At 38.2% G+C, this 72,089-nt stretch overlaps 1 protein-coding gene across 2 annotated transcripts; it reads left to right on the top strand.

Annotated features, from left to right (window-relative positions):
• The first annotated feature begins 16,679 nt into the window (after positions 1 to 16,679).
• LOC149839690 (calcium-transporting ATPase 1, endoplasmic reticulum-type-like) lies at positions 16,680 to 53,039 on the top strand. Of its 2 annotated transcripts, XM_090002750.1 has the most exons (8): positions 16,680 to 18,473; positions 18,590 to 18,683; positions 18,809 to 18,930; positions 23,971 to 24,249; positions 24,359 to 24,742; positions 25,026 to 25,135; positions 50,581 to 50,809; positions 52,123 to 53,039. In XM_090002750.1, exons 1-8 carry the CDS (start codon positions 17,067 to 17,069, stop codon positions 52,702 to 52,704), a joined length of 3,207 nt encoding a protein of 1,068 aa, XP_089858876.1. In that variant the 5' UTR covers positions 16,680 to 17,066; the 3' UTR covers positions 52,705 to 53,039. The 2 variants fall into 2 exon arrangements, with proteins under 2 accessions (XP_089858876.1, XP_089858877.1); XM_090002751.1 differs by lacking the exons at positions 50,581 to 50,809; positions 52,123 to 53,039 and adding an exon at positions 25,299 to 25,632 and having other exon boundaries at positions 16,695 to 18,473.
• The last annotated feature ends 19,050 nt before the right edge of the window (positions 53,040 to 72,089 follow it).

Raw genomic sequence — 72,089 nt, 5'->3', positions numbered from 1 at the left:
ATTTTCCTCATTTGGCTTTTGCTTTTTTTGTAAAGTATAAACTGCTAGGTTCTAAGAAATGAAAGGAGGAAATTGGTTTATTTAGAAACATGCCTCGGATGATGACGGTGGTGGTGCTGCTTGTTCGTGTGCCCATGGCCCTGTTCCGTCCATCCCATGGATTTCAATCTTCAGATCTGTCCTATCAACATGGACCATATTTATGAATGAATTTTGGGTCCCACTACAGCGGCCGTGTACATTGCCACAAATTTCATTATCGCGAAAATATCGACACAGGAAAACCTCATGATATTTTCAAGAAGCAGATTTGTTTGGGAGATTTTTGAGAAATTATCGACACATAAAAGATATAATATACATACAATATTATGATATAACCATATATATAATATTTGTGAAAACATTTTTAACGCATGTTAATGCACTAAAAACATGATGTTTTTAAAATAGAGTTTTTTTTTTAAATATTGTGCATTTAACGACTTAATAATAGCCACTGAAAATGTCATGTTAAAATTGTGATATTTTCAACATATCGAAGGTATTTTTTACTATGGCTGTGACTAATTAGTTGAATTGGCTGGTTTCATGCATTGTCACAAAAGCTTAAATAGCAATATTTAAGCCATGAATTCTTAGGAGATTTTTTGGAATTTAATTTATCTTAATCTTTTTTCAGGAAATTGCAACAAAGATGAATATATATATATATATATATATGAAAATGTAATACAAAAGCAAAAAAAAAAATTATGAATTTTGCAAATAGAAATGTTTTATTAAAAGATAACATGATACCTCGAAAATGTTGTGATTTTTCATCATTTTTAATGGTCAAAAAAATATCACGTTCTTTGGCAATATTTCTGAAAATACTGCAAGAATTGTCACTATGTTTCTCATGGTTCAAACTTTCGATCAGGTCATGGGTGTCCATTAACGGTAATACGTTCTTTCGATGGTTGTTCATCATCCCCAAAATCGAAGGGCTCCGCTTGTTTGGTAGGAGCAGCTAGTGCATGTCTTTTTGTGTTGGAACGTTGCAAGTTCAAATCTCATGGTATTGTTGTATAACTGGCAGGGGTCTGCCTAACCCCAACTTGCCTTTAAAAAAAAAGAAAAAAAATAGAAGCCACATTTCGTTTTAAAAAGGATTTCATCGTCTGTCTGGCGCATGATGGGATCCATCCTACATTAAATCTTAGCCGTCTAACCAGCTGTAATGATTATTCCACATGACTGATTTAGGTGTGGCAGTTGGATGGCTAGGATGAACATAGATCTTCGGTCTCATATGATATGTCGGAGGATGGGATCCTTTTTGTTGTACCAGAGACATGCCAAGATTGCGTTCCTGACCCTTGACTACAATTGAACCTATATTAACCTGGATGCACTCAAAAGGACACAAGGCACATCATTTTTGTACAGCTTCCCATTTGGAATAGTAAACAAGGGAACACAGAACGATGTATGTTTGAATCACCATCTCTCACCCGAAATCGAATTAAACTAATGCAAGGAACGGTGATTTCAACAAACATTGGATGTGGTGCACGCTTGTAACACTGTCTGCCGCATCCTTAAAAAGGTGTTTTTTTCGTAAACACCCTTCTCCCTGTTATAAAAAGAACAAAACGCATGTTAAAAAAAATTGGGGGTAAGGGTCCTCGACTCTCTCTCTATATATATAAATATATATATAAGACGTGGAGATCTCCGAACGTAATTGTCAAAGAGGAGTCTTGTGTGCTTGATCTGCTCCTGGGGCCTATTGAAATTAGACGGTACAAGCGGTAGAACTGATCTCAAAGACGTGGTTGTTGTTGGATCACTTTTCGGATCACACAATTTCACAATCGTCATCATGATATAAAACACGATATAAATCAGAAAATACAACAGTGTATACAGCATGATCAACAGACGATCGAAACAATAACAGGGAGCAGGCATGTCGATTTCCGCATACAACCAAAATCCAGACAACAACATACGAACAAACAGATGCAAAGAACATAAAGAAAACAACAAAAACATGTTTAGATTATGTAACGGGCTAAGGCGTACGAAAGTACTCTCCTTAGAGAAGATTTGCCATCACATACAGTGCAAAACAGGGTCTGGCGTCCTTCCCCCAGGATACAATAGCCACGACGATCAGAACGGTGCACTCCAACGGATCGTCCTTCGAAAACAGCCTCAACGAACCAATGTTGCAGACGAACCCCCTTCTGGATAACTCAGGAGAGAAAGAGAGAGCAACAGGGAGATGGAAAATCACAGAGCTCTTCTTCAGAAATCCAGAGCGTCTCTGATCTCCCGTAACCCCACCCTCACCATGCTTTTATAGCCCACGAACGGTTACAAAGCGTGGAAGGACCCGTTACGGATTCTGAGGAGACGTGACCCCTTAACGGACTTCGAAGATCCGTTAAAGAAATCTGAAGAGCCATAACGGGCACAGACTACGAGGAGTCGTGACCCGTTATCATTTCCCATAACCCGTTACAGAATCCAAATATCCAAAGAAACTTTGGGAAAAAAGGTACTTTTGTCTTGATTGGATATGGCCCTAAAGGACCAATTACCCGAACCCGAGCCCGAGCCCGAGCCTGACTCGGCACGGCACGACACGACATGGCACGGTGAATGGGCACGCGCACGCGCGTGTGTGTGGTGGTCATCCCACCCTCTTGTTCTCAAGAACAAGTGTATGAGTTTACATGTGGCTTATAAAGCCATCAACAAACTCAAACACAAGCAATATGGGACTATTCCACCTCATCAAGACCACTTCCTCTAAACATCCCAGTTTCTCCTTTGAATTCTCTCTCCCTTCCTTCTTACACCTAACATTCCCCCACAAATTCAAAGAATGAAACGGGAGGAAACTAAGATGCAAGATGAGACAATCTGCAACATGACATATCATGCTTTCAGCAATGACACCTTCCGGTTTGAACCACTACCTTAGTTGACTAACTTTACTCTCACAGGAACGAAGTGAACTGAAGTCTTGAACTTGAACCTTTGAAGTAGGAGTGTCCATTAGCGACAACATGATAAAGGTTTTGGTTGTAATATTTAGGGGCGGCGCGTTAAAGGTCATGCGCCTGAATCCTGTTTCATGAGTGACTTCAGGAATAACCCAATCCCTTAAATTGCGGTCACACAGTCACACTCACATAGGCGGGCTTCTCCAAATATGCATTGCTAACATCTCGCCTAGGAAGGCTTTGAACCCATTCAGAGTTTTAACTCTTCCTTAACTTACAGCTACAACACCTTTCCAGAGTAAACAAGGGAACATACACAGATACATAGTATCACTTTAATAAGGTGTTATCCAGTTCACCCTACAGCTTGTTATTACCACATTGAACCTACTTTGTGGGATCTCCACTCAAAAAGGTTGGGTTCCTACTGCAGATGAACTACTGATGGGTTTCAGTCTCATCTCCTCTCTGGATTTCAGGACTAAAGACTTATCTAGTCCTTTTGTTAATGGATCAATTGTGTTCTCTTTGGATCCAACATAGTCCACAACAACCACTAACTGAGACACCAGTTCCCTTATTGACTTTATTCTGACTTGGATGTGTCTCTTTTGCTTTTGGTTATATTTTGTGCTTTTAATCTTTGCAATAGTGGACATATTGTCACAATGCACAGATATCTCAAGAATTGGCTTGCACATTAAAGGAAGTTCCTCAAGAAGTTCCTTTAACCATTCAGCTTCCAATCCTGTGACATCTAAAGCATAGAGTTCAACCTCAAAAGTAGACCGAGACAAGATGGTCTGCTTCACTGATCTCCAGGCGACTGCGCCGCCACCCAAGGTAAATACATACCCTGTCACGCCATAGCTACCAGAGTTCATGACTATCCAGCTCGCATCACTATATCCTTCAAGGACTACAGGGAATCTCTTGTAATGCAAACTCAAGGAAATAGTTCCTTTCAGGTATCTAAGTACCCTGTTCAATGTCTTCCAATGAGTGCGATTTGGAATCCTTGTGTATCTACTTAATTTTGTCACGGAGAACGAAATATCCGGTCTCGTGCAATTTGCAAGATACATCAAACTTCCAATAATCTGGGAATACCTCAATTGAGACACAAAAACACCAGTCGTATTCTTATGAAGAGGAATAAAAGAGTCATATGGAGTTGCTACAGATCTCTCTTGGTTATAACCAAATTTCACAAGTACTTTCTCAACAAAATGAGATTGAGAAATGGTTAACCCTTCAGCTGAACGAGTCAGCTTTAAGCCTAAGATCACATTTGCAACACCTATATCCTTCATATCAAACTTACTACTAAGAAACGACTTTGTCTCATTCACAATTCCCATATTGGAACCAAATAATAGAATGTCATCTACATACAGGCATAAAATAATACACCCATCACTTTTAACTTTGCAATAAATTCACTTATCAGATTCATTGACAACAAAGCCAAATGATAAAATAATATTATCAAACTTTTCATGCCATTGTTTAGGGGCTTGTTTAAGTCCATATAATGACTTAACAAGTCTACAAACTTTATCTTCATTACCAGGAGCCACATAACCCTCAAGTTGATCTATATAGATGTCTTCTTCAAGATCGTCATGCAAGAAAATGGTCTTCACGTCCATTTGATGGATCGAGAGATCATAAATGAAAGCCAGTGCAATAAGCACTCTAATAGTGGTCATCCGGGTAACCGGAGAATAGGTATCAAAATAGTCTATTCCCTCCTTTTGTTTGAACCCCTTGGCAACCAGTCTCGCCTTGTACTTGTCAATGGATCCATCTGGTTTCAACTTCTTCTTAAAGATCCATTTGCACTCAATTATGGAACTACCACGAGGGAGGTCAACCAGTTCCCAAGTACCATTAGAGACAATGGAGTCCATTTCACTCTTTATGGCTTCTTTCCAATGCATTGCTTCAAGTGAAGCCATTGCATCTCGGAAAGTGGGAGGATCATCCTCGATAAGGTAAGTGATAAAATCACTTCCCAAATCCTTGGTAATCTGTAGTCTCTTGCTCCTTCTAGGTTCAACCACTTCCTCAGACTCACTTGGTCTAGGATGGGAACAAGATGGTTCTACCCCCACATCTGTCATCTTTTTCACATGTTCGGGAATGAAACCATAAGTTGAAAATATATCTAAAGAAGACAGATTCTGAGGTACACCAACTTTCATGAGAATTACATCCTTAAAGAATGTAGCTTATCGAAGCTCAACAACAGAGTTAACATCTATGCCAGATATCTCAGACTTAATTACTAAGAACTTGTAGGCATAGTTGTTCTCTACATAACCCAAGAAGACAGCATCTACTGTTTTAGGACTCAGCTTCTTTCTATTGTGCTCTGTGACAAGTACCTTAGCAAGGCACCCCCACACTTTAAGGTATTTCAAGTTAGCTTTCCTATTTCTTTAGAGTTCAAAAGGGCTACTATCATTATGCTTCTGAGGTACTCTATTCAGAATATGGCAAGCCGTATTCAGAGCATCCCCCCACATATAGTTAGGTAATCCAGAACTCCCAAGTAAAATATTTATCATGTCAGTTAGGGTTCTATTCTTTCTTTCTGCAATCCCATTAGATTGAGGGGAATATAAAGCAGTAAACTCATGAACTATTCCAACAGACTTGCAATATTCATCGGGTTTATTAGAGGTATATTCTTCTCCTCTATCAGACCTCAATCTTTTAAGTTTTCTACCAGATTGTGTTTCTGCTTCATTCTTAAAAATAAGAAACTTATCAAAAGCTTCATCTTTTGATTTTAGCAGATACACATAACAGTATTTAGTGCCATCATCTATAAAAGTGATAAAATACTTTTTATGATTTCTGGTTAACACTTCATTAAACTCACAGATATCTGTGTGCACCAGATCCAAAATTTCAGAATCTCTAACAATCGTATAGAATTATTTCCTACACTGTTTTGCTTGCACACAATTTTCACATTTCTTAATTTTATCAATGGAATGCTCATGAATCATTTTCAAGTTCATCATGTGTTTCACAGAGTTGAAATTCACATGACCTAATCTATTATGCCACAAATCAGATGATTCTATGTTATATGCAACATTAGACAATGAATCAAAAGAAACATCATTATCTAATTTATCATTGCAAATATGTTTAACACGAAGTTTAAACAAACCATCATCTAAATACCCCTTGCCAATAAATGTTCCAGAATGTAAAATAACAACTTTATTACATTTAAAGGTAAATTCATAACCCTCTCTAACAAGACATGAACCACTTAGAATGTTCCTTCTAACTACAGGCACATGGTGCATTCTATGTAAAGATAAAACTCGTCTTGAAGGAAACTTCATATCCACGCGTCCAATCCCTAATACCTTTGCAGCCGTTGAATTTCCCATAGTCACGAATCTGCCTGCAACAACCTGGTATGAGACAAAGACAGACTTATCAGCACAAACGTGAACATTAGCCCAGTGTCAACCAACCACTTTGTTGGCTCATAAATGTGATAGATTTGCGGGTTAACAGAAACATACCCAGCACTGGTCCCAACGACCTCAGTCACCATGTTGACTTGAGGCGTTTCATCTGTGGTCTCATTAGCTTTGGCCTTCTTGGAAGGACATTCCTTAGCCCAGTGCCCAACCTGCCCACAGTTCCAATACGGTTTGTTCTTTGCTTTTTTCTAGATTTTGGCCTTAGGTTTAAACTGGTTTTTCATTGCAGATTTTGGTTTTTGTCCCTTGCCCTTAAAAGATCCGATCATCATGTTCACCTTAGGCGGTTCACTTGGCATCATGATCTGTTTCTGGCTTCTATGCCTTTAAAAGCCATAACCCATTACAGAATCCAAATATCCAAAGAAACTTTGGGTAAAAAAGTACTTTTGTCTTGATTGGATATGGCTCTAAAGGGCCAATTACCCGAACCCGAACCCAGGCTCGGCACGGCGAGCGGGCGCGTGTGTGTGTGTGTGGTGGTCATCCCACCCTCTTGTTCTCAGGAACAAGTGTATGAGTTTACATGTGGCTTATAAAGCCATCAACAAACTCAAGCACAAGCAATATGGGACTATTCCACCTCATCAAGACCACTTCCTCTAAACAGCCCAGTTTCTCCTTTGAATTCTCTCTCCCTTCCTTCTTACACCTAACATTTGCTTACTACTTGGTGGTTTGTTTGGATGGCACGCAATGATGCTACTTTTCGTCAAATTCTGGTCGTCCTTAATAATCTTCTCCATAAAATCTTGGTTGATGTATATGCGATTCTACGTATGCATCTTAGAGACCTCTTGTTCCCTTTGAACAACATTCACTCATCGGTGGTTTCTTCTAATCGAGCGGATCCTGGTTGAGCTTGGCTTTATTTGTCTGTAGTTTCTTTTTCTTTAGTTTTTTATTTTTCTATGTTTTTTGTTTTGTTTTTTATATTGTTCGGTTCATGAGTTCAACATTTTGTTGATCTTCATGACGGGTAATGTTGATCTTCTTTTGGCTCTCTCTCTCTCTCCTTTGCAGCTAAGGGGTCACCGGCACCTGGGTCACCAACACTAGGGATGAGGCGGTTGTTGAGGCGACGTGAGGCCACCGAGGATGAGGCTGCCGGCGAGGTTTCTCTTTTCTTTCTTTCTCTTTTCTTCTTCTTATTTTATTAAGGTTTGAATCAAAAAAAAATTTTAAGGCATTTTTAGTTTCATATGCAAGGGTTTTCTTAGATCAGAGGTTTTTGTTTGATTTTAGTAGATTAAGTTTTTGTTTGATTTTATTGATTAAGGTTCTCTTATTGGTTAGGGTTTCTTTCATCTTCTTCATTTTTTCCCATAAAACAACAGGCAGTTGTTGGACTTGAACAAAAAGAATGGAACTAACATAACCAATGTTGGCATGTTCTGTTTGTTCGTTTTTGTCCGAATAAGCCATCTAACAACCCCCTAATTGAACCATTTCTATGACATAGCTCTTAGCTAGACTCAATCCCTTAACCCATCATGTTCCAGACCTTTAACTGAGTTCCCATAACCTTCAACAAAAGGCTTCATCAGTAGATGGATCAAAGTCACCATGAATCCATGGATTTACCACTAAGTCGACGACAAACGGGCCAGCCTTGGGTTCGCTAAGACCCAGATAATGACTCGGTCAAATCCTGGTTTTCTCTTAGTCCACCTAATGAAGAAGAAACATGGGTTTGGATCCACACTGGAGAGGTCGAGAGGTCCAATGGATCTCCTTGCAGCTTATTAGCAGCTTCCTCCCTTGTCCCTTAGTTGGCAGCCTTGAATAATAACAATTTATTGACAGCAAGAAGAGGCCGTACGTTTGAAGATGCGCTTTGAATCCCAAGACGTCCGGACGCTTTTCAGCTTTTAGTATGTTGACGAACATTCTTATTTAAATTGTCAAATATATCCCTGATCGTCTCGGCTCGCTTAGGAGAAACGCTGTCAACGGTTCGGACCTGAGTGGGTCCGAGTTCAAATCTGAATAGTTTAAGATTCTAGTACTGAGTTTGGATTCGGATTCAATCAGACCCAGCATAAGTAAACCATACCCGGATCCTATAAAGATTATATCAACCACTGCTAGCTCATACCGGCTAAAACAATAAATTTTGTATGAACTAGACCTAGTTCATACCCAGTAAACTAATAAATCATATTTTTTTACATTGAAATTTCTGGATCTTAGTTGGAACTCGAATCAAACCCATGTTTAGTTTAAATTTTCAAAAACAATACTCTGCTCTATATGCTAATTGGACCCTCAGATTCTGGTTTTTAGCACCAAATGGGGGTTTGGTTACTTTGGTACAGGTCAGGTCTGGGTCAAACCCGACCCATTGATAAATTCTCTTGACAAATAGTTTTTTTTGGGGGGTTTTCTCGTGTTTTTTATCAACAAATAATAAATAAATTAAAAAACTAGAACGAGTGTAAAAATAAGAAATGTATAAAAATTAAAACCACTTATTTTTTCAAGAAATACCTCATAAAAACATTAATACCATGATAAAATTGAAATTTTTCGTTAAAACACAAACAGAGTTTGTGGGATGCACTGGTAATTTTCCCTTTTGGGGTGTTTGATTACTCTTAGGGGTGTCAACCGGCCTGGTTTACCCCGAACCCACCCGAACCAAACCCTATAGGGTCCGGGTATGGTGATAAGTAAGAAGACCCGATTAAGACTCAGGTCTGGATCAGAAGGTCCTATTAATACGTGGACCCAGGTACAGTTTGTAAAATTTTATACCAGACCTGGGTCCGAGTTTCGATTAAGACCTGTAATTTTTTCAATGTAAAAATGATAAAAATATATGGTTTTACCGGATATGGTTTATGTAGTTCTTATCAGTGGACCCGATTAGATCCAAATGCAGACCCGATACTATACCCAAAAATCGGGTCCAAGGCTCGGAACCAAACCCGACCTGTGGACACCCCAAGCTCAAACCCATATTCGACAAAACAAGCCAGGGTTGAAAGAGGCAGCTCCAATTCATGATTTATTTACCATTTAACACAAACTGACCATAAGAGGGCAATCCCTCTCACGTTTCTTATCCCATCATCCTAATTTTTTTAAAAGCAAGTAGTCTCACAGTTTATGTCACAAAGATACGGGTATGACACGGCAAACAATGCGATGCACAAATTCAAAGTCTTTTGGAAGGGCACGAGAATGCAGATTTTTTATTTCTAACCTATATAAATTATGTTTTGATTTTTTAATACATAAAAAGTATTTTTGTAAAATACTATTACAAATTATTTAAAAATTAGAATAATATTTATACATGTTGGTGTCCATATCATATTGATTGAGCGTGTCCGGTCATATCACAAAAGGACACGGCACCAAAATGGTGCACTAAAATGGATTTCACTGCAACACAGTGAACAATGTAAAGAAAGGATTAAAGGGATAGTTTGGCCATTTAGATGAGTAGTTTGTTGTGATTGACAAATATAGATGATAATTTGGTAATATTGTTAAAAAAATAATTTTTTTTTAGTTGCCATTTCAAACGGCCAAAATGTCATGATATTATCATAAGAAAAAATTATCATAGTTTTATCATAATATTTATATTTACGTGGGCTATATCTCAAGAAAAAACATCCTAAAGATTTGTTCTTTGTGCATTCTTATTTAATTTGATATTTAAAATAAATAATTTCTTTATTTTGTCTATATTTTTCCAATAAAAACACAAGTAAAACAAAATATTTCAATTTCTCACCGAGAACTATGCTAACCTAGTTTTCTCTTTTATAAGCTTTTGTCCTCGCTATGTAGGGATCACAGTGCACCGGGGAGAATAAGGGCCCTGCCCCACCTTGCCCCGTTTGGACCCGGGAAAGAGGACATGAAATGGGGATGGAGGTTAAAATCAAAACCCGTGCGGGGATGAAAGCGAGAATGGACTTACGCTCCCTCCCTCCCCTCCCCCCCCCCCCATTTGGATCGGTGATGGAGGTTAAAATCAAAACCCGTGAGGCGATGAAGGCGGGAATGGACTTACACTTTCTCCCGTCTTCGTCTCGATGCCCTGTCTCCAATACTTCTTCAAGGATGGTAATGGATCAAGGAAAAACGGGGCTCCGCCCCACTTTGTCCTGTTTGGATTGGAAATGAAGGTTAAAATCAAAACTAGTGTGGGGATGGAGGGCAGGATTTAGAGACGGGGTGGGAGTGGTGACCTTGTCCCCCACCCCGATCCATTGCCATCCCTACCCCTATGAGGCTTTCCCTCATATGTAATATGTTGGAGGGGCTTGTAAATGTCCCCAATTGCTCAGACATCAGGATTTCAATACCTCAGTGTTCCCAATAACATGATAGGACAGGCGCGGACACTGACACCTACAACCAATATTTTACTATTGTTATAATATTTTTAATGATTTTAAGTATTAATTCAATAAAAAATATTATTTAATATTAAAATATCAAAAATTAGTTTTTTTATGGATTAATTTTTTTTTTAAATCTTGTGTCCTCGTGTCCTATTTTTCAAAAAAAAAAAATCAAACTTGTAAGTAGAATCCTTGTCATGCATCCTCGTGTTGCCGTATCTTTGTGACATTGATGGAGATGGATTGGTAAATTTAAAAATTATAAAAAAACCAATAATTTAAAATAAATAAACGATTCGATCTCAATTACGCTTGATTCGAGGTGCATCGCAATTGAATCGGCCGAGTCTGTAAGGGGGCGGTTGGACACCTCTATTGAATCAATTTTTTGCCGATTCGTGTGACAACATTGGTTTGTTTATGTGGTAGACAGCTCAGCTGCCTACGTGTATCTTGGAAAAATAAAAAACTTCAGATCAGTGTTGCATGTACTTTGCAGTAAGGCCTGTCGGTCTGTGCAGTAAGAATGGCTTCCTCTATCTTGACCAGCTTTCTGTTTTTTTTTTTTTTTCTGTTTTTTTTTCCGGCGACACAAAAGAACCGCTTGTTAGGGGTGGCAATCGGGTCGGGTTGGCAGGTTGGCGGGTCAACATACCTCATCCCGAACCCGACCCGGCTGTGACAAACACTAACCCCATTTAATAAACGGGTAACCCGACATGACCCGCCAACCCGTTTAATAAATGGGTTGGGTCGGGTTAGAGGGTTGACCCGCCCGCCTAACCCGTTTAATAAACGGGTCAGCCGGGTTGGTGGGTTGGCATACCCCCCAACCCGAACCCGACCCGTTTATTAAACGAGTTAGGCGGGTCGACCCGTTTATTAAACGGGTTGGCTTAAGCCCAACCCGAACCCGCCTAAGAGTCGAGTTGGCGGGTCGTGTCAGGTTTTGCCAGCAGCCGTACGGTTCATCTTCAAATCCCCACCACCTCGTACTCCGTAACCAAGCAACCTTACGGACTGTAGAGTCCACTAAGAGTGAGTGGTGAATTATCAAAAAAAGTACACCACCCACTCAGCTAAGGGCCAAAAGTAATTAATAAATATAAAACAACTTGATCGTTGATTACCAAAAATACCCCTTTCATATATTATATTTGTCGTGTCTGGTTGTATCTTGTTTCAAAAATCTGAAATGTAGCCCCAAACGGGGTCGGCCCAGTGGGGTGGGGGGCCTGGCCTTGACTGCTAGACGGGCAGTGAAGGTTCCATTCTCATGGGCATCACCGGTAAGTCCTTGGGGCAGGGGTCCTAGCTTGGAGTTTTACGCTGTAGGCGCGACAACCATAGGTATGGCAGGGTGATCCAGCGCGATCAGGTTTTAGTGCTGAGTGCAGTTTTTTCGGGTTATAAATAAGTAAAAAATTTCTAAAATGTATGATCACTGAAAATTTACGTGGGTGGCAGGAAAACGTTGGCTTGAGTTTTGGGTTCTATCTTTGTCAGTTTGCAACCCACCGTTGCACATTACATACCTACCAACACTTCTGTCTCTGAAAAAAAAAAGGTAGCAATCGATGGGAATGGGATCTAGGCCGGGTTTAGGTATATCCGGATCCTGACCTACCCTTTTTTAGGGGAGAGCAGATCAGGTCAGGGGTACCCACGACCATAACTATCAGGGGTCCCTTTGATACTGTCTACGCATAACGAACACATCAAATCAAAGTAGACGCGTTGCTTATATCTCAGATGGTCCCCACAAAAAATTTCACGGACGTTCATGGTTGAGATCAAACGCATCTATGCCACACTCAATTAACGGTTGAAGATAGGGTGATAGGAAACTCCACTTATATGTGGGAAACTCGTTTCTTAGGAAACCATTTCTGAACAAGAAAATCATGCATTTCTTAAATTTATGGAAAACTTCTAAAAGTGCATGGGAAACTCATTTTTTCCATAACTGAGAAACATGTTTCACATCACATGAGAATATTACTTTATTCATACGAGAAACTTGTTTCTCGATAAATGTTTTCATATATTTGGTGTAAGTTTTCTTTAAATAAGAAGTTTCTTTTTTCAATAAAAATTATATATATGTGTGTGTGTATGTGTGTGTTATTCAAAATTTTAATTACTTATTCTAGTTGTAATCAATGTAATCATATATTTTAATAAAAAAAATATTAATTATTACTATTTATCATAATATACTTAAAGATGTGGTCATGTAAACTTATAATATTCTTCATGCATATGGTCGACATTTGCAATTTTGCTCCACACAACACAATATACGTAAGTCCCAATTCTCATTTTTGTTTCCTTTCCTGGCAACCTTTGAAACACAAAAAACAGCTATGGTCCATTCATCCCCATGGATGAGCGGTGTGGGTAGGATGGTTTACCATTGGTGGTACTAGTGGCCAGATCCAAACTCTTTCCAGCGTGAAGCATATCCAAACCCATATCTAGCCAGTTTCTAGTTTTGTAATACCAAGTTCGAACATTACATGTACCATACCAGCTCCATATAATGAGATAGACATGGGTAAACCCACTAAATCATGCAGTTGCTGCTACCTCACCAAGTGGTTCTATGGCATGGGGTAGGTTTGGACATCTGCCCATTGTGGACGGCATAGTCAAGTTAATATATCGGCAACTTATCATTTGCCACCCACATCACATATCGGCTATATATAGCCTATATATCGTTAATTTATCGAGAACTTATTTATTATTAAAAAATACACAAAAATCAGTAATTTTGAGGCACTAATTTAATTTCATTAGTTGTAACCATCAGTTAATCTTAAGGAAAGAAAACATAAACAAAAAATGTTTATATACAAAACCCACGTGAACTTGGATGAAGACAAAAAACTGCAAAAGTATTCTTTTATAAGGCATTTTTCCCTGCAGCAAATGTTTAAGTAAAATAGAAATAAAAAATGAAAACTACCAAAATATTGGAACACATAAAAAACTTAGTTTATATCATGAATTTAAAAAATGGGCTTAAATATAAAAGACATGAAAGAAAAGGTGAATAAAGTGCAACATTCAAAGATTTGCACATAATTAAGAAGGCTATACCTCCAACCACCACAAACCCACAAAGTGAAAAGAAAAATAAAGAACAAAAAAAAGAAAGATATCATAAAGAAAATAAAAAAAAATAATCACATTATATAAAAATAGGTGACAAAATATCAATAAATTGTGTAATTATGAACTCTCCCAAATGATATCTTAAAAATCGGTTTGTTCTTAATCTGACAACATTTTGGAAGACAAAATATGAAAACAAAAACAAAAGAAAGGAAAATATCATCATTTTTATTCAAAACTTATCACGATACCTATTTTTTTTTTTGGCATGAGTGGCGTGAATAGATGGCGTTATAAATACTAACTCATTATTTTTTTTGAAAAAATTACAATGTACCATTTTAGTAACTTTTCTTTTTTTATGAAAGCTCTCTGCCATGTAAAATTTTAATTATATTCTCAACTCAGATGACAAGAATGTGAATTAAGAAAAAGTTATAAAGCATCCAATTTTTTGCACTCGATACCCTTGCTTCAGCTTCTATAATATTTATGATTAGGATATATTATTTGGACTAGAAAAAACTGAAATTAAGTTCCGTATCTATTCGAGTTTGCACACCTAAGTTCATTCGAGTATTGGCATAACTCCATGCCTATCCTAATAAGGATATCCAGCACTTTCTTTAACTGAGCATAAAGTTAAGCGCACACACACACACACCGATATGGGTCTAACCCTAACCCATTTTCTAGTCTAGAGATAACCATGGAAAATTATTGAGATGGGTTGTTGGCACAAGGATGACATCATTCCCACTATGATGCAATGAAAATGAATGAGATCTCTTTTCTTTCTTCACTCTTCTTCTTTCTTCTTGTGCAAGCCATCTTTTACATGCCCCCCCATATTGGTAAACTTGCCTTCACATTTCACTTGCCATCGCACCACAAAAGTCCAAGTGTGTCCTGTTCAAACTTGGCTTGTTTTCGTTTGAACCTGAGCTCAAGCTTTCCTTATCTTAAGGTCACATAGTGGCAAACCAACTTATTATAGAGCAAGCCAAACTAAGCTCAAGATCATTTATTTTTATTTGAATATATATATATATATATATATATATATATATATATATTGAAAGGCAAGCTTGGGTTAGGCAGACCTCTACCAGATATCTACCCCCATGTGGCAGAGGAATTCGAACTTGGGCCTTCAGCTTGGCACAGACCACGCTTACGACATGGGATATCACCTCGGTTGTTGAAAAATATATTTTATGAAGGGAGACGAAAAGAATTGATCCTAATATATATTGCAAAGTCCCATCACTATAATTGCTACTTTCCTAGATGGAAAATTGAATTCCAATTTTCAGCAATAAGGTAGTATGTTGGCCCTTGATTTGGACATCTACGCATCTCATAATTTGGCTGGCTTGAGCCATAAGTCAGTTTAAGTGTCCTAATCATAGTTACTAAAAAGCTTTAAAGAAACTTAGAAGCTTGCTTTTGCAAAAGAACTCACTTTGGAAGTGTGAAACCATGCGCTTCTCTGAAGCATAAGAAATTTTATGGTAAGCTTTGTTCATCTAATATGAAATCATAATGTTTACTGCAAAAGCTACATATAATAAGCATTTTTTCTGGCAAGAGATTTAAAAATATAGTGAAGTAAATAATAATCTCTCTCTCTTTATATATATATATATATATATATATATATATATATATATATATATATATATATATATATATATATATTCTGTTACTGCATACTTGCTTCCTAAATGCTTTATGCTCAAAGGTTGCTTTTCTTTTCACATTCCACATATCGCTTCTCTCACCCACTTTTTACTCCGGTAACTATGGTTCCACAATGCACTTATCATGGGCATAAATTTTTTTTGCAAACCCTCAATGTGTCAAACGGTCCAGTTTAGCCAGCCTAATGATTATAGGCAGCGTACCAATACTTTTTCATGTGTTGAATCATTTTATTGATACTGTGCACTACCTCATGCGCAGCTGCCTAAGGAAAGCTGATCAAGCACATTTATAAAATGCGCATTCAATATAGTTTATGTTACTTTGTTCATAGTAGTCCCATACTAACTATCACTTTAAAAAAAACATAATTTTTTTTTAATCTTAACATTTTGTGTTATGAAGCATATTGCGATTTCATGTGCACATTACAATAAAACCTTATTAATGAAAGAATAAGTTCTTGTGGCCCTCAATTTGATAATATTTTGTGTTGAATCATTAAACATCATAGCAAAAAGCAGTACTCAGACTCATTCATCGACACCTAGACATTCACTGGTCTAAGTCACCCTACTTGGTTGGAATCACTTGAGGTAATCCTGAACCTATCTCATGTGTTCAAACGTTTACTTATGAAAAAGTCTTGGAAGGATATCATTAACTAAAATTTTGAAAGCAACATCCTTTGATCCACTGGGGCTGTCACCGTGTGATATACTGTCATGGTAAGTCACGATTGAAACCAATGCATATTTCTACCTTCTATGCATTTTCTATTCAGTACAACTCTGCACTGCACCTGCCCCGTTACCCTTTGCTTAGTTATTTTCAACAAACTCTAATCCCTGAATGGCACCGTCAATCCCTGAATGGCACCGTCATCAACAATCATGCATCGAAGCAAACGTAACTCCATTGTCCCACACCTCCCAGTCATTGAAATAAAAAAGGGAAGAAGAGAATGGGAAGCAAGGACCAAGGGTCACAGTTTTATTTTATGAGCTTGGGCGACTTTGTTGGAAGGATGCCTCCCGGCAGCTTCCTCAAAGCTTCAACAAACTCCCCACTCCCGTAAACAAATCGGCCCACGCCATAATCTGACCAATCCAATCGTCTACATATCTCTCTCTCTCTCTCTCTCTCTCTCCTTTCACAGTTTCACTCTCCCTTCTCTCCTCCAGAGTGCCAGAGTGGAGAAAGGAAAGTAAAGGAGAAGAAAAGAAAGAAGATAACTCCTTTTTATTCTTTTCTCTCGGATCGATTCATCGCCAATCGGAGACCTTTGTACCGGAACTCCTCTGCTTTCGCATTTGCCGGAAATCCGTTAGGATTTGGTTGTTGCGGCCTTGCCGTGACTGATGGGGAAAGGCGGGCAGGACGAGGGGAAGCCAAGCCCGCCGGGGCCGGCAGGTGGCGATCCATTCCCGGCGTGGGCGAGGGAGGAGGCCGAGTGCGAGGCGCACTACAAGGTGAGCGCCGAGCAGGGTCTGTCCTGGGGTGAGGCGGACTGCCGCCGGGCGATCTACGGCCCCAACGAGCTCGAGCGCCACGACGGGCCCTCGGTGTGGCGCCTGCTCCTGGACCAGTTCGAGGATACGCTGGTGCGGATCCTGCTGGTCGCCGCCGTCGTTTCGTTCGTGCTGGCGTGGTACGACGGAGACGAGGGGGGCGAGATGGGCGTCACGGCGTTCGTGGAGCCGCTTGTCATCTTCCTCATCCTCATCGCCAACGCCGTCGTCGGGGTGTGGCAGGAGAGCAACGCCGAGAAGGCGCTCGAGGCCCTCAAGCGCATCCAGTCGGAGACCGCTGTGGCGAGGCGCGAGGGCGACTTCGTCCCCAACCTCCCCGCCCGAGAACTCGTCCCCGGCGACATCGTCGAGCTCCGCGTCGGCGACAAGGTCCCGGCGGACATGAGGATCCTGCGCCTGATCAGCTCGACGGTTCGGGTGGAGCAGGGGTCGCTCACCGGCGAGAGCATCACAGTGAACAAGACGCACCATCCCGTCGAGGAGGACGCCGACATCCAGGGCAAGGAGTGCATGGTCTTCTCCGGCACCACCGTCGTCAATGGCTGCTGCATCTGTGTCGTGACGCAGACGGGGATGAACACCGAGATCGGGAAGGTGCATTCCCAGATCCACGAGGCGTCGCAGAGCGAGGAGGACACCCCGCTCAAGAAGAAGCTCAACGAGTTCGGCGAGGCGCTCACGGCGATCATCGGCGTCGTCTGTGCGCTCGTCTGGCTCATCAACGTCAAGTACTTCTTCACCTGGGAGTACGTCAATGGCTGGCCCGCCAACTTCAAGTTCTCGTTCGAGAAGTGCACGTACTACTTCGAGATTGCAGTGGCGCTCGCGGTGGCGGCGATCCCGGAGGGGCTGCCGGCCGTGATCACGACGTGCCTCGCGCTCGGGACGCGGAAGATGGCGCAGAAGAACGCCCTGGTTCGGAAGCTGCCCAGCGTCGAGACTCTGGGGTGCACTACCGTGATCTGCTCCGACAAGACGGGCACTTTGACGACGAACCAGAACTCGGTCGCGAAGTTGGTGGCGATGGGGCGAGTTCCTGACTCGATCAGGACATTCAAGGTGGAAGGAACTACATATGACCCTTCGGACGGGACGATTCTGGATTGGCCTGTGGGCGAAATGGATCCTAATCTTCAGATGATTGCAAAGATCGCTGCTCTATGCAACGATGCGGGAATTGCCAAGACCGGAAATCAGTTTTCAGCAAACGGTATGCCCACAGAGGCCGCTCTTAAGGTGAGACCGTGTTTGTAGTAGTGATTACTGTTCTTTGTTATTATTTTGTGCAGGAATTAGTGATTTTGTTTTGGATTATAGAATTGTAACGATGCCTCATTGCAATTTGGTTTCAGGTTCTTGTGGAGAGGATGGGCCTTCCTCCAGGGACCAGCAAAATAAGTTCTTTGAGAAGTAATTCACGTTTGGATGCAACTGAAGTTACCTTAGGTACAGATTTTGGTCGGTTAAAGTTGGCATTGCTTTAGATTTCCTACTGTCTGTCATGCATTGTAAAACACCTTCCATTAGTTATGATTGTTCATTCTGTTTTCTTTTTGTTTGTGTTTTATTAGGTTGCTGCAAGTGGTGGAGCCAACAAGAACCTCGGATAGCGACCCTTGAGTTTGATCGAACACGTAAATCCATGGGAGTCATTGTGAAATCAAGATCAGGAAAGAACTCTTTACTGGTGAAGGTAATGGAAATGAGTATTGCCTTGCGATTCTTTATTTATTTTCTTTGATGTTGTTGTTGGGTTTTGTCTCTGTTATAGTTTGAACTAGAACCCTTATGAGATACTTTTGTGGGACTGTTTGATTCCTAGCACACTTTTTCCAACTATGGAGAACCCCTTACCAGGAAAGTTAAGAAAAATGCATGGAAAAGTTTTGGTTTAGGAAAACCAGGTAAAATAGTCTGGAGGAGCTTTGATCTTAGGAAAATGATTAAAACCTAAGTGGTATCCCAATGGAAAATTTTCCCATTTGGCAGATGTACTCTTACGACCTAGGAGTTCCTACGTAGCTAATTTTCTTATGCTTTGTTTAATTGGTATCACAATCACATTGCGCCATTTATAGGCACTCATATTTCTCCACTTATATTGTTGTCCATGTTTGCCATGCTTCATATGATTGTCAAATTCACATAGTGTAAGTAAGCCTTTAAACATAGTCCCCTGTGTGTTTATATTTTGATTTTATCCCTTCTTTTTAATATCATAAACCCTTGTTATTTTTTTAGTCATTGTTTTGTAGCTTTTCCTCAGGAATTGTGTGTGTGATATGATTATTAGAGTACTGTGATGCTCTAAGCTTGCTATTGGACATGTATTCCTAGTCTATCATTTCTTTATTGGCACCAAATGAATATAGCTGATCCTGGGGAAGGTTGTATTTAGTGACATACTGTGCATGCTCGATTATGTATTGTATTGTTGAATGAGGCTATGAGAAATGTAGCAGAAAGATTGGTGGTTTGGTTTGGTACTCATGTGACTTGAAACCACAAGGACTGAAAAGAAGATAACAAATTACATAGTCTATGTGGAGTCACTTGCAGTTACTCTATAAATAGACTTCAAGAACCTTTTAGATGGGACAATCAGTGCTGTGAATATCTTACTGCTTTGTTCTTCAAAAAACAAAAAACTTAGTGCTTTGGAAAGGATTTATTAGTAGATACAAATGAAGTAATTCAATAGTATAACCTGAATGAGAAACAATAAACAAAACTATTATCAAAATTTATTTTTGCTTTTATAAGATATTGCCATTTCAAAACTTTGTTAAGTTGTTTCTTTGAAAAGTTTTATGTATAGTTTGTTTCAGTTGGGCATGTCTCAATCCACTATAGTCAAAGAAAGATTTGGGCATATAAATTGAATAAATCCAGCCAAGTTCATGAATTCAAACATTTCTACTAGTAGAAACTTTGAGTTCACATGCATGGTTATGTTTGACGTGTCTCCAAGAGTCTCTACAAAACCAAAACACTTGGGGATTCAAATGAACCCAAGTGGATCATTTTATAGTAATCTAGCCTTTTGATAGCCAAAGTTCTTCAATATAAAATCTTGCAAATAGATCAGGAGTTCACGACCCATGCAAACTAGTAGCTCCTTCCTTTGCAACAGCCCATGCTAAATGTTTCCCTTGAATTTCTTTTCCAGAAACAATAAGAAAGCACCATTATTGCTTGATCACAGTTGAAACTCAAGCTGTGTCACACAGAAACTCCTAAATTGCCAAAGCAGTAGCATCAACATGGTACAACATTGGTGTGGCATGTCGGCGACTGTGTCAGGTGTGATCAAGTGTTCCTGGGCCTATTTTTTTTTCCAAATGGACTCGGTCGACTTTAATCAAATCCAATTTTGTCCAAAATATTTTAAGTATAAAAAAGAGGTGTGGAGGATTTAGGGCACAAATCTACCCCAACCATTAGTCCAAAAGAACTCTTCATTGTTGATGTTGCTATTTATTTTCTTACATATTTATTCATATTCTATTTATCTTGTAATTAGTTATGCTTTTTTTTTATGTATGCTTATTTTATTTTGTGTCAAATAGAGATTCATTATATACATTCTAAGTTCTTTAATGAATAGTATTCTTATCTTTCATTTTTTTAACATTATGGTAAAATAAGATACAATAAGTCTATGGTGGCGTTTGGCGGACACACAAAACCTGGTTTAAAACCATGTTTTGGGTGTTAACCCGGTTTAAGCATCAAAACAAGGTTTCATTGCATGTTTGGTTGCCATCAAAACCTATTTTTTTTAAAACCAGGTTTTGCTTACAAAATCGGCATTCCCCTTCTTTTTTCCAAACAAAATTGGGTTTCTCGGGGGCAGTCCACCCCACCTTTCCAAACAAAACCGTTTTTTTCGGGGGCATTCCACCCCACCTTCACCCAATGACCCTTTCTCACCTTAAAACTCATACCCCACACCACCGTCTTTCCAAGACTATACCCTGCCTTCCAGCCATACTCTGGTCAGTTGACGGTGGGGATGTGGTCGGACAGTACTGTCCTGGCCGTTTTCCGGCCAGTAGGTGACTGGAAATTTTCCAAAAGAATTCCTTTTTTTTTTCCGTTTAAACCTAGCATTGGTGGACATTTTCCAGCCATCTCCCGGCCAAAAACAGCCAGGATAGCATCTTTAGATGTCAAAACTCAATCAAAAGTATCATCCTGGCCGTTTTCTGGCCAGTTTGGCCAAAAAAAAGGCCATATTTTTTAGTTTCTTTTTCTTTTAAAAATGAGCATTGTGGCCGTTTTCCGGCCAGAAACAGCTAGATTCTTATATCATATGTATCTTATTGATATATGTTATTTTTTAGCATATACATATTGCCGCATTTTTTTATGATATGTTCTGATTTATATTTATGTTTTATGCATATTAATATCTATATCTATGCTCGTGTTATATTTTGGGGGCTATTTTTTTACTAATTTAATGTTTCATCACAATGAAAAATTTCGGTTTCATGATGTTTGCATTGTGCTTTTTAATAATTTAAAATTAAGAGGTTTTCTTTGTGTAATACAAATAATTTTTTAAATAACTAGTTCACATTTTGTAGTTATATGGTTTTTTATTTTTTGTTAGTAGTATTTAATGCTTTTTGATGAATGTAACACTTAGATAGGGATTTAGCCATTTTGGTATTTTTCATGTGCTCTTACTTTAATCAAACAGAATTGTAGTTTGCTATCTGTTTATCTCTCCACCTGTTAGACTCTTTTATAAATGAAAATTCATTTATAATAAAGAATTTATTTATTAAAAATGATACATAAAAAGCTAAAATGTGTTGAAGCTTTTAAAAAATTATCATGCTTGCTGAAAAAATGAATATTATAAGTTATTTTGGTAAAAAGTTACACAATGCTAGACCAGGTTGACTGTCATCCAAACAGCAAAACCAGGTCCTTAGGATTCCAAAAAACTAGATTACAAAACTAGGTTTTCAGAAAGCCAAGTTTTAAAGTGCGTCATCCAAACACCCCCTACATCTTAGGCATTGTTTGAAAACCAATAGTTGTGGTAGGAATCAATGATTTGGATTGGAGTTCATTCAAACTCCTCTAATATATGGTTGTTTGGGAGAAAGCCATCGGGGCAGAGGAGAGTTGAGCAGGTAGTTTCAGTGGTTACTCTGTATTTGCGCTCAAAAGCAAAATAAAAATTCCAGGAATTGAGGGCTTTCACTTCTCCAATTCCTCAAACTCACCAACGGCAACTCCCAAACAAAGTGTTAGACCTTTCCAGTACATATTATAGTATGCTTCTTACAAGATTGTTACCTACTACTATTTCCTGTTCCATTGTTCTCTTGATGAACCTTCACACTGTAATTAGGGATGGGCAATAGATCAGCCAGTCCCAGCCCACAAAATGGATGGGCTGCAGCCTAGTCAGACCTGGCCGGTCAAAGGATGTGTCAGGCTGGGGGTCAAAACCCTGGCCCATCCGATCTTATCTAATAGAAGAAAATAAGAGCAGCACTTACAGTTTTTATTAAGCTAATCTGGAACGAAATTGGAATAGTCAGCATCTCCCTAGCTTACCCAGCAAAGGAGTGGGAGAGAGAAAAGGAAAAAGGAGGGGAAGAAACTCAACAATGGGAATGGTTCTTCTTTATTTAACTTTAATTGGAGAATCAAGTATAAAGTCCTTCTTCTACTGGTGGTTGAGAAGTTTAGTCCAGTCAAACAGCATAAGTAACTCTGCATGCCAACCATTTGACATCCTTGTGACTTTAACATTTACTAGTTCAATGATATGACCTTGACAATGCATCATCTCCATAATAACTGGACAACCTTTGGTCGTCATCCGTACAGATAACTTGGATTTATGTCAACCATCCACATTCTGCTCTTTTTTGCAAGGACCTCCCACCTCCCAACTCCCTTCGAGGAGGAATCTGGCTCTAGCCTATTCATTTATCACAACCAAGTCAAGAATCCTGATTGCCTTCTGGAAATTGGGCACTCCACACGTCCCTATTTTCCAGTAATTTCAGCAGTTGACAATTGACAATCAGGCCACCAGGTGCATTATCAACATAGAATGAGAACATTCGACCGAGTTAAGGGTTTTGGTTCCAGTATAGACCTTACTAGCTGGTTCCTGTCACTCCAATGACATTTTTCATTGCCAATTTGTGCTTCATGTATTGCTGCTGAATTGAACTCTGATCACTCTCCCAGCAAGATGGGAGAATTCTTAATTTATGCTTAGCACTATAGTTTTGAAGATGTTTTAAGATGCTTGGATTTCTGGATCCAGCCATTTATTGTTATCTGAATCATTTTTTTTTGCAAGCCACTGCCAACCTGATAATGGGACCTTTCGGTGGTTATGTTTTATCCAGTTTGAATCTGTAGTCCTAGATTTTATTCTGGTGTTTCCATCATGTGGAAGGCCAGATTGTGTTATTGTTTGGTGTGCACATTCTGGGGAGACTTGGGAAGGTCTGCCACGTCTTTGGCTAGGATAGTGCTCTCTTTTTTTCCTTGTTTTTTTGTTTCTTTTTACTTCTGACCTAAGGGTTTCTATTGGATGTCGTTAAGTAGATATTTTATTTTTTCTAGCCTGTAGTTCCCTGTCATTTCATCATGCATCTTTCAGTAATCTTGTTTTCGTTGGTTAGAATCTATTTGTTGTTTAGCTCTTTATTTTGTACAGCTTTTACGAATGACATGTTTATTATGGCAGGGAGCTGTAGAAAATTTATTGGAGAGAAGTTCCTATATTCAGTTACTTGATGGTTCAGTCACAGGGCTGGATGATGACACAAGGAAACTAATTTTGTCAACTCTTCATGACATGTCCTCAAGTGCACTGCGATGTTTAGGCTTTGCATACAAGGAAGAGTTGTCTGACTTTGCAACATATGATGGCGAGAACCATTCAGCTCACAAGATTTTGCTTGATCCTTCTAACTATCCAGCCATTGAAACTGATCTAATTTTTGTTGGGCTAGCTGGGCTAAGGGTGAGGAATGCAGTAAATCAATTCAGACCTGCATTTATGTGTGTCAGCCACAATGTGGAGAACTAATTTGAGGTATTTGGTCTTTTTTTTGTTTTCAAACTTTTTATAGGACCCTCCTCGTCAAGAAGTGCATAAAGCAATTGAGGGCTGCAGAGGTGCTGGTATCAGGGTTATGGTAATTACAGGAGACAACAAGCATACAGCTGAAGCCATATGCCGTGAAATTAGCATTTTCAGCCCAGATGAAGACATTTCTAGGAAGAGCGTTACAGGAAGAGAGTTCATGGCTTATCCCAATGAAAAGCGCTTGAACATATTGAGGCAAAGTGGTGGACTTCTTTTCTCTAGGGCTGAACCCATACACAAGCAAGAGATAGTGCGATTGCTGAAGTCTGATGGGGAAGTGGTTGCAATGACTGGTGATGGTGTGAACGATGCACCTGCTTTGAAATTGGCAGATATTGGTATTGCAATGGGAATAGCTGGCACTGAGGTATGCTTGCTTTCGTGGTGATTTGGATAAGATTGATCTCATCTGCATATTGCTTGAGTTAATTTCTTTTTTCCATTTAATGCCTACTTCGAAAAAACTCACCCATTTGTGGCTGCAATCTGCTTCTTTATTTTGGTCTTGATCTTTTCCTCTGAATAATTGTGGAGTCTCTTACCTCATATTTTACTGTAATCTGTAGGTAGCATTACATGAATGTAGAATTTCAGCAACTTGTTCCTTAGGCTGATCATTGTACATTCTGCGTGGCTTGTCTTTTATCTAGGTCGCTAAGGAAGCCTCTGACATGGTGTTAGCAGATGATAACTTTAGTACTATAGTTGCAGCGGTTGGTGAAGGCCGATCCATCTACGACAACATGAAAGCATTTATCAGGTTTTTTTCTTCTCTTTTCAATGCTTTTTCATTTTCTAAGCTACTTTTGTACCTTAACCTGATTAAATTAGAATGATCTCTTTGAACAATAGCAGTGATAATTGTGAGTGCACAAGAGGAGTTAATCTTGGCAGTGGGACTGATTTTTTTCATTTCTTGGCAGTAGGAGTTCAATGTTCAGTAGCAGGCAATCCATAGTCAGGAATGAATCCCTTAGGGTGCATTTGCATCATGAAACAAATCCACTCAGGGACAAAGTGGTCCCTGTGGCGGGATTGTCCCCAATTTGCAATGCAGAAAGACAGGGGATGGGGTTCGACTTTTGTGTGGCTTTTGTCCAGGGCATCAAACACACCGTTAGTGACTAGCCTCACCTTGAAACACTTCACTGTTCAGTAAATTTATCATGAGATCAAGTACAATATGAGAAATGAAATTTTTTATTCAACCATATACAGTTGGTTGATCGTTTTTCTCTATATTCAGAAAACTTAAAAGAAAAATAAACTTTCATTTGTTCCTATCATCAAGGCCTTACTATTCCTAGATCCATTCTTCATTTTGTAATTGCTGTTCAATTTTGAGACTGGATATTGTCTGGACTATTTTCTATTAATGGAATCTTGTTTCATATATTATTCAAACATTCATCAAGCATATCTGATTTTTAGTTAACTAGCTAATCTTTTTTGTGTGAGTATTTACCAGGTTCCTGTTCAACCTGTGAAATCTTATCCTGCTAACTTTGCTGTTTGAATTTGCTGAAAATATTATGATTCTCACATGTGGTACCGTCTAACTTTGTTCTGCTAATTTTTCAAGTATGTACTTTTCTCGTATAGTGACCTCAGATTCCTATATAGTTTCGACAGTACCATAATATTGGCATCTAACATGCAATATTATTTATGTGTCTAGTATATATTTTACACACATAAAATTATATCCGATAGGGTTATATACGTCTAATACATTTCAACATTACACGAAGTTACACACCATGTCAAAACATTTTAATAGATCTATGAGTATACACAACTAGTTTTATACAAGAAAATATAATGCTATCATTATAACAATTGAAAGATTTATACTTATAGAGCGCTTCCAGGGTGTGACACGACCGTGATCTTTGATTTAGTGTTCCCATGCTCTGATACCATAACTGTAATGCCCCGAAATCTTAACCCGAAATTTTGAGGATTTTTTTTTCTTTTTGAAACAGCGGAAACAAGTCATACTATAAGGTTAAGCATTCCAGAACATCAAAGTGGGAAGCAAATCAAAATCATTTATTTCATTTCAATATCAATGAAAATTAACATCAGAGTTTCTCGAACCATCCCTGGAACAATAAATCCAAAATCTCGATTGAAACCTCAGCCCGCAGCCGCTCATATACTATATTCATACTTGAAAAATGATAAATTTATAGGAATTAGACTACAACTGTCTAAGTAGGAATTATTGTAATTTTTCTTTCAGGTATATCATGTGTCAAGTATGTGGTACGGGTGTCATGTGTGATTTTCAGTATATACAAGAATAAGTAAAGATTTACGCTACGATAGTCAATAATGTATCAGATGCCAATTGACAGGTAACATCGTTAGCAACATATAAATATCCCATAACCATAGATATAAATTCATGTAATGATTTAGAGGAATGCAATTATGACAATTACATAATTCAGGCAAGCATTCATACAACATGGTGCATCTATTAGACACTTTAATCAATACCACAAATTACAATTCAAGTATAATTGGGCATTTAACATGCATTAGAAGTTAAACATCATGCATCCACCAAACATATAACAATTAAGGGAACAAATAACATATGCATTTTCTAATGCATAACATGAATATGCATAATTTATGTGCAATGCATGAACACTTTATTATCTTTCATAAAAGTTTTTCTTTCCATATGCATGCTTTATTAAATGCATACAACTTTAAGTTCATCTTTTTAATTACCATTGCCTGCAGATACACCCAACGAGTACAATTCTCGATGTCAAGTTAGGTTTCCAGGGTAACTTAGTACACAATTTGTATTTTATTACTGGATTCTAACTTAGCCCTTGATCGAATCACCTTCGGAACATTAGACCTCCACATCTAATATCGAGGACACAAGGGACACCTCACGCCTACAAGTGTCACTTTCTTGGTACAAAAAACAACAACTGAGTCAAACACGCCACCTCTAGGTAAAGTGGTGGACTCTCTCTAAAACCATGACCAGGAGAAAAAACCTTAATATCGGGTTTATGAGACAAAATTTCAGCACACAGAGTTTTTGTATTCTCACACTCTCACCAAGACCGGATCTCTAAGATATCCATTCTCCAGATGGAAGATCTCAGAATATATATTACACTGTTCTTATTTCTTATATTTTTATTAAAGTCAATTCTTTAAGTTTGCAACATAATATGCAAAAGTAAAGGCAAAAACTCGCATACGCCTCTGCGAGAATCCTTTCGGGACTCCAGCCCAGGAGGACAACTAGAAGAGTGTAGTAATGTGCAATACCAACATGTGTGGTTTAAGTGATGCAATAAAAATATAAGAAAAACAACTAAGTCCACAACTCTCCGGGATGGTGATGATCCATTAGGCCATCAATGCATCACACAACAAAACCAAAGTGATATGTTATATAACATCAGACTAATGTGCCAAATGCACATGCACCCATGCAAAACAAAGTCAATCATAAGCATGCAATTCCCCATATCATATGCATTTTTGTCATGTGTATTTCCTATATCCATACACACGTATCCATGTCAATGCATATTCCTTTTGAGTGTGTGTGCACGTGAACAAACCTGTCCAATATGCATGTTCATGTTAAATGAAACATCAACTTTCTAGTATTTGCATGATAACATATTTTGCATGATTTATTGCATCTCCATGACACCGGCTAACCCAATCAGTCAAGAAAAATCACACCTACATGATTGTCAATACGACAAGATCAAATGAAAATTAGCTACATGTTAGATGACTAATTAACTACATCATGATCTTCAGTTGTAGTACTTCATAATAGGAACATCACTTACAATATGTGTTTGAATCCCATTATTTTCAAGACACATTGATCGACAACACAAACAAGCTCAATAGTTTCACTTTAGTAGATTTTAAGTTTTGCAACAAATTGTATCTGGAAGACTATAATTACAATTCCAGTTTGGTGCAAGATGGACATTTCATCTTTATTAAGATTTATTTAAATATTTAATTATCTTGACTAACATTAAATGAACCATGCGACTAATCATATGATTAGATTCTTAGGAATGCACAAGGAGATATCACTGTTACTCACTTTGGGGTTCACACATCCGCACCTTATTCCTATATATACATGACGTAACAAAATTTGAAATTTAACAAGAGAACCACTAAGCCTGGATTAGCAACCACATTTTTTTATACCAGCAATCCTGAATATGCTCCAACACATGAATCTGAACATTCAAACATCTCAGTACACAGGATTTGGGGTTTGTTTCGAATGACCTGCTGTGATATCTAATCTTTTGTCTAGATTTAATAACAACTTCATAAAGCTTTATGGTAATGCAGTTTTAACTAATAGTCAAATTCCTTTCTGCATCGGAAGCATTCTTTTATATGAAACTTATAATTAAACATTCTGAAATTTACGTCAGCAGCTAAAAAAAATACAGACCGAAGAACAATCAGACAAACCAAGAACAATCCGTTATATTTTACTGTTTTCAGTAGTTACCTAATATTGGAGTGACCAACTGAGTGTGCCAAGTTAACTTGGTTTAAGTGATCATAAATCCTGGTAAAGTTTCTTAATTAAACCATTACCTTCCAGTAAACTAGTAATGCTTACCACCGGAATGTCAATAATGTGACGTAGAAGCATCAATAAACAACAATTCAGTCAATCACGTTATACAAAGAAACAAACAGAACTTAATAGGTCATCAGTTGATAACAGAGCTTAGTAGCAATTCGCATAATCCAAACGGTACCTTAACAGGGAAAATCCATTCAGAAACTGATACAAATAACAGAAAGAATAGCACGCAACATGCCCATTGGCGACCAAGCTCAAACTCTAACCCTTCAGTTCGACCATAATCTTATTGTATTTATTTTTACTTTTATTTTCAGCAGTCGGAATCCCCAAGTCTGCCAATTTGGGATTCCCGACCATCCCTTCTTAACAGCATACTGACCCCCCCCCCCAAGTCTGTCGATTTGGGGTTTCGGTCTACCCCTCTGACTACTACCGGGCCCCCTTATACCATTGACAGTCGGAACCCCCAAATCAGAGATTTGGGGTTTCCGACCATCTAACAGGAATCATACAAAATACCCCTCCCTGCTACCCTTAAGAAACCCCCTTCAATGCAGAAATCCGAAACAAAATCACCCCTCCATTGCCTTAATCATCGATCTGAAATCCCCAAATCTGTCAATTTGGGGTTTTTTGGCACAACAACCCCCAAGTCCCCCTCCGTTTCGCTGAGTATTTCCGACAACCACATGGCCAGAATAAAAAACCCCCAAAACAAAAATTTTGTTTTGCTATTCACGGTAACCCACACACACATCGCTCGACATATGGGAACCCTTAAGAAAAGAAACAGGAAATCCTACCTATTTCGGCGAGGAGGAGGAGGCTGTCGCGGTTGGAAGGTCGTCGACGCTGGTGGTCTTGCAGTCATGCATGAAAACGAGAGAGAGGGATGAGATGAGAGGTTGAGGAGAAGAGAGCGAGCTACAGTGGGAGGAAGAGCGAGAAGGTGGGAGAGAAGGGGTTCGGGGTTCCCTTTTGTAGAGGGGTGCCCGAAAAGGGAGGAGTCTCCTCCTGGCCGCTGCGCATACCCCCCTTTCAATTTCGCACAGTGTTAGGGTTTTGAACCCTAACGCCTCCCCCATCTTTCCATTATCGTGTTCAGCCCTGTAGCGGCTGAACCCTTTAACATATCATTTTTTTTACGTATGTGGGGCGGGGCTTGGGTCCAGGTCCGATACCCAGGATCCAACTACGTGTTGGATCAGTGACTTTCAAACGATGTGGATCCGAAACAGCTTTGCAGAGTGGATCTGAAGGTCAGATCCAAATAGATCCAACTACGGATCCACGCGTTATATTTATTTTATATTATATATATATTTATATAGTTATATATATATATATATATACATATATATATATATATATATATATATATATGGTTCCTTTGTAGATCCTTACTTGACTTATCCGTATCCGTTCATGGATCCAGATCTCTTTCTTAGGTGTTAAAGTATTATATTTTAAATTTTCGAATGTAACCCCAATTAAATTTTTATTTGGGTGCAATGACCTTGTTATGGATCCCCCCATAATTTACTATGGATCCAAGATCCATCTTGCTCATGAAACCTTTAAGAAATCTAGATCTAAGGATCCGAAGTTTTCTTCTCACTATGGATCCGAATTAAGATACATGGATCCAAACAAAGCCAGTATGGATCCACACATAAAATTTTTGATTGGATTCCACCCTATTTACCTCTTCGATGTCCAAGATCCAAATGTGGATCCAACCATCGCCTGTGCTACTTCAGATCCCTCTAAAGTGTTATAGATCTGATCAAGAAATATTCTCATTAACGTCTAATTTAAACTTCACGGATCCACTGAGTTCTTCCTAGATCCAGTATCCAATATGACCCTGATATTGAGGATCCAATATCAGAGATCCGAAACAAGAGATTGAAATTTACTATTAGGTATCCACATAATAGGTTTGTGGTCCGATATCTACGATTCGAATAGCATATTAGGGTTTTGACATTGAAGTTCCAAACAAGATATCCGAGATCCAAATACGTATTAAACACATAAAACAATAAAAATATCCTGGTACCACCTTAAGGACATAAATTTCAAGTTTATTTATTTGATAAAAATCACGGGTATTACATTGTCCGTCTGTCTAGGGTGGAAGGCAGTGCTGAAATTCAGTTTCATGCCTAAGGCCAACTGCCCCAAAACCTTGAGGTGAACCTCAGATCACGATTGTAGATGATTGACACAGGAACACCGTGCAATCTACAATCTCCCGGACATAGAGGTCCAACAAGCTGTCCAGTGACTGATTGAGGCGGATAGAGAGGAAATGTGCCGATTTAGTGAGTCGATCCACGATCACCCAAATCGCATCGTGTTTCCTCCGCATTCTCGACAAACCGACGATGAAGTCCATTGTGATGTCCTCCCACTTCCATTGTGGAATCTCTATCTGCTGCATCACTCCGCCTGGTCGCTGGTGCTCGATCTTAATCTGTTGGCAAGTCAAGCACTTTGAGACGTACTCGGTTACGTCTCGCTTCATTCCGCTCTACCAATATCTGTGCTGCAAATCTTTAAACATCTTTGTGCCGCCAAGGTGAATCGTATACTTGGACTTGTGAGCTTCTGCGAGAATCTCTTCTCTCAAATTAGGATCTTCTGGTACCCAGAGGTGATCCTTATGCCATACACTTCCTTCCTCACTCAGACGGAAGGGGGTATCGGCTCGCTGCGCTAGAGCCTTCAGCTTTTCATACTGCGCATCGATCTTCTGTCTGACAAAGATCTTGGACAATAGCTCAGGTTGAGCTATCATGCTGGAAAGACTGATCGAATTTTGAGTGACCGCAAATGGTTCCCACGATACCATATCCTCGATCAACTTTCACCCAGCGAATAACAGGTTAATGGAAACGCTAGGAGACTTGTGGCTCAGGGCGTCGACCACGATGTTCGCCTTTCCTCGGTGGTAGGACAGGGTGAAGTTGTAATCCTTGAGGAATTCCAACCAACGTCGTTGCCTCATATTTAACTCTTTCTGTGAGAACAAGTATTTTAGGCTTTTGTGATCTGTAAAAGCCTCGAACCGCTTTCGTACAAATAGTGTCGTCATATCTTCAATGCGAAGACCACCGCTGCGAACTCCAAATCACGAGTCAGATAATTCTTCTCATGAATTTTAAGTTGGCGCGATCCATAGGCGATCACTTTATCATTCTGCATTAGGACACAACCCAAGCCTGTCCCGACAGCGTCGGTGTAGATCACGAAGCCACCTTGACCTGAAGGTAAGGCCAAAATAGGAGCAGTCGTAAGACGTTTCTTTAACATTTGAAAACTACTTTCGCACTTGTCGTCCCACACGAACTTAACTTCTTTCTTTAGGAGCTTCGTCATGGGTAGAGAAATCTTAGAAAAGTCCTGGATAAATCTCCGATAATACCCAGCTAATCCAAAAAAACTCTTCATGTCACGAACATTCCTCGACTGCTGCAAACCATGGTTTTAAAACTCGCCGAGTCAACTCGTTGACTCGGCTTGGCTCGGCCCTCCAACGAGTCAACCCGGCAAGGCAAACTCGGCTTGCCAAGACTCGGGCTTGACTCGGCCTGACTCGGGCGAGTTCTGGGATATTTGAAATTTGTTTTTTTATTTGAGTTGAAACAAACATGGGACGAAGTACGGTTGTTACAGACAGAACATATGTTTTGTCTGTTATGTTCTAAGGGTCTGTCCAATCTTGGACAAGCAATCAGACAAACCCTTAGGGTCTCTTGTGAGTGTGTCCTTAGTGGTCCTTGTGTTGGCTGATTTGGTGGACTGATGTGCTCATTGGATTTGTGGTATGTGTGCTCTTGGATCTTCCCTGTGTGTGTTAACTTTGTAACAAGTAGTAGGTATCACTATCATAGCATAATCAACTATAATATTCATCATGTATTATCAGAAGCATAAAATTAAGGAACTAAGTATATGTTGGAAACTGGTAATTGGCCTTGTGGTAGCCAGTAGCTAGAAGTCACTCAAGAGAGGATTCGTAACGTTTCCATAAATTTCTACCAATAAGACAAATGTCAACAGAGCTTCACATAAGTTCTTGATTGCTTGACAATGCACAAAACCATCAAAATACAAAAATCCCGCTAATTCATAAGAAACAACATTAGGAGACAGTGTTCATAGGGAAAAGAGTTTTAGCTCTGTTTGGGAGTGAACAACCAGGATTTTATATGTTGCATCTCTTTTGAGAAATTTTGTCATGCCACTTAATTTCATATTTTTCAACTTACACCATCGTTATTCTTCAACTTACTCCATAGTCCTTTGTCTAAAAAAGAATTTTGAAGGCTATTTAGCAGGCTATCCTAGAGTTTTTTGCTACAACATTAGTTGCTTTTAATGACCTTTGTTCATTTGTCAAGGATGTACATTTATATATGGTCACATGGACAACAAAAAGGACACATGGCATGCCATTGTTCAATTTTTCATTAAGAATACTGTATAAGGGGGCGTGAGACAAGGGTAACTGGTAAGTTGGGAATATTCCTGTGAGATAGTCTGGCAGCGATCAGCCTATGCATTTTTCAATGCTACTGCTCTCTATGAATGGTTTAACTAGAAAATGACAAACCCAGGAAGTAATACAAGCAAAAACCAAGCTAATTTAGTTGATGCCAATTGTTATCAGTTCAAAAGCAACCTAAGAAAGAGTCACATCTCTCTCCCAGTTTCAATGATTACATGCCTTAACACAACCCAAGGATCTCTTGTTTACTGAAAAACATGGGTTGAGACAAATTATAAATTGTTTTTCTTTTAAAATCAAAAGTTAACAAAACCCGGTCCAAGTCACTGAGTTGACCCGCCGAGTCACGAGTCAATAAAGAACGAGTCGAGTCCCCAGTCACGGGTTTTAAAACCTTGCTGCCAACTGAGTACAACCTCCACCTTCGTTGGATCCACAGACACACCTTTCTTGGAGATGACATGTCCTAAAAACATGATCTCGAGCCAAAACTCTCACTTGGAGTACTTAGCAAACAAACCCTCCTTTCGCAAGGTTTCGAGAATAACTCTCAAGTGCTCCCGATGTTGCTCCCAACTGTCTGAATACACCAAGATGTCATCGATGGACACAATCACGAAGGTGTCCAAGAAGGGTTTGAATACCCTGTTCATGAAGTTCATGAAGGCTGCAGGAGCATTAGTGAGTTCGAAGGGCATGATCGTAAATTCGTAATGCCTGTATCTAGTTCAGAAGGCTGTCTTGAAGATATCATCTCCCTTAATTTTGAGCTGATGGTACCCAGATCTAAGGTCGATTTTTGAAAAGATCTTAGCCCTCTGCAACTGGTTGAACAGATCCTCGATGCGTGACAACGGGTACTTATTCTTTATTGTTGCCTAGTTGAGCATCCGATAGTCGATGCACAACCGCAATGATCCGTCCTTCTTTTTCACGAACAAGACAAAAGCTCCCCATGACGAGACGCTGGGGCGAATGAATCCCTGATCCATCAACTCCTGCAACTGCTTCTTGAGCTCTTCGAGCTCTGCTGGCGCCATCTGATATGGAGCCTTTGAAATTAGCGCAGTACTCGACAGCAACTCGATGCTGAACTGCACCTCACACGGCGGGGGAAGTCCTGGCAGCTCCTCTGGAAAGACGTCTGAAAAATCTTGAACCACCTCTAAGTCTCCGATCGGGACTCGCATCAGCTCAGACTGAATGACACTGACCAAGAAGGCAGTGCATCCATTCCTCAGCTAGTTCTGCGCCTTTAGCGACGAAATTAACTTGCTCGCCCGAACGAGTTTCACGATCTTGAATTTCACCTTGGGCATTCCTGGTAGAGATAAGACAATCCTACTATCTTGGTAGAAGATCTTAGCATGATACTTGTGCAACCAATCCATGCCTAGGATGACGTCAAATTTCGTCATATCTAGTAGGATAGCACAAGCCGGTAAATGCCGATCTGCCAAGACTACGTCCAACTCTGGTACGTAGGCTGCACAAATTGTGTTTTTTCCAATCGGGTTATACACTTCAAGGGTATTATGCAAGGGTTTTACAGGCATGTGCAAAAACTCGGCAAAATTTACTGAAATAAAAGAGTGTGTGACACCACAATAAAAAAACATAAGGGTCGCTTGGTTAGCGACAAAAAGGGTACCTTAGGTTGCCCTTGGTCAATTGCTCGACCTTGGCGGTGTAGACGCGTCTCGGTGCTTTCTTCTGATCGCTCGACTGCGGTTGCGGCGACTGATGCTGCTGCTGCTGCTGCGGTGGCCGAGGGAGCAGAGGTGCTCCGCTGTTTTGCCTGAGGTCATCAATCGCCTTTTTGCGACATTCGTGGAGGTAGTGACCTATCTTGCAACAGTACAGGCATCCCGCCTGTCTTGAGCGGGCACGCCTGCCCAATGTGAGATTGTCGGCATCTGGGGCATACATTGCCAGCCTGCTGCCTAGCTGGAGGGTTGCCCTGAGGCCGCTGACGCTTCGAAGGAGGAAATTGTTTCTTTTCTCCTTCGATCTTTATGGGAAAGAACAACCATTTGCTTGAGCCGTCGGATGGTGTCTTCGGCTCACCATCCGCAGCGGCTGGCTTCCTGCTCTGAGTACTTTTAGAGTGCTCCCAGGCTTCACTCAGGAGGGTGGCGGCAACAATTGCCGTAGAGAAGGTCGTGGGCATACTAGTTAGGACCCGATACATGAGCCCCTCTTTTAGCTCCCGAATAAACTTTCCTGCCCGCTCGCGATCAGCCGCGAATAAGTTGCAGCAATAAGGCTCTAAACTCTGTAATTTGGTGATGTAATCCGTCAAACTCGAATTGCCTTTGTTGAGTTCCAAGAACTTCACTTTCTTCTTCTCCCTCGCATGAGGAGAGAAGTAGTTCTCCAAGAAAGCTTTTCTGAATGCTTTCCAAGGAATCAGTGAAATTCGCGGAAAATGCACACCTCGGGCTATGTCCCACGAGCTGCCGGCATTGTCCTTCAGCTTGAAGGTCCCGTATAACGTCTTCTTGTCATTGGGGACTGACAAGACCTCAAACACTCGTTCCACCTCATTCACCCATTTCTCGGCCATATTTGGGTCGGGCTTACCGGCGGAGGTCGGGGGGGTCAAGCTTCAAAAATTTCTCATACGTCACTGCGTTACGCTGACTCGGTTCTGGAAAAGGCGCTTGATCTCTTTGGGAACGAACCTGGTCTCGCATAGCCTCTGCCAGGGTACTTAGGGAATCCATCACGAAATTCCGCTGTTCTGACCATTCGTCAGCAGAATCTTCGTTCGAGTTCTTTACCATCCTTGAAGTAGACAAGGGATACCAAAGTTCAAAAATTTCAGGAAGCTCGAGATAGAAGCTAAAAACATCCGTACTATTCATGTGTAACATGAGTAGTTTACAAAAACCCAGCAATGCTGGTACATAAGTAGAACGTGTCAAGCCACTTAGCTTAACAATGCAAAATAGAGCTACAAAGCAAGAGAAATTATATACTCACAGCACGATGCGAATGCTCAATGGTCAAGAATCCTTGCTAACCTTAGCTCTGATACCAATTTGTAACGCCCTAAAATTTCAAACTTGCGAATCTTTTAGAAAACAGGCAAGAGACTAGAAAAAAATCTCTTTCATTTTAGAGTTTATTTATGTAATCAGCGAAAGATAATTCTTTTGTTGAATTTTGAAAGGCAAGCTGACAACTTTGGGCACGTTAGCTAAAAAAACCAAAACTCACTATACGTGATACTTGCAAAACACTTGAAAAAGTCACTTTTATTTAAAGAAGTTTCCAAATTGTACAAAATTCGGATATCCAAAGGAAAATTCGTGACAAAACCCAAAAACATCCAGGACGCGAGCTAAGAGCAGGAAAATGAAATCTTGAAGCCATCGCGCCATCGCCCATGGTGTACCTAATCATCACCTGTACCCATAGAATGAGTTAGTTTCGGAAAAAAACTAGGTGCACAAGAGAGACTACAAGAAACTAAATTAAGAGCATTTAATTCAGCATGCTATGCAGTTTAAAGCAGATCAACAGGTAAACAGTTCAAAGCAGGTAAGCAGTTCAAAGTAAGTTAGCATTTGCAATTGTTAAACGCAACATGACAATTCATTTGATCGTAAGCTGTGAACTACTACACAACTAGCAAGTCTTATGACCCATCAACCAGTGTGAACAAACTTATTTTCGATATTACTGGCCTGCGGATACGCGCAGACAAATCGTAAAAACAACTGAGACTAGTTCGAGCGTCTGTTATTCTATGTTTTTTCAATAACCCGAATAGCTAGTTGAGTCTGCTCCTAAGGGAACGACTTTAGCCGAGAGAGGATTCCCCAAAGGCAGGTACTTGGCAACAGATGTATCCAACTTCTGCAAAAGTCTATAGGATCTATCACCTATGATAATGTCTGGTAGTCCCTTTCCCTAACTCCAATGACTGTGGAGGTTGGATCTTTGCCCGTGGGGTGGTTATTAACAACCTTTTCATTGGAGTGTGTACTGTTCTGTCCTCTCCCTTGACAGACTACAAGAAGCGAATGAGTGCGTCAAGAGTAAATTAACTGACGACTCATTCTATATGCTCTGGTCTTTTGACCAAATGAGCATCTTACCTGTGAAGGCGATCCCATTTTTATATGTTTATAGCATTATGCATTTAGCACTGTTCGAGGTCGTACGACCGTCTCATCCGATCATCGCAGTACTAGCGTGTAGTGCACGACTACAAGTATTTTAGGATGAAAGGGGTATAGTTCCTCAATAGGAGCCTCAACAAAAGTGTTTCACAAAGATGTAATGTTTCTCAAACTTTACTTTTGATATTATTTATCTTTTGAAACAACCAACAACTTGTGCCAATATTTGACATGTGATTTTTTAGAATCTCATCCGCTATCGTGGTATCTACATACCTCGCATGACTCGATACCGGCCTCGATGAACGGGATATAGGTTTCTCAACAGAACCCCCGCTAAGAAGTTTACTCAAGCCCCAATTCGGGGTTACCCGAGATATGTCGAATAGACGAACAAAATCAGCCAATCACATCCTTCTAAATACTTCGATTTGGGCAGTCTTTAATGCTTTTGTGCAGCTCCCTAAATTCTCAAGTCTACTTTGCAGGACTGCTCACTCGAAAAGCCAGGATCCCTGTTGGGGATCCCTCTCCTTAGACGAGGATGTATCGTTAAGCTCCCGAGTCAACTCTTGCCGCAAGAGGGAGAGTGGTAAATGCCTCTTGCGTTCTCCACAAGAATGCCTTTTATAGAACATGCAATGAGCGAAAACTTGAGCGTCATCTGCAATGACAAGGCAATAACGAAACATTTACAAAAGCAGGAGCCTGGGCACAGAGCGCGATGGCAAAGTAAAGACATGACAGAAGTAAAGGACAAGGATCGCGAAATTGCGTCCTTGAGTTAAATGCGTACTTGTATATATATATATGCATATATATTTATTTAATTGTCCTTTTTAGTTGATTGAACTCAATTCAATTGTCCAAGTCCTCCGTGCAATCTTTCCATAACTCGGGGAGTTGCGAGCTTGCTGGCATCTGCGGGTGTAAGCGATTGACGGCTCGAGACGCGGGACGCGAGCGGGATCCGTCGTACGAGCTGCAAAAGCGAGACGTCAACATGCTATCTGAATCGCAAAGGTAGCGAGGACAGGGGCATTGCCGCTGTCCTGACGTGAAAGACGCAGAGGCAGGGGCATCGTGCCCCTGCGAACCTACTAAACGCGAAAAACAGAGAGGCACGGGGGTTGCACCCTTGCCTAATGAAGGCAACGAGGGAGGCAGGGGCTTCGCCTTGCCTGTCGGAAGAGCAAAGAGGCAGGGTCCAAGCCCCTACCCGTTAGCACAAAGGGGGAGGCAAAGGGCTTTACCCCTGCCTGCCGAACTTAGTAGAGGCAGGGCAACACCCCTGCCTACTAGAAGGAGAAGAAGGCGCAAGGAGGGGGCTCGGCCCCTCCCTTGCCAAACTTAGGGTGCAGGGAGGGGGCTCGGCCCCTTCCCTATCGTTGGAGGGTGCACAACCCCTCACTTTCAAAACACGGCGCAGGGAGGGGCTCGACTCCTCCCTTGCTTAAAAGGAGTCGTAGGGAGGGGGGTTTTGCCCCTCTCCTGCGATTTAGGGTAGCAGGGAGGCGACTCAACCCCCTCCCTGCGCAGCAGAGACGTGAGAGAGGCAAAGGCTGGAGACCCCTGTCGACCGATCAAAAACAGGCGGCAGGGGGGCGTCGCCCCCTGTCGGCTCTCTGAAAGGCGAGAGGCAAGGGCAAAAGCCCGTGCCAACCAGTCGGACACAGGCGGCGGGGGGCGTCGTCCTTGCCGGTCTGCCGACTGAAAAGGAGAAGAAGAAAGAAGACAGAAGAGAAGAAAAAGAGGCGGCGCGTACTTGGAGGTAGGGTGGCCTACGCCAATTCCGTCAACAAGAGAAGACGACAGAGGTTAGGGGTGGTGACCTGAGGGTTGTCGGACGGGAGGTCGCCGATGGCGGTGGGTTGTTGGGGGCTCTCCGGCGAACAGAAATGAGAGAGGCAGAGTCGGGGACGAGAGGGGGTCGGGGGGAGAGAGAGAATGGGAGAGCAGAGGGGAAGGAGGTTTCGAGAAACCTCCCCCCTTTGCCTTGTTGCCATTAATAGGCACAGAGAGGCGGTGGCCTCGGGTCGGGTCCAGATCCGACCCGAATCATTTTTTTCCCCAAGGGTTTTATAAACAGAGTTGCCAGTCGAGGAAGCGGGAGTGGGAAGCGATACGGAAAGCGAAGCACTTCTAAAATTTTAGGAAGCGAGAAGCGCAAGACGACTTAGGAGTAGGGGTGGCAATCAGGTCGGGTTGGCAGGTTGGCGTGTCAGCATACCTCAACCCGAACCCGACCCGTTTATTAAACGGGTCGGCTGTGGCAAACACGAACCCGACCCGTTTAATAAACGGGTAACCCGACACGACCCGCCAACCCATTTAATAAATGGGTTGGGTCGGGTAAACGAGTTTTCAGGTTCGCGGGTCAAGTTGGCGGGTTGGCAGACGAGTTGGCGGGTCGGGTTGGCGGGTCGACCCACCCGCCTAACCTGTTTATTAAACGGGTCAGGCGGGTTGGCGGGTTGGCATACCCCTAACACGAACCCGACCCTTTTAATAAACGGGTTAGGCGGGTCGACCCGTTTATTAAACGGGTTCATTTTTTCCAAACCCGAACCCGCCTAAGAGGCGGGTTGGCGGGTCGTGTCAGGTTTTGCCACCCCTACTTAGGAGTGAACCGGGAAGCGTTTCGAAAGCGACCTAAGAAGCGTCTCGGAAGCGACCAACCGGAAGCGACCTAAGAAGCGAAGAAGGAAGCGACTTAGGATTCAAATGAGAAGCGAAAGAGAAGGGAATAAGAATCGAAAGGGAAGTGAAAATATAATTATATATTTTTATATTATTAAAAATAAGATTTATATCATCATTGACAAAATAAAACATGTATCTAAGACAATAAATAATATAAATTGCAATTATCTAACAAATGCATCATTTGAAACTTTCAAGCATTTAAAAAATAATACATTAAGTGAATATCATAATTCACATTCCTTTTGCAACCATTTAACAAATGCATGCAAACACTAAATAATGCATTAAGAAAACTAATAAATTTGATTAAAAAGCGTACATTTTTCAATGAAAGAATCAAATGACTTGATTGTTGTAAATCTTGTGATCTCTGCAACATAAAAAATGAGAAATCAATAAACTCAAAGATTACATAAAGATATGGTTAAATTTTTAAGCTATAAAGTTCTAAACTGTAAATTATAAACTATAAAACTATAAACTTAAAGTTAACATAATTCACTACTTCACTTTATCATGTAAGGTTCAAAATAAAAGTACATATCAAACCAACAAAATATTACAAGACCATGACAAAAAAAGTAACATAAAAGTTTTTAAGTTGGACTATTCCAACTACATCATCAAAAGAATAATTAAGAATTCAAGAGTTCATTAATCTGTCATCTTTCTCTTCCCCTTCAAGTCAGCAATAAATCGAAAACTTTCTGCGTCATCACGTGCTTCTTGTCCTCCACGACCATGCCTTCTGCTCCTTCCTTCATTTTCTATAATGAATATGTTAAAAAATGGAAATGTTAAAAAGCCTTAATTTAAAATATAAAAAATATATATAGAGAGAAAAGTAAAAATAAAAAACACAAGATCAACATACCTTGCCTAGGTCTCATGCTAAAGAAACGATCAATCCGGCCTTGAGGAACTGATGGTCGCTCTTGTATATCTGCAGTTCTACTAGCTCTGTTGGTTTAATTTGTATCCTCTTCAACTTTATTTGTACGTATGATTATTGGAGGTAATAGAACTCTTGGTTGTGCATCTTTGAGTTTAGATTTGGAAATAATGCTTGATTGTTGTGCACTATCATCCAAATCTCTCCAACACATATCCTCTAATCTTAACGTATTTTCTTCTACAATAGGAAGTTCTTGATTGATATCTCATTTTCAACTAGGTCCTTCTTTGTAGCGATTGTTGCATCTTTTTATAACAAGAATATAAAATATGAATGCTAATAAACAATCAATGATAGAAAAAGAGAAAAAAAATACCAAAACAAAAGTACAATACAGTTTAATTATACTTGTCAATCAATCGAAGATTGGAATGAATATACACCAAGGTATCAACACCATCTTCATTGAGCCTATTTCTTTTAACATTGTGAATATAACTATAGGTGCTCCACACTCTTTCTGCAGAAGATGTGCTAATAGGTTGAGATAAAACCTTAATGGCTAATGCTCTTAACTCAGGTGTATCACCACCATAAAAACGACACTAATTAAGCACCAACATTGTAGGATTCAATGCATCTATTCTTGCTGCATTTCGGCTAAATCTTCCACTTCTTAATGCAAAAGCCACAAGTTGTGACCTATAAAGTGTAGAGAGCTCTTCATTTCCAGTAGATATGACTTCAAGCGCGAGCATTGCACCGTCTAAGATATCATTATCTTTTTCTGCAAAAAAATTTATTTAATAACTATAACAAGAAAATGCAAATGAAATAATAAAATAATTAAATTATTAAACTTTAAATTTTATTAAATAGATAGAATACAATTTTTATCACGAGAAACTCGTTTGACCCATCTTGCTTGCTGGGATCTTGAGATACTTTGACTCGTAATATTTTGGAGTAAGCATGTGGGCTAGACTATGGAGAGGCACATTCATTTTATCCCATCTATTTGAGACAATCTTATGAATCTTTTCATACAAATCTGGTCGTCATTTTAGATTGTCTTTGATTTCTCCCAACATGTTGTCCATGCCTTCATACACTTCACCAATTATAGGGCCTTCCTGATCACAAAATTTAATCATCTTATATATAGGTTTTGTTATAAAAAATGCTAAACGTACATAATCCCAATATTCTTCATCAAAAACAATTGTTTCTGCTATAACAACCCTTTTTTCATAGTTTCATCTGTGCATGATTGTTTCTACTCGCTCCATCTATCTGAAATTATTATGAGCCTCAAGCTCTCACTCACATCTAGCAAGCGCTTTAAAGTAGTATAATCTGAAGCAAACCTTGTTTTTGCAATCTTTATTAGCTCTAATTTTTCATTGCTTCTAAAGATTGCTAGTGCTTTTGAATGATTTGTGATATACTTCACAATTTCTTTACTCTGCAAATATGTTTCTCCCAACCAATGAAACTCATGTGCCAAATCCTTAAAGATCAATTTAAGTGTGTGCACAACACAATGTGAGCAAAAAATATACTTATACGTTTGTTTTAATTCTTTACCTGCTAACTTGCAATTTGCTACATTGTCTGTAATCACTTGCACTACATTAGAAGGCCCCACAAGTTTAAATCATGTTTTAAAAAACTTGGCAATGTTTGCAGCTGATTGTTGCACATTAGAAAAATCGCTTGCATATAAGAACATTGAGCCAAAACAGTTTGATGCAAGTTTATTTATCAAGTGTTTGTTCTTGATATTTGTCCAACCGTCTGAGACAATAGAAACTCCAAACTCCTCAAACTTTTCTCAAAATTCATTTAACTTCCTGTGAACCCAGCCTTTCTCACTGTCAAGCAACGCTATTTGCGCTTTTTCATATGATGGGGGTTTATATTCAGGCACTTTACTAACTGCAGATATCATCTCTTCCCAATATGGTAATCGAAGCACATTGAAAGGTATGCCATTTGCACACAAAACTCTGATAATTTTATGATCTATATCATCTTTTTCTACCTTTTTAAAGGTATCACAAATATCAACTATCTTTCGGCTTCTACTAGATGATGTAGTCATTACTAATAGGCTTCTTCGGTTTATCAATTCTTGATCTCCTCAACTCAAATGCACTTGATGAAACCTTCACTCGTTGAACTTACCTCTTAATTTTTCTTGCCAATTCTGCATTTTTTGCAACTACAGGACAAAAGACAATCCCAATACTTTGTCCCTTTGAAGATCCCATGAGATGTGCAAAAACTCGAGTATATGTCCCATGATAAACATTTTTGCAGTGCCTGCATATAAAAACCTGGGTTCCACATTGCTTTCCTTGCCCACTCTTCTTTTGTTTCAATACATGGCACCATAAGACAATTGTTTTATGCATGCTAGGTGGTTCATCATTTTGGTCATCTTCAGAATAGTAGTCATCCAAGTCATATTCTTCTTTGTCTTCTTCATCAAAATAATTTTCTTTTCTGTCAGAAGACCCCTTGCCCTTTCTTGCATTGTCATTCCCAACACCACTAGACGATTCATGCTCCAAATTGCAAAAATAATCATCATCGTCATCATAATTGTCATGATCGTAGTTTGTGATGGTTATTAGTGAAGCAAAGAACAAACAAATATACTTGCATCATAAAAGTATAAGAATCAGTGAAAAGTTGAACAATATTTTTGCATTATTGCATATATGAGATAAGTATAAATTCGACCATTTACATATGGACAATTTTGATGTTAAGAATTAAGTGCATGTAAACCAATTTCTAAAAGCAAGTGATACTGGTAACACGTTGCAATTTGCTAATGCATTGATATCCATAATTTCGTTGCCAAATCGTCTGGCATGGGCTTGGAAGAAATTTCGGGATATGATTCCCAATTTTTATTGTTTTATTTATTTATTTTATGTTGATGTGCATTGCCTGAGATCACATACATGAATTTAGTGTTCATCATTGTAAAATTGGCTGAGCATTGGAGATTCGAGATATTGTATTTGTTGTTAATATCCCTGCACACAAATAGAACACCAAGAAAAAATATGCAGAATATATCTAAAACTCGGCACGATAACACCAATAAAATATCACACAACTAGCTTCATATGAATATGAATACTCAACTATAGGCACCAAAAGTAAGCGAGAACTAACAATAAGTTCACATCCAAACTGAGTATATCACATCCAAACTGAGTATATCACATCCATACTACCACAAATATCATACATGATGATATCCAAGCCATCAATACAATGAGATGAACTTATCTCACAATGCTGATAAGAGCATCAAGCCAAATCCAGGTTACCGCCTCTAGTACCACTTCATAAGCATCACGAGAACTCAGCCAAACATGAATAATATCAACCCAAATAACGTCTGACTGATGGTATACATCAAAACGACCAAAATACAATCCATCCGAGACCCAAACACTCACCGATTGGATTACATTAAACGAAAAACCAAATCTGGACATAAGAAACCTCAATATCCAAAAATCACCAGAAAATCGATAGAAAATCAACCACTCAACTGATTGCCAAGATTTTTTATTAGAAAATCTTCTAAAAATGAGGGCTAACAAATCCACATCTTAATCGATAACAAGATAAGAGCTGGGTTGGGGTTATTGCCTACAAAGTGGCCTTTTGATGTGCAGTTGATGCACTTTCATTGCAGATAACAGGATAAGAGCTAATGCGCAGAGCTCTTGAAAAAATCGTGAATCGCCGGTCGGTGGAGAGAAGAGATGGAGAGAGGAGAGAATGTACACATCCTCATCGCCGGTCGGTGGAGGTCGTCGGACGTTGGTGAAAGTCGCCGGAAGTTCTGGAGGTCGCTGGTCGGTGGCCAAATCTTGAGAGAGAGAGGGAGGAGGAGACTCGGATGAAGCTTGAAAAAGAAACCCTAAAGCCCTCTTTTGCATTTTGTTTTTCATGAGTTTTTTAAAATCTCCATTTTGCCCTTATTAAAAAAACTTTCTTTTAATTTTTTTGGTAAAAAAGTTAACAAAAGGGGCAAACTTGTTCATCAAGTAAATCGTACCCCTTTAAAGGGATATGCATACCCCTTTAAAGGGGTACGCACTTCCCTTTAAAGGGGGGGGGGGGGTACACGCTTCCTGGTATAAATGTGCACTTCCTCGTACGTTTTGGAAGCGCCACGTTTCGCGCTTCCGAAGCGCGTATCGGGAAGCGCACTTCCCCTAAGGCATAGGCGCTTCCGGTAACTCTCGTGCTGAAAAGGGTTCTGTGAATAACAGAAGATAAACAAAAAAAACTTGCTAACAAAAATTTTTTTTGGCTGCTCGATTTAACAGAGGACCCTCAAACTGTGATAACCACATATATTGGGTATTCGGAAGGGGGTAAATGTAATGGGTTCCCCCCCCCCCCCCCCCCCCCCCCCCCCTTTTTTTTACAAAGATGTGAATATAGAAAAAAAGATGTGATTTTTCAAAAATAGAAAATCACGACTGCTGGGTGAGGTTCACAGCGCAGGGAAAATCTTGTTTTGGGTTTCAGGAAGGAAGAGAATCACATGAACGGTAAATGGGAAGGAAATATTATATATATCCACATTTTTTTTTTGAGAATATCGGTTCACCAAAAACATGAACAGACATAGAGGGGTTTTGAAAGATTCTGATCCAAGCAAAGATAAATAGATTGTGAAAAGTGGGAAGAGAAATAAAAAGGAACAAGAAAAAGATGAGAAACAATTAGAAAATCACGTGAAATGGAATGGAGAGGCAACCAAGAAAAGAAGAGAGGGATTAAAGACAAGACAGATCTGATGAATGACTACCTGGATGAAGTTGTTGGCTCTGTTACCATGAGAGAAACCTCGAAAATCGAGCCTTCGAAATTTGCAGCAACACGTTTGAGAGAAAAAGGAAGTAGAAGTTGGAACAGTGTAGAGAGCAGCCCATGATTTCTGTCTTGGCTGCTGCTTCTTTTTATTGGTATTAATATTAGTGATTAGGGTTTAGGTCAAAATGAATATTACATGCGAATACATCCTATACAAGATGGATCGAGTCAAATATGACCTGATCCAAACTGAACACGTGACTATTTTCTTACTGTATTTGTATTGCTTCTTTTTAATATTGCTTATGGTTCAGTTAAGTGTTCCAAGTTTTGTTAGCAGGCATCTATCGAACAACTTTAGATGCTTTCTATGGAAGGCATGCCCTTTCCTCCATGCCATGGTCTATCCAATAAATTTTGGTCTTTTGAGAACATATTCCAAATTATTGTACATGACAAGAAAGAATACTTGTCCATTCAACCTTCCTCTCATTATTTTCATTTGGCATGGCTGGTCTTGGTTATTTTATGTCCATCATGTGGAATATATCCTCATGCATGCATGTATGTGCTAGTTGCATGCATGTACGTGCTAGTTGTATGCTATGTCCTGGTTATTTTTTTGACCTGTATAATAATGTTGATTGTTGGTCATATGTTATGAAATTTGTTGAAAGGGGTACTTTTTGCCTCTATTCACCTACTATGTAATTTTTTATTTTACTTGAAAATGTATAATTGTGGACTCAGTAGTGCGTTGAAGTCTTTTTACCTAACCTTGTAAGTGTTAATAAAAAGAAAGAGGGGTCATGCTATAGCCTAGAGGCCCTAGACTTCTCCCTCTTCTTCCCATCCGATCTTTCTTTTTTTCTTCTCTTATTTTCTATTGCAGTTATTCAAAGAAGGGACTCGATATGTAATACACATTTTAAGATGGTATTAGACCAGAAAACAGCTGGGACAGTGAGATACAGTTAAGGATTGCTACCAGTTGATGTCATGTGTGGCCATGAAAGGTTGTATTAGCCTTTTGTTCATATTGTTTCTAGTAAAGTAAGATTTTAGAGGATTTATCATGGTCTTTTTGGAGTTTTTGATGAAGTTTTTGCAAGTTATGAATTTTACAAAGGGTCATCTACCATCGAGCCTCTTTGGAGTTTTCTCTAGGTTCTGCAAGAATGAGGAGGTTATGCTCTTAATTTAGTGTGGGATTTGTTGTTGTTTGCATAATAAGATGTGTATGAGTCGTAAGAAACATGAGGTTGGAGAGATGTTCAAGTTCAGAAGAAATTTGTACGAAGTAGGTTTGGCGGCAGCCTATGAATGAGGGAAGAGTATTTTGGGTTGCATGTGAAACACCTTAAAATTAAATTGCGGTTAGGCTACTTAAGTGTCGTGTGATTGTAGGGGCCTAGAGAAAATTATATCCACCTCAAATACTTACAAGGAGAAGTCTCTTGTTTCAATCAAGGAATTGTTGAGTGGATCAAAATGCTCAAGTGGGAGGTCATCACATACAAGTGATAATTTAAGTTTTCAAATTACCAATGTCAAGTTTAACCCAAAAATCAGGTTAAATTTTGCTACAATCATCTGTATGTACAATATGCTTTGCAAACTACAATTTTTTTCAATTTTTCAATTTTTTTAGTCAAAATGACCCCATGGATGTGATCTACATGCTGTTTTTAGTAGGAACCACTTACTGGAATTTGACATGTATACAGGTTTTTCTGGTGATGCAAAAGTTAACAGCTGTAAATGCACCGATTTTTTTCAACTCAAAAAGATATGTTTTTTCATAAAAAAATGATCCAAGGCAAGGGTTGATTCCCTTTAGATGGGCCATTCTGAAGACATCTACTAGGTCAGATTGAGTCAAAATGACTTGCATAATGAGATTTGAACTAGATTGTAGGTACAATCAATTGTATTGAATGTATACCCCAAAAAAACTATAAAGGGGTGTGCTCAGTCGGTCAAGATATCAATTGGTGCAAGAAGGAAGCTTGAAAATATTAATGGGGGATTGAAGAGGCTCAATGAAGGGACTCCAACTACCCGGATTTGGGAATTTGAGGATTATCTGCTAATGGCTGGGCTTCTTCAATCCATGTATGTAACCGTTGATTGGAAAGATGCTTATGAGTTTTGAGACTGCAAAAAATTGGCAGTTGGAATGACCTCTAATTTGGTTATATATTGACAATTGTGGAGGTCAATACTGGAGGGGATTAAGAAGAAAAACATATTTCAAGAAACTACAGAAAAATTTCTTCTTGGAGCTAAAGCTTGTGGAGGTCGATACTGGAGAGGATTAAGAAGAAAAACATATTTCAAGAAACTACAGAATTTGCTTATTGGGGCTAAAGCTTACAGAAGCGATTAATTCACCAAGGATAATTAACACGGTTTTCTAACTAGTATCCTGAGAGCTTTTTCCGAAGGTAATTAGAGTCTATCAACTGGGTAAGGCATTATTTTGCTGACTGTTGATAGTTAAAGTAATCCACCTCCCTTTTAGTTAGTTTAATTTTATTTAGGGTAGAATCCTATTGTAGTTTTGATAGTTTTTGGATCAGTTATGGTTTTGTGCTTCCTAGCTGCTCCTTGTGCTCTCTATCTCTCTCCTATGTCACATAGGTGCCGGTGTGGATGTGGCGATGCGGCACTTTAAAAAAACTTGGGTGCGGGGAGGGTATATATATATATAATTTTTAACAGTTTTAAGTTAACATCACGTGTATGTGTGTGCATTTATGTATTTATATATATAATATTAGAGAAAAATGAACTTGATTAGGGTTAACTGAATCTACTTTTGGATAGAAATGGACCTTAATGTGGTTAACTTCACCTAACACAAAGGAAGCTGTGTCCAAGTGTCGCACCCGCCTGGGTGTGGGTGCAAGGTGCCCTGTTAGAAGAGTCCGTGTTACATAGTCTTTCTCTAAGTTGGCTTGTTTACCGAAAAAATAAAACTCGTTGCAAAGCTGCAGCAATAGGATTTGAACTCTAGATCTCTTGAGCTAAGCTCATGCTGGAAGCAATAGGATTTGAACTCTAGATCTCTTGAGCTAAGCTCATGCTGGAAGCAATAGGATTTGAGTTCTAAAACTATTGCTTGCAAGACAGCACTTCAGCAATTTGTTGTACATTGCACTGTGTAATATAAAATATATACCGAAATATATTTATTACCACTTAACGAGCGGAACACCTGTATTCTTGTTTGTTTGGCCAAGGCTTTCAAAAGTTTGAATGAGCTCTTTGCAAGCAATTCAGAGTTTCATATTGCTTAGGCTATTGAGTTTTGATCATCATGAAATCACTTAAAGATGAAAGTGCGATAAATAAATCACAAACGACGATAGTCTGTGCTTTCAATGAATAAAATAGTAGTGCACAAGACCAATTTGCCAAAAGAAAAAATGTAAAAGGAAATTAATTGTACAAACACGAAAGCATAGGCATAAAATATGAATACTTTGAACCAATATTAATTCCTAATAATAAACGAACCTTATTTTGTGTCTCAGACTCTCAATTAAGCTCATAGCATGGTGAACTTAAGTTAAAGAACATTCACCATGATGAGAGCGTCTAAATGAAATATTAAATGAAGTAATACTTTGAATAGTTGGCGACACACACACACATGGAGCTCTATGATATTACTTTTTGTGGGAACTTCCTAGTTTACACACACATGCATGGAGCTCTATGATATTACATTTTGTGGGAACTTCCTAGTTTATTTTGAAGCTTGATTTCTTTTTAATTCTGGATCCAAACTTTAATTTTTTGCAAAACATAGCAAAGTCAATAATAATGGGCTAAGGCCTAAGGGTGTATTTTTTTTCACATCAATAACAAAGAGTATATCTTGTCTTTACTGTGAAGCCAAGTGTTGCCTCGTCCAGGTTTGGGAACATCTTATTTAACTGATTGCAACTGTCCAATTGGTCAAAGGTTTTTCTTTTTCATCGACTTCACAACTTATGTCAATTCCTGCCAATATTTCCGTTACAGAACATCTCAGTTCTTTTCCTCTTGGTTTATCTTCTTGGATGGAACTCCAATAAAAAGCTAAATTAGTTAGTATTTCATGACCTAACAACACAAATCATCCTGAGTTCCAAGTATGAGCATGCTCTTGTTTTTGGCTTCTAACTTGTTTGGGTTCAAAGAGGGTTGGTTCTTGTTTAGTCAGTGTGGGAAAAGTTGTAGCTTATGTAGTAATGCTTATCAAGGAGACAATAGATAAGTGTATGTGTTACAATCAATCATCTAGATGCAATTTGGTCGCTATACCCAACTCAGGAAATTTGTGCATTTTGGTGGTCTCAGATTTTAATGTTGGAAGGAACTATTCTTTGGTAACTTTTTTACCATGACAGGCTTCCTCTACTGAGAAGATGATTTTAAGGTCCATTCACAATTTATTGAGTTTATGACTGATTTTACATTGTTGCAGGTACATGATATCCTCCAATATTGGTGAAGTTGCCTCTATATTTCTGACAGCAGCTCTGGGTATTCCTGAAGGACTGATACCTGTACAACTTTTATGGGTCAACTTAGTTACAGACGGCCCTCCTGCAACTGCTTTGGGATTCAATCCACCTGATAAGGATATAATGAAGAAACCTCCTCGGAGAAGTGATGATTCACTCATCAACGCATGGATCTTGTTCCGTTATCTGGTACACATTTTCTCTCATGTTGCATTCTACCAATCTCTTCTGCAGTATAATTGGAAAATCAAGTAAAAAAATATATTTCGTGTGTCTGCAGTTTGATCAACAAAAAAATTATAAAAATGATGGTTTCTAGTAGGTGGGAGTGGATGCTCCCACAGCTATGTATATAGGACAAGAGTAATAGTGGACACCCGTGTCAGATGCCCGTGCGATCAACGGCGCTCATGCAAAAAATGCAATAAAGGGCCTTAATGGCAGCCTTTACCGCCGCTAAAGGCCATTTGAGCGGACGCGCCGTGCGTGACCGCACATCCGCTTGTTTGACGCTAAAGCCGTCTGTTATTACTCTTGTCCCTATATATATAGAGTGAGTGGTAGCTTCCTACCACTCACTTGGCTAGACAGCAATCGCACGTGCGATGGACGCTAAGCATGTTGTGCGCTAAACAGGGTTTTAGCGGCGCTGCAAAAGCACCACTAAAATTTTTTTAAGAACGTGAGACACGCACACGCCATGGACGGCGTGTGTGAGTCCATTCCCGTCTAGCTGAAGAGTGGGTAGGCAGCTACCATTTTTTGGTGTATATATATAGGGTTAATATTTGGTGTTATTGAAGGCATAGTACTATTGAGCTGGAAATCATAGGTTCAAGCTTTATCAATTCAATCTGACCACATGGATGTGTTCAACATGGTCCGTTTGCTAAGGATCAAACCTTGGATCATCTTAGTTTGATTTTAAAATATGATTTTTTGAGTTGTGAAGTTTTAGTACATTGTGGGCCATTGATTTTTGAAGTTCTTAAGGAACCTGCTTACATGCTACAATCACACGATTCAAAACTCATTTTCTACTAAACAAATCTTGTAAATCACATCCATAGGTCTGATCTACCAAAAAAAATCTAAAAAATATAAGGTGATTTATATGCAATAGTTCGGTGCCTTCAATAGCACCAAATATTAACACCCCCCCTTCCAACACACACATATCAGACCTGATAGATGTGTTTATAGTGGCTTGTTTACCAGAAAATATGTTTCGGATCAATTTTTTCAATGTAAAGATGCCTGATTTTTTATTATGAGGTTTTGATGTAACATGCCTGATGATTTTGTAATGAAAAAAAGATCTGTCTAGTTATCAAAATTTCCTATTCCTACTAACTGCAGAGATGTCATCCATAGGGTCTGATCCACAAAGCATGCAAAACAATGTTAGAAGTCAATGGGGCTTATTAGAAAGTATGGTCTTATCAGTAATATCAAACAGGTCCACACGCACACACTAATTGTGGTCTTCCTTTCTGTTGCAGGTGATAGGTCTTTACGTGGGTGTTGCAACTGTTGGTGTTTTCATCATTTGGTACACCTGTGGCTCATTCTTGGGCATCAATCTCACCCTTGATGGCCACACTCTTGTTACATATTCCCAACTTAGAGATTGGGGACAATGTCCAACATGGGAAGGGTTCAAAGTGACTCCATTCACTGCTGGATCTAGACTTTTCTCGTTCGATGCCAACCCATGTGATTATTTCCAAGCAGGAAAAGTGAAAGCAACAACTCTTTCTCTCTCTGTTTTAGTTGCAATAGAGATGTTCAACTCCCTGAATGCTCTTTCTGAAGATGGTAGCCTTGTCACCATGCCACCATGGGTAAACCCATGGCTCTTGTTGGCCATGTCTGTCTCATTTGGTCTCCATTTCTTGATCCTCTATGTGCCATTCCTTGCTGAGGTGTTTGGGATTGTACCGCTGAGCTTGAATGAATGGTTGTTGGTTATAGCAGTGGCTTTCCCTGTGATTTTGATTGACGAAGTTCTCAAGTTCATCGGCCGATGCACAAGCGGGATGCGGGCCAAGAGTGCCAAGAGAGAGAAGCAGAAGCATGAGTAGCAGAAATGAAGCTGACAGTCACTTATTGCCATTAGAGGAATTTCTAACACGCACAGGTGGAAGCTACTAACTATGATGACACTCTGTATGCTCTCTTGGTTCGTTCTAGATAAGGCCAGAGAGCTCATGCGTGCTACTGGATTCATTTCCAAGATGGATGCTGAAAGAAATTTAATAGCAATTTAATTAGAGAGATCAAAGGTCGGCTCTTTTTTTTTTCCCCCTGCATGATCCATTTTATGGAAATCTGTTAAGAGGGACAAATACAGTCTATTTTTGAAGAGAATTGCTAAGTTTTTCCCTAAAAGCAATTGTAGTGCCACTGGTATTTAATTGTTGTTGGTTGCTGCTGTTTAACAACCGTGAATACATCGAATCATTGGGTCAATGCTAGCATGCATGTGATTTAGATACAGATGAATTTGGTACGTTTATGTGGATCAGACAAGTAAATCTGCATGTTATACTGGTCGTGGTGCCCCACCTGGGGTTTTCGTGGCTTCGATGAGGGTTTCTCGTCATAAAAAACAAAAGGATAGTGCATATATGGACACTTTTATTAATGGGGAGAAACCACTGCTTCGGTTTGTATGTCCCGTTATGAGCTGAGAGGTGCCACGTTGATCATGTCCTTGTTTTGGCATCTGTGGTATAAAACTCCATATATACTCCCCTTTCTGATCATCAAGGCTAGTTTCTTGTTGGCTTCAGTCTTGTGTCAAGGCTTATGCGCCCCGGGTATTGAACTCTCTACATCTTTCAACTTGAACGCCTTAAGCTGATCTGCTTAGTCAGGTGTGCTGGGCTAAGGTTGCAAATGGCTTGGATATGGGATGGTGATTTTGCAAATTTTGGCTGTCCCGGATCTGAACCGAACCGACTCCCCAGTGTATTTTCTGATCCAATGCCTGAACCGTTTGCAGCTGGGCCCTTGTCAGCAAAGACATGCATGCATCTGGGGTGAAATGAGATTGATAGATGGTTAGGTCACACTCCTTTGGGGATGCATACATTGATGGACATGATAGGAGAGTCAAGCAGAATGTCTTTATTACTATACATATTCTACACTACAGGATCATCACTACCACGGAGCATCTCAAGATATGCATTTGTGCTTTTAAACTGTTGGCTGCTGTATATTTTTTTTTCTTTTTTAATGCATAGTTCATCATATCACTTCTCTAGAGTCTATCCATACTCGGATAATGGTTCTAGACAGCACTGCGGTAGAATGAGCGCATTATGGTAGCCTTTTTTACCACAAATATATATACAGTTTGCAAATGTTTAAATCTTTGAGCATACACTTTATTTTTTATGATGAGGAACCCTGCCGAAGACAGCAAGACCCAGGGTGGAGCCCCACAACCACCCTGCCTTTACGTGGCCTACCTCTGAAAGCTGTGGACACAGCTGTGCACCAGCGAGGTTTGACCCCGCACTTTCATTTCAGCACCCTCACAACCATCCCGAACCCTGTAGTGGTAAATCTTTGAGAATACTGTATGAAAAAATGATGCGTTTCTTAAAAAAAACCTATAATTTGCCAAAATTTGCCCGAAGTCCAAAATCATAAATGTTTGGCGTTAAAATGATCATTTTAACCTTCACATATGCGGACCTCCCGAGGATATACCAATTTTCTTTGTGACAGATTTTACTACTGAATTTGGACCCATAAATTGAAGGATTCTAAAAAAAGTATATAGAAAAAAAAATAAAGAAACTAAACAAAAATACATTTTCAACTACATCTGAATCTTTAGAAAATAAAGAATGGGTGCTGAGATACAACCCGGTCAACGTTCCAAAAAAAGAGAAGAACATGTGCGGCTGTGCTTAGCCTGATTATTCTATGCAATTTTTTGACTACTCGTACCAAAAATTCAGAAAAACAATAAAAATGACAAACAAATAGGCATGCTAGCTTTTCAATGACACCAAGATCGCCTTGATCTGATGAACCGTTGAGAAGAAACACCATCTGAAAGATAGACCTTTTAGTTGTATTGTACCCTCTCACTAAAAGGTATATTCACACATTTTTTGCGGACCTCAAGAAGCTCGTATAACTATATTTGTGAACTTCCTATGACGAAGTTCGTCGAAACTTTCAAAGTAACTTCGCATACATAGTGCAAAATTCACACAACCAAATATGCGAAGTTAATGAAACTGAAACATTGCGAAACTTGCGAGATCCACATAAAAATAACCTATTCATGCATCTTCATTCTATTCATTAAAAAATGAACCTGCTCATACGTATATAAGGGATTAATACAATATGAATTTTCTTTTTTTTGTGGATTTCCATACGAGCGTTATATAAAAGGCTGATTGTCGCACCCCAGAGCTATTCTTGTCTAAACTAGGGTTTTTTGTGGTCTCCAACGTGATGCCCTCCAACAATAATTTTTGGATACTATTTTAAAAAATTAGTCAAAAGTGGTAAATCGACAAAAAATCATCAACGATGAGTTTTTTCAGTAAGCACATCTTTAACGAATGAACTTGTTATTTTTTTTGAAACAACAACTTGAATCTATTGTTTTTTTGAAACATTGGCATGAGTTAGTAATTTTCATATTTACTATGTTTAGTTTTTTTTTACAGTATCTTAGGCAGTTCATGCAGTTCATAATGAATACCTATAGAGTGAAATAGAAACGTAGCAACTGAAAGAGATCCAAAGTCCCACACAAGGACCCAATTGTGGTGTTTGAGGTATCAATGTCCTGAGTCATGTGTTTATAAAACCAGTGGTATAATTTTATGTAATATTCATTTTAATTTAGTGGCGAGAATAAGATATGGACACAGAAAGTAAAGGACAAAATCCACCAAAACTGAAAGAGCATATTTTTATGAAAAAACTTTATTGGCAAGTGACATAAGTATTAGGTTTGCATGTTCATTTGTTTGTTTGTTACATTGTATTCATTTTCATTTGAATCTAACAAGAATGTATCACATGTTTTTATGTAGCATCTATCAAGATTCATATAAAGACTTGATAAAAATAAAAATAAAAATAAAAATAAAAATAAAAATAAAAATAAAAATAAAAATAAAAATAAAAATAAAAATAAAAATAAAAATAAAAATGTGGCAAACGAAGAGATACTGAACCATTTACCTTACCCCTATTTCTTAGTAAACCTTGAATCCGAGGTTTCTAATGTTTTTCTACCGACTAATGGTTTCTAACTTGTATACATTAATTGTTCACAACAAATGGTCAAAACTAAATGGATGCAAGATGGGCTCGTCTATACTTGAAGACCCACCACTTGTCATATCCTTTTGATAAAGCTTACAACATATTCGTCTACAACTTTATATACTTATAAAACATAAATTTACACGTGCACAACGACTTTAAACCCATTTTATGTTGTAGATCTTAATTTCTATCAGCCGAGGCAATCAACACTATGTTCTTTGAAAAATGAACATGAATGCGAAGAAGTTTAAGCTACACAATTCCTTGATCGGTAGCACAATTAATGTAGATAAAAAAAATAGAGACATAATATGATAACATTACTTATTCAATAATATGCTTATTGTTCTTTTATACTTGGTAGGTTTTATGTTAGAATTGCATGTTTATTTTTTTGCAGCGCGATTTGGCTATGACTGTTACACCGATTGGATGACCTATCTCATATACAATATTCCTCAACAAGAAATGGGTAATTACTTTATATATGTTTGTTAACTTAATTTTGTACGTGAACACGTACATGTTCATGACTTGGTATATGATTGTTACAAGTATGATTGTGGTATATTTGTCCTATTGTATATCTAGTACTTGAGCATAAACTGAGAATTGAACTTCACGCAGTTACATGTTTATATATGTTATTTTATTAAGTTTTTGAGATCTAACCTATAGTTAGTTGTTTGCTAACAACCTTTTTTCATAATAATATAACAAAAATTGAGAATTATACGATTCAATTTTATAAACTCATGAGAGAGAAGACGTTTGATGAGGAGGCCAAAAGAAAGGTTAAGGAGGAGACAAAAAAACAAAAAGGATCTCAACAATTTTTTTTCCAAAGGGCAAACAAAAGGTAGATGAGGAGACCTCGAAAGCTGAGAAAGAGGAGGCCAAAAAGAAGGCTGAAGAAGAGGCAAAAAATAAAAAAGGATTGCAACAAAACACAAAATGTCCAAAGGACAAAGGAGTTCTCAGAAGTTGAGTTGTGGATAATTTTGGGGAATATACGTTGATTTTTTAATGTAGTAAATTAGAGATTGTGTATAAAGTTGATAAATTATTGAATGTAGTAAATTTGACAAAATTTTGAATATAAATTTGACAAAATTGAATGTAAAATTGATAGATTTTTTGGTGTTCATTAATCTTGCACTGCAAACTGAACTTAAGAACTTAAAAACTAAAAAACTTAACAAACATGATATAAAAAATAAGAAACAACCAAGTTTAAAAACTAAACTTAAGAACTTAACACAAAATGTGAAAAAAAGACTGCAATAAAATTAAGGAAGTCTGCAAAAAATTATCCGCACAATGACCAAGATTTGTGACAATGAAGTACGCAAAAACATTTATGCACATAATGACCAAAATTTGCAATAATGAAGAAGTCCAAAAACATTTATGCGCAATGACCAAGATTTGCACATGTAAGTCTATAAAAACTATGGCAATTTTTTTGCGAGGATGTGAAGTATGCAAAAATACTCAAGCAAATAATAAAAGATTTTTTTATGATGAAGAAGTCCATAAAACATGTTATGTGTACAATGACCATTTTTTGTGATGATGAGAAAGCTTGCAGGAAACAATTGCGCACAATGGCCAAGATTTGCGAGGATGAGTACATCCAAAAAAATATTTATGCGAACAATAAAAGATTTGCGAGCAAGATAAAGTCTACAAGATCAGTTACACACACAATGTCCAATTATGTTGTGGACTTCCTCATCCTACAACAAGATGTCATCTAATGCTTTTTGAGAAGTCTTAACATATGTTGTTCTCTTTAAATTCCTTTTTGTTTTGTTCATTTTTTTTATATGTCTTAACATAAGTTTGGAGACTTAGGCTTAGTTCGTGAAGTTCTTAAGTTCAGTTCGTTGTAATTCATGTGTTTTATACTTCAACAGACATTTTAATTGACCTATTCATAAATTACAAAACATTGTTTAAAACATTTACAATGATTTACAACGATTTACAACTTTACAAAAGATTGTTACAAAATACCTGTTTACAACATTTACAATGAATTATAATTACAAAACACCATTTACAATATTTATAATAATTTACAACTTTATAAAAGATTGTTTACAACATTTACTAACTAATATTTATAAATACAAAAAAATTGATAATAGAAGTCACTATTGTAGATGCCGAAGGTGCGCTCATAGATCCTTGTTGACCTTATCCATGTTAGCGATAAGGTCAACTTGATTTCGTATAATGACCTTTTTTGATTGAAGCAATTTCTTTAGTATGTGAATTCTGGCCTATGCAGAAGCCAACTCGTCATCCGCTCCACTTATAGTCCTTCTATAGTTCAGACTCCTCTCCCCAAGTTGCTCCTTCTCCTTCTCAATGCTTTATATATGATAGGATTTAGTAGTTACATCCTCTTCATCGTATACACGTACCATGAATGACAAGTCATTGTCTTCCCTGCCTTCACACAACCTTTAATTTCAAAGAGAAAGATCATGGGGCAATCCTTCTTCCGGTTCTTTATTGCCCACGAGACTGTTATGTTAACTGCATTTGGAAAACTGGATGGTTGATGAAAAAAACCAAACTGTTGGATCACTAAGCTCACCATTTTGTGTACAACTTCATTCATGTTATGCAACCAAATGCCCCTCCTCGGGATGTCCTTTGCTTGCACAACTACAACATCCTCCTCCAGTTTATATCTTTGTAGAGGCACCACGTTACCTACAAACCAAAGATTCATTGATGGTAGTCCTATATAACATTATTGATAAAAACAGAGGACATTACTTGAAGAATACTTACATGTGCCCTGCTCAATGCGTGCAATGATCCCTTCTCAAGGAAGTACCCTTTGGTTTGTTATGTGATTGACTTCACATTGCAACACATGGAAATGTAGGAAGACAGTCATGTCTGAGGGGCCTTTCAATGAATATATGCTCCCATATCCAAACTTGCAAAAATTAATACAAGGATTAATACACAACATAGTATATCAATAATGTTAAATAGTATTTAAGTACAATAAAAGAATAAATACTTTCAACAACACTAATATGCTGGCCATGTTGATTCTTTCAGGCCTCACACTACTTAAACTTTCATATAGGTGTGCAAGTGAGGCAACTCCACATGCATATCCGTCGACATGATCTAGGACTTGTAACAGTTGAATGTATGACTTGTGGATAATCTTTCCACCATTGTCGATGAACACACATGTGCCAAAAAAGCAGAGCAACAATGCTCTCACCTCCTTGTCCATCCTACCATCGGCCTTCCCTCCAACACACGGTAGATTCTCCTTGCCCTGTTGGGGTCATAATGGTTCCTTAGCCATGATAGCTTCAACCTTTCTTCATTAAATGCACTCTCATCCATATGTAGATACACACTGATCGTGCATAATTTTTATGCATAGTTTTATATGTTTACATGCATGATTACGTGTGATAAATGCTTAAAAATGCTTGTTTGTTAGTAGTTTCATTGATTTCATCAAATTACAATTTGAGCAATTTAAGCCTTTTTTGAGACTTTTTGTAAAATCAATTAAGTTTTTAGAAAATACTTCCAGAAAATAGAGTTATTTGAAATATTTGAAAAATATATGGACTCTTTTTAAAAATTCTTTGATCATGCATATATTTTGCATTTTAATCATTCAATTTCATGCATGATCCATTAAAAATCGTGTTAAAAACCCAGTCTTATTGGTATTTTTGAGAAATAATATTTAAATTGAAAATAAAGAAAAACCCACATTTTTAAATACTTTCTTGCATTTTTCAATGCTTAATTTTGTTTAAGACATTTTGATTAGTGTTTTAATTAGCGTAGAAGTGTCTAAATCATATTTTATTTGGTTTAAGAAAGGTACTTTTGTGAAACACATTTTTCAAAAACATTGTTGTAAAATTTTTAAAAATATATTGGAGTTTTCTGAAAAAATGTGTTAACCTAATTCTCTTAATATAAATAGTCTTTTTCCAGCATGAACCCACATTTTTCCTCCTTTGTAGCCTGCGCCCCCCTCTCTCTCCTCTCTGACTCCCCTTCTTCCTTTCTCCCTCTTGTTCGATCGACCGATTGCCTATCTCTTTCTTCTTGTTTCTTATGCTTTTCAATCATTCTTCTAAACTCTGTCATCATCAGTTTCTCGCATCCCCTTTGTCAGAGAGAGAGAGCAGAGTTCGTTTGATTGCAGCGTGAAATACCATATTCTTTTTCTCAACCCATCTGTCAGAAGCGGATCGTACGGTTTGCTTCTTCTTTTCCGTTTCACCATAGTTTTAGTTTTTGCATATCATAAATCATATCATTGCATGTAGTTTCGTTTGATCATTTCATATTCATCATATTTAAATTAGATTAGTTTAGATTCAACATATGAAAACATAAAAAGAAAAAAATATATAGCTTAATATAGTTAAGCCATTTTTCTTGGTTTGCGCAGAAAATAAGATTATTTTATTCAAATCGGTAGATGTAACATAGAGTAGTTTTATGTTTTTTGTGAGTTTTACTTCAGTTTAGGTTCAGATCTAGGTTAGATTTAATTTAGAATAGTTTTCTAAATTCGGTATTTATTAGATTTAACTAAATAGAAAAAAATTAATATAGCCAATTAGAGTTCTTGCTTTTCTTGTTTTCATGCTTTTAATAGTATATCATCAGATCTCATTCTTGCTTAGGTATTCTTGTTCAGTAGAGTAATCAATGCATGTTATTTCACATTTCTTGCATGATAATTAGTTCTTTTAATTAGTAGTTATTCAATTGATAGTGTAGTTAAGAAAAAATAAAAAGAATAATTAGTTATTTTTAAATTTCTTTAATTCAGCCAAATAGCATAAATTTAGTTATTCTAATTTTTTATTGATTAGTTAATGTAATTTTTTATTCTAAATTTTTTATTTTCAGCAATTAGATCATAAATACTTGTTTTAAGTCAATTATCATTTTTAGTTAATTAGTTCTAAAATAACAGATTTAGGAATAGTGAGTTATTTTGTTTATTTTCAAACTCTGGTTCACGTAAATACTATTCATTAGATTGGTTTGGTAGCTAGTTAATTTAGTAGATTAAATTAGTTTAGAAATGAATTTAGTTTAAAATAATTTAGCCAGATTTTTTTTAGCAATTATCCAATGCTTTGAACCTCACCGAGGACATGGCATTGGATAGAAATAAATGGAGGAGAAGGATTCATGTGGAAGACCCAGAATGATTTTCTTTGTTGGTTCATATCGCCGACCCCAATTGTTTTGGGATGAAGGCGTAGTTGTTGTTGTTGTATCATGTTTCTTTGTTTTTGGTTATCAGCCAATTAAATGGCTACAGTTAGTGTTAATTAATCAATTTTTTTTACAAGTCGAGATTCACATTTAATTCTTTTTTTAGTTAATTAGATCAATAGTATTTAGTTTAAGTTCATTAGATTAAATTAGACTAATTAGCTTAATTAAACTCTTAGCCGAATTAGCTTTGTAGGATCGTTGCTCTTTAAGTAGAATAGTTGTAATATTTTCTTTTAATTGCATTAGCTACAAATTAAGTTAGTTATTTTTATCAATCAGATTAGTTTCATTTGATTTACTTTATTAGGTTAGTCTAGATTTTGGAGTGGTTTTATTTTTTTAATTGAAATACATCATAGCCGATTCTCAATTTTAAGTATTTTACTTGATTTTTTATTAAAGCAATTAGTTTAGGTTAAATTTGTAATTCAATTTTTATTTGTTACTTTTGAAAATCCCTTCAACACTTAGTTTATTAGATTCTTTTAGTTTTAGTTTTCCTGCATTTTAGTTAGTTAATTAGTTATGCTAATTTGTCTTTTAGTTAATTTGTTTCATAACTTACTTCTTCTTAGTTAGATAGTTAGTTTTACTATTTTATCTTCTAGTGGCTTGTTATTTTATGTTAGTTCACTTCATGCTTTTGTGATTTTTGTTCGTACTGACCTTCAATTTTTGTGTAGTTTTCTTTCTAATTTTTGTGTTTTGTCTTTTGATTCTTGCAGAGAAGTGTTCAGACATACAGTGAGCCCTTGAAAGTACCTCCGAAGAGCCCTCTGAGGTCCTTAAAAGGTCCCTTCAATAGGCCCTTTAGGCCCTCAAAGAGCCCTCAAGAAATAAGAAAACCTAAAATGATAATCAATTAAGGGACTAGAAGCTCAGAGCAGTGAAGACCTTTTCTTTTCTTCTTAGTTTAGGCTTTTATTTTATTTAATTCAATTTGGGTTTGTAATAAGGCACTTATTATTATTTTTATTTGTTTAAAGCCCTCCATAGAGGGCTACACTCTCATTTAATTAATTAATTTTTATTTTCAAGGCAATAAAGAGTAGCTTAGTTATTTGTGGAATACAAAGTATTTTTCTTGTTCTCTGAGATCGACTCGGACTCTACCACTAGTGTAAACAAGTTTTTATTATTTGATGCACAGTTTGCATAAACGTTTTTATTGAAAATAAATTTTAAAATACTCTATTAAAAAAGTTGCATCAGTCTTCTACAAACCTAATAAAAAAATTATAAATAGTGGCTTTAAGACAGAAGGGGGCATTTTTTCCCTTCTTGAAGTTGATGCCCCCCTCTGCCTCTCTCTTCCCTCTTCTTCTACACCGATTTCTCTCTTCTTCTTTCTCTTCTTCTTTTCTTCTAGCCCCAATCTTCGCCGGTGTCCTCGTCCTTCTTTCGTCAGAAGGGTGTCTACAACAAGGGGAAGAGTCGTTTCTTCTTCTCATCCCCTCCATCGAATGTAAACTACAAGATTTGATTCTTACTCCCCCGTCTCTTTATTTGTTTTGCATGTAGATTAGATTTAATTTATTGACATTACATATATCATATTTTATTTTCAGTAATCTTGCTTTATCTAGAATAGTTGATTTGTGATTTATGTTTTATGTATAGTAGATTAGGCATGCATTCTATCGTAAAATAGTTTCGTATGTTTTGATTTAGTTTAGTTAATATATATTGTTTTTTTAGTACGCTGCATCTATCTATTTTTTTTGGGTCGTCAAACAAACCTGCATGAGTGTGTTGCATATATTGATCTTTCTTTGATAAATACAATCAACAAATCACGTTTGGTTGCTTTGAATCTGCAGAAACCAACGAATACATTGCTTTAAGAAAGTCATGTTTTGTTTCCCGCTGGAATTTCATCATATCTTTTGCTTCACGCTGAAACGTCATTAATAGCCATGCGTCTGAGTAGTGTTTGACGTGATTCATTGTGACTGGTAGAATCATGATTGTTGATCTTCACAAACTTCACACTATGCTTCTTGAAAATCAGAATCGATTATAAAGTGCAATATCCCTGGTCAGATCACGTATAAAATGTGAATCCCAGCACTTGCAGAACCAGTTTCTTCTCGAATCACGTTTTATGCGTGTATCCAATTCACGCAAGTGCTGAACAGAGTTGAGTTAATCATCGTTATTATTTTTTTTATGTTTTATACTCTGTATGAAATAATCTTCTTTGTTTGGACGTGAACTGATCATGCATGAAATATGTGATTCATGTTCGATGTGATTCCAAAGATTAACACCAATCACCCAATTTAGTGCAATTGACTCTAATCGATGCATAGGTTTGCTTAAATTTAATTATTTGTTGTGGTTACCTTAATCATTTATTTTAATTTTTTTGTCCATGTTAAGTAGTACATTATTTGATATTTTTGCCGTGCTTCATAATTGGAGTAATTTAGGAACTTGTAATTTTTTAATAGTGCATAGTCTGGTCAGCGTCCTCTTCTTTATCATTAATTTAAAATTATTTTAATCATTTCATTAGTTAGACTAGACGTTTCTGTGTTTCATGTTCTTAAGGAGTTAATTTAAAACATTATTTAGTTTGTTTCTTATTCTTATTAATTAGTTATTTGTTAATAGTTAATTTAGTCAATTCATGATTTTTGGTTAATCTAGTTTCTTGTGTTTTTAGCTAAATTGATTCTTAGTTGTTAAGTAGTTTCATGATTGTCAGTTAGTTTGTTTGCTATTTTGTCATTTAGTACTTGAGTTTGTTACATGTTAGTTATTAGGTTGTCACATGTTAGTGGTTTGTTAAAGTCTATTAGAATAGTTTCTTGATTGAAATATTAGATTTTAGTAGTGTTTTGTTTTGTGGTTATGCTAGTCTTGTGATTTTGTTTTGCAGGAAAGCGTGTTGACGTGCGGTGAGCCATCAAAAGTACCTTCAAAGAACCCTCTGAGGTCCCTTGAAAAGGCCCTTCCAGCCCTTCAGAATGCCCTCAAGGAGCCCTCAAAGAAGAAAAAATGGAACATAAGTTAATATTCAAGCAACAAAGAAGGGACTAGAAACTCAAGCAATGAAGACCTTTTCTTTTCTTTTTAACTTAGAGTTTATTTAATTTAATTCAATTCAATTTGGGTTTATAATAAGGCACTTTATTTTTATTTGTTTAAGCCCTCTGCATGGGGATGCACTCTCATTTAGTTAATTAATTCTTTTATTTTTCAAGGCAATAAAGAGTAGTTTAGCTTTTCTGTGGAATACAAAGTATTTTTTCTGTTCTCTGAGATCGACCTGGACTCCACCACTCGTGTGAGCCAGTTTTTATTATTTGGTGTCTGACTTGCATAAAACATTTTCATAAAAAATATTGTTTTAAAAATCTATTTCATAAAAATCACACCACACATGTGCTTGAAATCTTTCCACCGATGTACATTCATTGGCTCTTCATAACACTTAAATATAGTTATTTGTGTCACCTCCTCTAACGTAATGACCATCTTAATGTCTTCAAACTAGAATATGTTGGTTGCTGAATTCTTGAACTGCATAACAACCTCTAAGAGATTGTTACTAATATTCCACGGTGTGTCTCTAAATTTTTTTGAAAATGCATTTGTTGAAACCATGCCTTCACTTTCTCCGTTAGTATGTCGAACCACTCGTATGCTTGAAACTAGTAGAACCGGTGCATGCAACTTATTGGATCCTCTGAATCTTGATCATAAACTCACAATTAATTTTGATGAAATCAATCAAATTAATCATTTAATTACACACACAGTTATAACATTTATATATGACAATTTAATCATTCCTTGACACTAAAATTGTCAATGATTATAAACATCTTACAACAAAATAACAAATGAACAAAGTACCTATCCACAAGCACCAAAACTTCTTTTCCACTGCGATCCCCTCCTCAGAGCACCAAACCTCGTTCCCCATTGCTTTCGATCATGTGTACTCTCCACCGTAACCTCAACCTTTGGCTGCATATCTGATTCACCCAAAAGACCCTCACTCACCATTTCCTGAGGATCCCCACTCACCTCCATGTTACAAACACCCTTCGTATTAACCTCATACTCAGGATTCACATCCTCTCCTTGCTAAGGTGCCGTCTCCATCTCGCCCCTACCATTGCAAGTGGTCCCATCTCCAACTTTCTCTATCTGGATATTGAGTTTAGCAACAACATTAGAGTTGTCCAATGGTTGAAACTTCTTCACATCCGAGTCCCATCCTCCCCCTCCTTAGATGCTTCTAGGATGGAAGATATGACTTTGGCCGCAAACTTCTTAACAACTTGTCTACATTTTTTCTTAGATTTGGGCCACACTTTCATCATTTACGGTGTTAGCAACTACGAGTTGGAGTGTAGAAGTCTGACTATTTGGTTATCAATGTTGCATTTTTTTGTGAAAATTATCAGACACCCAGACATTTGGCCACAAAGCAGGCTCCCTCTTTACTTAGTTATCAAGCCTACTCTGTACTTCATAATACGAAGTATCACCCATTTGGTAGTTTTTCTTCTTTTGTTTTTTCTGTTGTATTAGAACACTAGCAGACGTTGTGCCTATGCCCCCCTTTGAGTAGGTATTCTAAGTCGCCATATTAAAATTTAGAATTTCCTATCAAAAAAACTCAACATCAATGCAATGCCACCAACAAATTGCTGAAAATAGTCACTTAAAATTATTGTCGGAAAAAAACACATTGGGGACCACTGGTTGGGAACAACAAAAAATCCTAGTTTATGCAAAAGTGGTCCTAGGGTTGCAACAATCAATTTCTTAAATAGAGAATGGCATATTTAATGCTCGTACAAAACTCTGCAAATAAGGAGGAAATTCACAATGTATTCATCTCTAATATTTGCGTTGTATAAAAAAATACACAAATTCCTAGAAATCTATATATCAAGAGCATAATCATAATGAAACTATTTGCAAAGTTGGTATAATTTGCGAACCTCAAGGAAATTTGCAATAGATTGTGGATTTCCTTGAGTTGCAAACTACAAAAAAATATTCCACAAAATGCGCATATACAAAATGAAGTTCACAAAACTAAATATGCAAACTTCCTGTAATTGAAACTACCACCAAATTCATAAATATTGCACATGAGATTCACGTATTTTTGGAAGACTTAAATGCAAATATTTTCATATTTTTGTGATTGTCCCAACTAGCATTAAATGTGATGTTTTGATAGTAAAAAACCATGTCGAAAACTTTATCTTTCAAAGAATGTTTCTCCCCAAGCGCTCATCAGATCAAGACGATCTTGGTGGTATTAAAAAGCTAAAATACATTGATTTGTCTTTTTCTTTTTTATTATTTTTTTGAATTTCTGACACAAGTAGCCAAAAAATAACATAGAATAATCAGAATAGGTGCAACCATGCTTGTTCATCTCATTTTTTTGGAACGTTGTCATGTCGGGGTTGTATGCTAGTGTTTGTTCATTATTTTTCAGCGATTAAGATATTGTTAGAAAGGTATTTATGCCTAATTTCTTTTTTTTTATGTTTTTCTGAAATCCTTCAAATTCTGAGTTGAAATTCAGTAGTAAAGTCTGTCACAAAAAAAAATCACATATCCTCAGGAGGTCTGCATATGCAAAAGTTAAAATGGTCATTTTAATGGCCAACATTTGCGGTTTTGAACATGAACGGATTTTGGTAAATTATAGGGTTTTTTTATAACCACGTCATTTTTCCATACAATACGTCGTATTCTACACTATACAAGATCATCACTACCACAGAGCATCTCATGTGCGTTTAAACTGTTGGCTGTTGTATATTTTCTTTTTTTCTTTTTTAATGGGGGTAGTTCATCATCATATCACTTCTTTAGAGTCTATCATCCATTCTCGGATAATGGTTCTCGATAGCACTCCTGTAGAGTGGGCCCATTAAGGTAGCCTTTTTTTATCACACAAATCTAGAGACGATGTTTAAATCTTTGAGAATACTCTTCTTTTTATGGTGAGGAACCCTCGCCCGAGATAGGAAAACACCGGGTGGGGCCCCACAACCACCCTGCCTTTACGTGGCCTACCTCTGAAAACTATGGACACAGCCGTGCACCAGCGATGTTTGACCTGGGGCTTTCATTTTAGCACCCTCACAACCACCCCGCTGGCTACGCAGGCAAACCCTGCAGTAGTAAATCTTTGAGAATACTCAAGTCACCAATTTTATACACCTTGGGGGTTAATTTACCGTGTGCCCAAGTCAAGATAACATACAGTGTAATGCGTCAGGTATTCAATGCTCACGATCAAAGATTCGATTATCATTTTACAAAGGAAAAATCAAACAAATGAAAATCTCCCCTTAAGAGGTATAATAAGACCAATTTTGAACAAACATATGTGATGTAAAGAGCAGTTGGTGCACCACTCCAACTTAAACGCATGGTAGGTGGGATTAAATGGATTCAGGCAAGTTGCCCATATTTAATGGCATATAAATACTTACAAGTCAACAATGTTTACACTTTATATTGATTTTCATTTTTAACAGCAGCAAATTTAGCCATTCAACCAATGTTAGGCATGAACTGTTGACAACCAAGAATCAAGATTACAATTTCAACTTCAATCACTGAAATGATTGGCTACCATATCACATGAGGATCCTAATACCCATTTATGAAGTGGTTCTTCAGGTTGACTTGGCCAAGTAAAATTCATTAGACTCATCTATGGAGTACCATGCACTATTTTGATGGTTATCCATCACCATCATTCCCGGCCACAAGCAATCTGATCTAGGGGCCACTGAAACACGAAAAAGATGGCTGTTTTCCAAAATAATGTTTCAATGACGCCATTTAGAAAGCTGTGGATACTGATACAAGTCTATAACAACAGACAAGATCATGGAATATCGTTTCTTCAGTAATTTTTCAATAGCTAAAATTAATGGGTGTAAACGTATCGCACCACAGCCTGTTTTAGTTTAAAAAGTAAACACGAATTCTGTATGCTTACTCTATGATTGGTCTTCAGACAAGGAGATGCCTTTTAGATCAAGTTATGATCTGTAAACACTAACAGAAACATGTGAACAAACTTGTGCATAGTCACTGTGTTTAGCATTGTATGCTTGCACATGGTACTGGCACCATAGTTGTGACTGTGATTGGTCATCAGACAAGGAGATGCCTTTTAGATCGAGTTATGATCTGTAAACACTAACAGAAGCAATTGAACAAACTTGTGCATAGTCACTGTAGCATTGTATGCTTGCACATGGTACTGGCACTATAGTTGTGTGATTGCTAATAAGAAATAAAAGGCTAGTAGTTGGACGTTCCTCTTTTTTTCGATTGGCCAAGGGAGACCCATAACCAACTTCACATTAGCAGGCCTCCAGTTGGTAAAACCTGTAAGGTCCCCCCCACTGGACGGTACACCCAGCTTCAACCTTGAAGCAAGGAATGCCCTCTATCGGGTTTCAAACTTATGATGTCTCGTCAACTTGATGATGTTCACAAGTTGGCTCTACCAAACGAGTTAGTAGTTGGGCATTCTGGTTTTATATTAATGCATGTTTATTTAACATGCAAAGGGACTAATTGACTTGGACTTGTCATAATCCGAATTACAACGTAAGTACATTTGCATTGCAGTGTTATAGATGGAACAGAACTTTTTGCATTTTGTCTATGCCTCGCATATGGCATTCTGCACTACTTCTGTAAGGAGATTAGTGATGAGTCAATGCATGAAATTGGTAAAAAGAAAATTAGGCTAAAACTGTCAAAAGGATCAAAAGAACGTGCTATTTTCTAGAGGTTGTTTCCCACAGGAATTGAATCCCACATGGTATTGGCACTGCAGTTGTGCATGAATTTTTTATAATCAAGAAAAAGGATTAGTGGTTGGATCTTGGGGTTCTACATTAATGCATGATTGGAACCTGCTATCAACCAGGGACTAGTTTTCTTGGGAGTTTGTTGCTACAGAAAATAATTCATAATTTGGTTCACAAAAGAAATATACTTGCAAAGGACAGTGTTGAGCACCTCATTGCATTTGTCTCTCTATGCATCAGCATGTAGCATTCAGTGCCTTCTTACCTGACATGATTGTAAGAAGTCAAGTGTGGAAGAGGTGAAGGGATTTGTTCTCTTTCAGCCAAAATGCATCACTCCCTTAAACAGAGATATCTTCAAAAATACATGTTCACCTTGCTCAAATTTTAACTCGCGTCGTCTTTGGTCTGCATAACTCTTTTGTCGATTTTGCGCTGTGAGAAGATGCTCTCAGATGAATCTCACCTGGTCTGTCATCCACTGCATTATCTCGGGCCTTAACAATCTCCTTTTTTCAACCTCAAGGGAGTTCAACATCGTCGACCATACAATGCTTCAAATGGAGTCATGCCTATACTTGGTTGAAAGCTATTGTTGTAGGCAAACTCCATCAATGGTAGAATATCATTCCACGAGTCGCTATACTCCAAACTACATGCTCGGAGCATGTCCTCTAGGGTCCGAATGGTTCGCTCTGACTACCCATCTGACTGGGGGTGAAAGGTTGTGCTCATTTTTAACTGTGTCCTCATTGCTTCTTGAAAACTTTGCCAAAATCACAATGTGAATTTGAAGTCTCTATCTAAAACAATCGAATTAGGTACTCCATGGAGTCTGACGATCTCTATGATAAATAATTAAGCCAATTAGTCACAAGATTGAGTTGTCTTACAGGCAAAAAAGTGAAAAAGTGAGCTGACTTAGTTAGCCTATCAACAATCACCCACATTGAATCCATCCCATTTTTTATCCTTGGAAGCTCTGAAATGAAGTCCATTGAGATATTCGTCCATTTCCACTCATGTATGGGAAGTGGTTGCAAAAGACCACCTGGTCGTTGGTGCTCAATCTTCACCTGCTTACATACTAGACACTTGCTAACAAACTCAGCAACGTCTCTCTCCATATCACTCCACCAAAATATATCTTTCAGATCTCGATACATTTTAGTGTTGTCAGGATGAATGGCATATCTAGAGTGGTGTGCATCCTCAAATAATTGATTTCTAAGATAGTCGTCCTTAGGAATACATACTCTCTGACGAAATCTAAGGAGTCCTTCACCATCAACTTTGAATTCTGACTCCTCATTTTCTGAAATCTTCTTTCTTATTTAGGCCAATTCTAAGTCTAAGGGTTGATTTTTCCTAATTTGCTCCCACAATTCTGATCTCATGGTGGTTTGCATGAATAACAACCGACCTGGTAAGCATTGAGCTTCTACCTTTTGATGAGCCATCAAAGAAAATAACTCTCAATCTGCAAGTCTGGCTAGTGCTTCAGTCTTTCGGCTAAGGGTGTCAACGACTACATTCGCCTTTTCTGATTGATATTTTAGCTCGAAATCATAATCTTTTAGAAATTCCAACCATCTCCTTTGCCTCAAGTTCAAATCTCTCTATGAAAACAAATACTTAAGGCTTTGATGGTCGGTAAATACCTCAAATTGCTCACCATAGAGATAGTGCCTCCATATCTTGAGGGCGAATACCACCGCTGCAAGCTCCAAATCATGCATCAGATAGTTGACTTAATGAGTTTTGAGTTGGCGAGATGCATATACTATCACCTTACCATGTTGCATCAGAACGCAACTCAATCATTTTTTAGAGGCATCACTATAAATAGTGAAACTTCTGAATCCAGAAGGTAAGACCAACACTAGAGCAGTAGTCAAACACTTCTTTATCTTCTGAAAAGTCTGCTCACATTTATCATTCCATTCAAACTCTACGTCCTTCTTCGTGAGCTTTGTCATAGGAGCCGCCAACAAAGAAAATCCTTCCACAAAACGTCGGTAGTACCCAGTCAATCCTAAAAAACTATGAATCTCGGTAGAATTCTTGGGTCTAGACCAATTGGTGACTGCTTCAATCTTCGTCGGGTCTACCGTAATTCCATTTTTAGAAACAATATATCCAAGGAAGGATATTTGTTCCAACCAAAAAGCACACTTAGAGAATTTGGCATAAAATTGGTGTTCTCTTAATGTCTGGAGAACCCTTCTCAAATGTTCTTTATGTTGCTCTTTCGTGGTGGAATATATGAGGATGTCATCGACAAATACCACCACGAGCTTATCCAAATAGGGTCTGAAGACCCTATTCATCATATCCATGAAGGCAGTTGGTGCGTTAGTCAGACCAAAATGCATGACCAAGAATTCATAATAGCCATATCTTGATCTGAATGCCGTCTTAGCCACATCTTCTTTCTTGATCCTCAGCTGATGATAACCCAATCTCAAATCCAACTTCGAGAAGCACGCAACTCCTTGTAGTTGATCAAACAAATCATTAATTCTCGGCAATGAATATTTATTCTTGATGGTCACTGCGTTCAGTTGTCGATAGTCTATACACATGCGCAATGATCCATCTTTCTTCTTAACGAATAAGATTGGAGCACCCCAAGGAGATACTGACGGTCGAATAAAACTTTTCTCTAATAATTCTTGCAGCTGCTCCTTGAGCTTCTTAAGGTCTGCAGGTCTTATTCGATAGAAAGCCTTCGAAATGGGTGTTGTTCTCAGAACTAGATCAATTTGGAATTCAATCTCACGATCAGGGAGGAGGCCTGGTAGATCTTCTAAAAAAACATCAGCATACTCACGAATTATGTCTACATCAGATATTGTGAGGTCTTTTCTCTTTTCAGTTTTCATGTAGGCCAGGAATCCCATGCATCCCTTTTTAATATATTTATTGACCTTTAGACAAGATATGATAGCTGACTTGGGTAACTTCTTAATACCCTGATATGTGAAAGTAGAGGTATGAGGTATTTGAAAGCTGACACACTTTCT

Source organism: Nuphar pumila, chromosome 4 (assembly GCF_984573655.1).
Source record: "Nuphar pumila chromosome 4, dmNupPumi1.hap1.1, whole genome shotgun sequence".
NCBI lineage: Eukaryota > Viridiplantae > Streptophyta > Magnoliopsida > Nymphaeales > Nymphaeaceae > Nuphar > Nuphar pumila.
The sequence above is the reverse complement of the archived record's forward strand: the minus strand, read 5'-3'. Positions and strand labels throughout refer to the sequence as shown.

Bases quoted from the DNA above. Each gene is read 5' to 3' on its own strand.
- LOC149839690 (XM_090002750.1), top strand. From the start codon at position 17,067: ATGGGGAAAGGCGGGCAGGACGAGGGGAAGCCAAGCCCGCCGGGGCCG. The intron at 18,931-23,970 runs GTAATGGAAATG...TTATTATGGCAG, and splicing joins AGAACTCTTTACTGGTGAAG to GGAGCTGTAGAAAATTTATT. The intron at 24,743-25,025 runs GTATGCTTGCTT...TCTTTTATCTAG, and splicing joins TGGGAATAGCTGGCACTGAG to GTCGCTAAGGAAGCCTCTGA.